This window comes from Rhinolophus ferrumequinum, chromosome 14 (assembly GCF_004115265.2).
Source record: "Rhinolophus ferrumequinum isolate MPI-CBG mRhiFer1 chromosome 14, mRhiFer1_v1.p, whole genome shotgun sequence".
Taxonomy (NCBI): Eukaryota; Metazoa; Chordata; class Mammalia; order Chiroptera; family Rhinolophidae; genus Rhinolophus; species Rhinolophus ferrumequinum.
This window is the reverse complement of record NC_046297.1, coordinates 46845264-46917352: the sequence shown is the minus strand read 5'-3', so window position 1 is coordinate 46917352 and position 72089 is coordinate 46845264. Positions and strand designations below refer to the sequence as shown.

The 72089-nt window shown below is 36.3% G+C and overlaps 1 protein-coding gene across 1 annotated transcript; it reads left to right on the top strand.

Moving 5' to 3' along the window:
• Nucleotides 1–48390: 48390 nt before the first annotated feature.
• Nucleotides 48391–48909, top strand: LOC117034180 (mitochondrial import inner membrane translocase subunit Tim17-B-like). Its single transcript, XM_033126941.1, has one exon. It carries the CDS (start codon nucleotides 48391–48393, stop codon nucleotides 48907–48909), a length of 519 nt encoding a protein of 172 aa, XP_032982832.1.
• Nucleotides 48910–72089: the final 23180 nt, after the last annotated feature.

The following is a 72089-nucleotide window of genomic DNA, read 5'->3' as shown; positions in this document are numbered from 1 at the left end:
TGTCTGCAATCTCATAGGTTCAGCCATCTGAGTGAAACATTAATGAAGAAATTGGGAATATATTTACCTATTTTAAAAATGTCTATTATTAGACTATTTTCCCCCTGCAATTCAGAACCCTTCAACAAACTTGTTAATCAGTCTTCAAAACCAATGTAATTACCTTGCTCAAATGAATGGGACTCTAAGGCAGTTGAATATTTCTTCCAAATTCTTTGTTGTTTTCATTATTTACTACATACTCAATAGTGCAATCTGATATCTCACTATGGTACAGACAGATTTTAGGCCCATCTATTCCTATTGCAATCAATGCTAGATATTAGCCCTTTAAGAGATAAAACAGTAAAAAGCCAATATAAGGTTTATTGTTATTTTATTCATAGCATGACAGCTTTGAATTTATTCAAAGCTTTGAGTTATGAGCCTAATTTTTAAATTATAATATAGGTCCCAGGTTATTAATGCTTCTTTAAACTATATCTAATTGTAGTAGAATTTAGTAAAATACAATTCTAAGTACTTTAAAAACTAGAATACTTTATTCATGTTGCTCCTTTAAAACATATTTTAAAATATGAAACAGCTTTTTGATAAATTGGATCCATGTCTGTCTGCTATATTTAGCTAACAATAAAACAAGCTCTCTCCCCAAGCTGATGACGTAGTGTTATCACGGTGCCAATAGCTCAATTAAGACAGCTGCTATTTAAGAAAAAAAAAGCGTAAAGGGCATTTAACTAGCAACACTGTTCTTAGACATTGGAACCTAGTCTGTTGGACGTTACATGGCAAGAGAACAACGTATGTGAGCTGTATTGTAGTGGTTACCATGGAAACCATTTACTTAAGATACTTTATTCAGGAATTTTATAGCAGAGTCATTAAAATATGTCTATTTAAAAGGTACTTTTTATTTTTTAAAACCAACAATCAGTATTACTATTTGTTGTTTTATTCCATGTCACATTTAATCTCTGTGCCTCAATTTCCTCATTCAAGGGAACGATAATATAATAGCCTGGCCCACTTCTTAGAGTTATTTATAAGAAATGAGATCATCTATTAGAAAGTATCTTACATTCCTGACATAAGGCAATGTGTAGGATACAACACAATCCCATGGTATAATATAAAGAGTTGTATTTTTTCAAGATTAATGAACTGACTGGGGTGAAGCAGCTAGCCGCCAAGAAATTCCATCCCAATTGGTCCATTTCCTGTTTATGGTTTAGTGCCACCTGGTGGTGGTTCTCTTTTGTCTTAAATATTGGTGGGAATGATTCTGGACTCTGGCTAGTTGAAAACTCCAAGACTGCAGCAGGGATTCCAGTAATATGGTTGTTGATATTTGCTCCACCTATGTTGAGGATATTGAGAACAGATAATGGTAGGAACGAGGGACTCAACTTACACCTTTTCATCTGCTGCTGCTGTTTTCCACTCATCTTACTCTTTCCCTTCTGTTCACCCCCACTTCAGAAGATAAGACATTTAGCCTATCCCAGTTGAAGGACATAAGGCAAGTGAGTAGCATATAGGAGCCATTCTGCTGTCAACAATCAATCAGATTACTATATCCAAATCAGAATTACTGGACAGTTTTTTTTTCTTTTTGATGCTTTTTAAACTACAAAGTAACATGAGTAAAACACTATAATCGCTACACAACAATATACAGACATTTCTGTAATGCATTTCACATGAAAAACACTGCCACTGAAAGAACTTTGTCTTTGCATGTTAACTTTTATACTTTTTATTAATGGAAATATGGAAATGCTGGTCTCAACTCACCTTTTAAGATACCCAAACTTATTTTATTAGTTAGGAGAGGCTACCCATTTGACAACTGGACCTATAAACATAAAAGTATCTAAAACACCACCTAACTGCAAAGCATACTGGGAAATTGAATCCCTGATGGGCAGTCAGTTTCCAGCAACAATTCTACCCCATAGAATGGGCATCAGATATTCATTCAGTGGACAGCTCAGCATCTTTGTCACACCTATGTGCCAAGAATTTACATATTTTGAGTGCTGTGGACACTGTTTTATACATCTGTAAGTTAGTTAATAACATTTAAACATTCATAGATTTCACCAAAACATTCCATAATTCCACCTTCTCTTGAAAAATCAGACAGCCTGGTAAAACTGGGCCCACATTTCCTCTGGGAAACAATTGGTTGGAGATGAGCAGCAGCTGTCTATATGCTGCCTAATGTGCGAAAGGAAGCATCTGGCCATCTTTGCTCACTACTTTGCCCTCCTAAATCTGTAGTCAGTGAATTCGTGACTCTTGACATATCATACAATTAAAAATGTGATTTCAGAAAACTGGGAAATTATCACCAATTTTAAGGAATATTCAGAAAAAAGAGAGTCATTTAGCATAGGTTGCTTTTTTTGTGCCAATTGCTCCATATATAAAATTCAGAGCATGTGTAGAGAAAAAGAGTAGGTATGTAATGTCCACTTTAAAAAAAAAAACAATTTAAGGATAAATGCATTTAAGTTTAGAAGGAGCAGAAAAGAGGGAGTGGAAGAGAAGAGGAATGAGGGAGGATAGACACAGGATCAAGGACAAGCGAAAATTTAAAGAAATAGAACAAGTATGAGATAACTTTTTGAGAGTGAAGAAAGATGTTAATTGGTGGCAATTAGAGAATTTTGGGGAAATCTAATAAATAGAAGTTTTCCTAGTATTTTGTATGTTTAGGAATGTTTATCTAGCAAGATACAACAGTATAATGATGATGATGATATCAATAGTCATAACGACAGCTAAGATTTATGGAGTTCTTACTCTTTGCTAGCACTGTATATGTAGCCAAACTCTTAGCCAAAAGTAACTTCTCCCAAGTAAGTTTTGGAAATGTTTAATTAACAGATTTCTCTACTGCAGAAATACTCGGTTCCTGTATTCACTTTTCATCACTGCATAACAAATTCATACAGACTTAGAATCTTAAAATAATACTGCCCCTTTATTATCTCATAATTCCTATGTGTCAGGAGTCTGGCAAAATCCTAGCTGGTTCCTTTATTCAGGATCTCATAAGGCTACTATCAAGATATTAGCCAGTTTTGCATTCTCACCTTGAATCCACTTACTACTCACTCAGGTTGTTGGCAGAATTTATTTCCTACAGTTGTAGGACTGAGGGCCTGGATTCTTGCTGGCTCTCAGCTGAAGGCTTCCCTCAGAAATCCCTAGAGGCTACTGTAATTCCTTGCCAAGTAGCTTTTCTAACATGGCCACTTACTACTTCAAGCCAGCAGGGAGAGTCTCTAGAAACTTACTCTCGATGCCAGCAAGGTGGAGTCTTAATGTTACATCATTAAGTGACACGGTACCACCTTTGCCATATTCGACTGGTTAGAATAAAGTCATAGGTCCCATCCATACTCTATGAGACGAGACACAAGGGCATGAACACCAGGAAACAGAAATCATGGGAGCAGTTTAGAGTCTGTCCTCTACAGTTCCTTCAGATGTCATTGTACATATTCACATGTCCATGAAGTAAAGGCATACAGCATGCATTATGTCCTGATATTTTTTATTGGAAACACTGATGTTCAAAAAAAAAAAAAAAAATCTGAGAAATTCTACCTGGGGAGACAGTAAGCCCCATGTACAACAAATACATTTGAATTTCTGTTCATTTACACTTGCCTTTCCTTCCCCCTTGTTATTCCTTTAGACATACAGAAACATTATTTATATAACTTTATTAAATTTCAAATAATACAAATCAAGTATCATTATAAAAAATTTGGTTTTGTAATTGCTCAGTGAAATACTGCTTCTTACCATGACAATGGAATTTATTTCAGCCATTTTAATGTATTTTTATGACTGTACAACCTTTTATTATTACATTAAGAATGAGAACTCTAGTTTCCTGGACTTGTGTCGCCTCTTTATCATACTTTTTATCCCAATTAGTGAGGATTTCATCCCAGTGGCTCCATTTTTCCTTGAGATTCTGCCCGCAGTTCCCCTGTAGAACTCAGGCAGACATCCTGGACCAGTCTGGGGAACAGATACCATGCTGTTCTCTACTTTCCAGAAGCAGTGATCCCTGTTTTTCTCCTTTCTCCCCAGTAGATCAATTCATATTAATAGACATCTCTTGGCCTCTGGTTTAACCTGCTCAACAGACTCACCCAGAGAGTTAAAATATTACTTTAGGCTCAGCTAATATCCCCACTACACTATTTTACTACCTTTGACAACTTTGCCATTTCAACTGTGACTATCTCTTCTCTGGAGACTTCCGTATTACATCAGAATAGAGATTAAGTAAGGAAGAGGCAGGAAGAATGTGACACCTATAAGAAATCGCCCCAGATCCAGAGAGTAAGGGTTTATGAGAATGATAACATGTAGTGGAATCAGTATTAGACTAGGATGTTGGATGAGGATGTCATCAGAACTCTGATAAAACTCTCCCTTCTCATTTAAAAAAACTAGAAAATGGCTTTTCAAATTACATTCTGTATAGTCCCAGGGATTAGGAAATTTCCTCTAGGTTGCTTCCAGGAACAAAATGGAGATTGAACTAGGCTTCCCCATCCTTAGAGGACCCAGAGCAGCATAAAATATTGTCTGATTTAGAATGTTGCAAGATAGTGTTAAAACAAAAGTTGCACTGGACAAAGTTAAATAGCCAACGATAAATTTCTTCAGAGTATTGCAATAGAAGAGAGAGATTGAATTCAATTCCACTAAAACAAAAAGCAAAAGGGTTTTTAAATGCTGGCATGAACTAGTGGAAAAGTACTGAAAAATAACCACTCCCCTCCCTCAACCCATTATCAGGGAGATTGCTCAATGGGATGTGTTGAGCACATTGAGTTATTCCTGAGTTTGTGAATGTTTTTCTTTGTGATTAGGCCATCTGTTTGCTAATTGGCACCCTCAAAGTTATGCTCCTATCCTGCCAGAAAGAATGGGAGATGGGGGTACTGTCTCCTTTTATGTCTACATTTCAAAGAGATGGTTTCCAGGTCTTTGAGACAGACATTCCTGGGTTATAAAACTGACCAGAGGCTTCTAAAAAATTTGCAATGACAGGTTTCCTAAAGTAAGTGTTTTAAGAGAGGTCAGGGTCTAGAGTTAGAAAGAAGCTTGTCTAAAGTTCAGTCAAGCTGAAGAAAATATTAAAAATGTCTTGGGGTGGTTGTCAGAAACACAACAGAGTGAGGAGCAGCATCTCACCTTGAAGTTACAAGTTGAACAGCTATAATTCAATAAAGGATCCCCTGTGGAACACACAAATACGTCTGAGAGATCCACACATCGAAACCCCTGAAGATGGGTAAATCAGGGTGAATGTGGAGGAGAGAAGGGAGAAAAGCAGAGATAGGTACAAAGATATAGCCTGGAGCTCAATGGGATCCCAGGAGAGGGGAGGATTCAGGCTGCAGGTGCACTCTCTGTGGCCCCAAGCATTCCTGTCTGAATGATAAGCATACAATATGGCTGAACTCAGTAATTGGGGCAGAGATCTCAGGGCAAAAACTGAATACAGAAATATGACGGACGTGGTCTAGCAGCCCTGTCAAGTAGAAGAGGGCCACGGACCCTGACTACCTTGCCCAACATTCTCAGAGCTAGCAGTTGGCCCAAGAAGAAACTGTAGCAATAAGTGTTAGGTTAAAGAGCAGAATATCTACAGCCCTGAGAACTGGAGAGATAGTTCCTGAGTGGCAGATCTACACTGAAGATAATTCCAGTGACAAAAGTGGAGATACAGATGCCAGGCAGCTAAGGTCTGGTAGTCACTAGTACTTGGAGGATAATAAAGCCACAAACAAACCAGCAGCCTCTCCCATCCCACCGTGCCTCTCATCCTTTTCGGCTAATCCAGGCAGGGATACCTGGGATGCCTCAGATAGCACAGTATGCTTATGGCTGCACGGTAACACAGATTTCAGGAGCCCTATTGCCCACCACATTCTCCCACAGAGGTGATGCCCTGAGACCTAGGCAACTTGGTCACAGAGAGAACACCCACCTCCCCAGGAGATTGTGTCAGAGCAGGGCAAAAGAAAATGAAATGCTCCAGCACTACCTACTGGGGGTAAAAAAAAAAAAAAAAGAAAAAAAAAGAAAAAAAAAAGACCTCTTTGTATCAACCTGTTGCAGAGTTCATTCCATAAATGCCTAGGAAGAGAAATAATCCATCAAATGTCATGAACCCCCAAGGTAACAAGGCAGCTCAGAAATAAAATGAAAAATCTCCAGAAAGTAAACTTAATGATATGGAAATATGTAACCTAAATGACAGAGAATTCAAGATTGTAGATCTGAAAAACTCAACGAGATGCAAGAAAACTCAGATAGGCTGTTTAATGAACTCAGAAATAAAATTAATGACAAAATGAATACCAAAGAAATAAAAAATCTTAAAAAGAACCAAATTGAAATTCTGGAGCTGAAGACTCAATAAAAGAGAAGAATGAAATAGCGAGCATAGGAAATAGAGTGGACCAGATAGACGAAAATGATATTGAAAATAGAAATCTGGAAATAAAGCAGATAGAAGAGAGAGACTTGAGAGTTAAAAGAAATGAAAGAATTCCACAAGAACTATTTGACTCCATCAGAAAGAACAATGTAAGAATAGTGAGTATACCAGAAGAAGAAGAGACAGAGAAGGGAACAGAGAGACTTTCAAATAAATAGTGAAAAAGAACTTCCCAAACCTATGGAAAAAACTGGATCCTCAAATCCAAGAAGCGAATTACCAAGAACAGGTAATTATCTCAATTCTAAAAGGCTTTCTCCAAGGCACATTATATTGAAACTGTAAAAAATTAATGACAAAGAAAGAATTTTCAAGGCAGCCAGGAAAAGAAGACAGTAACCTATAAAGGAAAGCCCAGAGATTATCATCAGATTTTTCCATCAGAAATTCTACAAGCTAGAAGGGAGTGGAATCAAACATTCAAACTATTGGAAGAGAGAAATTACAAGCCAAGAATAATATATCCAGCAGTTATTCTTTAGATATAAAGGAGTGAAAAAGACTTTTCCAACTATAGAGAAGCTGAAGGAGTTTTCCACCACTAGGCCTGCCTTCATTATAGGAAATATTGAAGGGGGTTATTCTACCTGAAAGAAGAAGACAAAAGGATACAAACATGAGTAAGATGACTAACAGACAGACAGAAGCAGGAAATGGCAACACCTATTCAGAATAGGGGAATATACACATAAATATAAGATAAAGGTTAAAGGAGATAAAAGATGAAATGGAGAAGAAGAAAGGCAATTTGCTACTGCAACTTTGAAATAAACTCACAGCACAAGTAGGGGAAATTTTTTATAACAAGAACATAAAAGGAGAGAGGGTAAAAGTATGAATTTGAAAAGGGGAATGCAGACAAGATGCATGCTTAAGAAAAAGTACTACTGTATATATAAAACTTTCTTTTACATAAAATTAATGGTAACCACTGGGGGGGAAATCTAGAACTGAGACACACAACATAAAAAATGAGAAAATACAGGGGAAAAAATTATAGAATACCACCAAACTAAAATAATAGACAGAAACACAAAGGCAAAGAAACAATGGAGACACAAAGCTCACAGAAAACAACAACAAAAAATATGGCTATAGGAATCCTCATATACCAATAATAACCACAAATGTAAATGGACTGAACTTACCAATAAAAAGGCATAGAGTAGCAGACTGGATCAAAAAATAAAATCCAACCATACACTGCTTTAAAGAGACAAATCTCAGCTACAAGGAAAAATGTAGACTCAAAGTCAAAGAAAGGGTAGAAAACAATACTCCAAACAATGGCATCCAGAGAAACGTGGGTGTAGCCATGCTTATATCTGACAAAATAGACTTCAAGATAAAAAGGTAACAAGAGACAAAGATGGACATTTCATAATGGTAAAGGGGATAATACATCAAGAAGACGTAACACTTATCAATATATAGAAACAATAAACAAATATATATGCTCCCAATTAGGAAGCACAAAAATATATAAAGCAACTACTGTCAGAACGAAAGGAAGAAACTGACAAAAATATAATTATAGTAGGGGACTTAAATCCCTCATTGACAGTATGGATAGATCATCCAAACAGACAATTAATAAGGAAATATTGGCCCTAAATTACACATTAGACCAAATGGAAATAATCAAAATTTATAGACTCTTTCATCCCAGAACACCAGATAATACATTCTTCTTTAGTGTACATAGAACGTTCTCAAGTATAAAACATATGTTGGAACAAAAAGACTGAAATCATATTAAGCATATTCTCTGACCACAATGCTTTGAAATTGGAGACCAAATGCAAAAAGAAAAATGGGAAAAACCACAAATATGTGAAGATTAAACAACATACTACTAAAGAACAACTGGGTCAAAGAATAAAAGAAGAGGTCGAAAGATACATAGAAACAAAGGAGAATGAAAATACAATGTATCAAAATTTGAGGGATGCAGCCAAAGTGATAATAAGAGAGAAGTTTATCTCATTACAGGCCTATCTCAAGAAACAAGAAAAATCCCAAATAAACAACCTAATATTACATCTTAAAAACTAAAGCGAAAAAATAATAATAAAATGAAAGAAGCTCAAAGTCAGCAGAAGGAAGAAAATAATAAAAATAAGAGCAGAATTAAACGAAATACAGAACAAAAGACACTATAAAAAAATTAACATAACAAGGAGCTGGTTCTCTAAAAACATTAATAAAATTGATAAACCCCTGGCTAGACTCACTAAGGAAAAAAAGAAAAGACACAAATAAACATAATCAGTGATGAAAGAAGTTACAACGGATACTACAGAAACACAAAGGATCATAGAAGGATACTATGAAGGACTATATGCTACCAAATTCAATAACCAAAAAGAAATGGACAAGTTCTTAGACATATATAACCTTCCAAGATTGAATTATGAAGAACTGGAAAATCTATATAAAGTGATCAACAGCATGGAAATTGAAACAATCATCCAAAACCTCCCCAAAAGCAAAAGTCCAGGACCAGGTGGCTTCATTAGTGAATTCTACCAAACAGTCAAAGATGCTTTAATACCTGTCCTTCTCAAACTCTTCCAAAAAAAATTGAAGAAAAGAAAATACATCTTAACTCATCTTATGAGACCAACATTAACCGTCATATCAACACAAAAAACATTACCGTCATATCATAACACAAAAAAAGAAAACTACTGTCCAGTGTTTTTGATGAATACAGATGCTAAAATCCTAAACAAAATCCTAGTAAGTCAAATACAACATACATTAAAAAGATTATACATCACAATCAAGTACAGTTCATTTCAGGGGCACAAGGATTGTTAAACATATGCAGATCGATCAATGTGATACATCACGTAAACAAAATAAAGGATAAAAATTTTATGATCATATCAATAGATGCTGAAAAAGCATTGACATGACACAACATTCATTTATGATTAAAATACTTAATGAAATATGTATGGAAGGAACGTATCTCAAATAATAAAGACCATATATGACAAACCCTCAGCTAATATCACACTTAATGGTGAAAAACTGAAAGTTTTTCCTTTAAGATCAGAAACAAAATAAAGATGCCCCCTCTCACCACCGTTATTCAACATAGTGTTGAAAGTTCTAGCCAGAGAGATCAGGCAAGAGAACAAAATAAAAGGCATCCACATTGGGAATGAAGAAGCCAAATGGTTACTTTTTGATTCCACCAAAAAAATATTAGAAACAATAAACAAATACAGTAAAGTTGTAGGATAAAAAATAAATATACAAAAATCCCTTGCATTCTTATATACTAACAATAAAATTTAAGAAGAAAAAATGAAAAAAACAATTCCTTTTTTCAGTTGCAACAAAAGAATAAAATACCTAGGAATAAACTTAATAAAGGATGTGAAGGACCTATACACTGAAAACTAGAAGACATTTTTAAAAGAAATTGAAGAAGACACACACACAAAAAATGGAAAGATATTTTGTGTACATGGATTGGAAGAATCAACACAGTTAAAATGGCCATAAGCACAAAGCAATATATGGATTTAATACAATCCCCAACAAAATCCCAATGACATTTTTCAAAGAAACAGAACAAAAAGAAATCATCATATTTTTATGGAATCACAAAAGACCCCGAAATAGCCAAAGCAATCCTGGGGGGGGAAAAAAGGCCAGAGATATCACACTTTCTGATTTTAAAGTATCCTACAAAGTGACAATAAAATAACATGGTTTTGGGGGGGAAAAAAAAAAGGACACAGACCAAGGCAATAAAATTGAGAGCACAGAAATAAACCTACATATATGTGGGCAAATTTTTGACAAAGGAGCCAAAATAATACAATGGAGAAAAGAAAGCTTCTTCAATAAATAGTGCTGGGAAAATGTTTTGCTACATGCAAAAGAAAAAAACTAGGCTGCTATCTGTCACTATACACCAAAATTAACTCAAAATAGATCAAAGACCTAAACATAAGACCTGAACAATAAATTGCATAGAAGAAAGCATAGGTACTAAACTTATGGACACTGGTCTTAGAAAGGATTTTATGAATTTGACTTCCAAGTCCAGGGAAATCAAAGCAAAACTAAATGAATGAGACTATATCAAACTAAAAAGTTTCTGCACAGCAAAAGAAACCATCAACAAAACAAAAAGGCAAACAACCAAATGGGAGAAGATATTTGTAAACAAGGCCTCCGATAAGGGGCTAATATCTAAAATATATAAAGAACTCATACAACTAACATCAAAAAAGCAAACAATCCAATTTAAAAAATGGGCAGAGGACCTGAACAGAAACTTCTCCCAAGAAGGCATGCAAACAGCCAACAGATACATGAAAAAATGCTCAACTTCACTAGCTATTAGGGAAATGCAAATCAAAACCACAATGAAACATCACTTCACATCTATTAGAATGGCTATTATCAACAAGACAAGTAATAACAAGTGTTGGAGAGGTTATGGAGAAAAAATAACCTTCATACACTGCTGGTGATAACAGTAAACTGGTATAGATACTATGGAAAACTGTATGGAGGCTCCTCAAAAAATTAAGATTAGAATGACCATATGAGTCAGCAATTCCTCTTCTGGGTATCTACCAACAAAATCTGAAAACATTTATCCATAAAGATATAAGTACTCCTATGTTTACTGCAGCATTATTCACAGTGGCCGAGACATGAAAATAACCAATAGATGATAGGGGGTATATATACACAATGGAATATTACTTGGCATAAGAAAAGATGAAATAGTGACATTTGCAAAAGCATGGATGGATCTTAAGATTATCATGCTAAGCAATGTAAGTCAGAAAAAGTTGAGAAACATATGATTTTACTCATATATGGGCTATAAAATTGAAAGTAATAAACAAACAATACACGTAAACAAACAAAAACTCATAGACACAGACAACAGTTTATTGGTTACCAGAGGGAAAGGCGTAACCGGGTGGGGAGGTAGAATTGGATAAATGTCAAATATATGGTGACAGAAGGAGATATGACTTTGGGTGGTAAACATACAATGCAATATATAGATGATATATTATAGATTTGTACACTTGAAACATATAATTTTATTAACCAATGTCACCCTAATAAATTTAAAAAAAAAAATTTTTTTTTAAGCTGTCTTGATCAATGGGACCTTGGCCAGAGCCTTCAGGAAATCAAGGATTCAAATCAAAGGATGTCTTCTCACATGTTCCCACAAAGAACAACCATAAAATAAAGCAAAATCGCTGAATTTTTAATGGGCTTTTCCCCTAAAACATGATGTAGAACACTGATAAAGTAGGCTGGAGCAATAAGCATCTCGCCTTACCTTAAGCCCAAACACTTTGGCCAACACTTTCCACATGCCAGAAAGGAAGGACAGGAAATGACAGGAAGCAAATCTCTCAAGGTGGCCAAATGGCCTATTACTCCAACAGCAGATACATAGGATAGGGAAGAGAAAGAAGGGAGAGCAACTCACAAGGTTTTGTTCATTAATGATTCTGCTCATTAGCAAACATGCATTAATCTGGCCAAATGCATTAATAACTATTCTTCCATAGATGAGGCATGAAAGAGGTTGGAGGTTAGAAGGAGAGCAATAAAGGAATCTTCAAGAACTTGCTACAAGTGTCCATCTGATACCCTACAAAATCTTTACAACATTATTGATTATATTCTCCAAACTGTCTTTCGTATTCCTGTGGCAATCTTTTGGTTACCAAGTTGTGCTTTCTAATCCCTTCACCTTGGAGACCAATCCATGGATGGTGTAGATGCTTGACTACTGCACTGTACACCTGAAGCTGAAGCTGAATAACACTGAATGTCAACTATAATTTTATATATATATATATATATATATATATATATATATAGTCACAGGATGTGGAGTAAAGCACAGGGAATAGAGTCAGTGGAACTGTAACAGCTATATAAGATGTCAGATGGGTAGTAGATTGGGGGAGGGGAGTTAACACTTTAAGGGGTATAAATGTCTAACTATTACATTGTTTTATACACCTGAAACTAGTAAAACAAGATCTTACTACATACAGTCCATAACTTCATTAAATATTTTTGTAGCTAAAAATAGAAATTTGAAAGCTTTCTAAGAACTCTTTTGGCTCAAACATGTTATGCAATATAGTAGATCTTTCTCTATCTATTTATCTATCTCCTTCCAATTGGCCATTCAAGTCTCTGACTGAATAGCAGCTGAGCAGCTGGGCATAGTTTTCAGGATCTGTAGCAGCTGAATGAGATGGAGTTGTAATCATGTTGGAAGTGAGTCATCAATTTGAGGTTTGTAATATTTGCAGCAAAAGACCTTGGTTGAGACAAAACTGGACATTGCAATAATCAACTCGTGGATAATTTTCTTGATAAATTTAGCATGCTTTAACACACAGGTTTCAAAATGGTCTTTGAATTTGGAGTAAAAGAAAAGACTGAGGCATTCAACTGTAGTTTTGAAAAAAATGTTAATCTCCCAAGATCATTTTGCCAAGATTTTCAGGCATAATATTTGGATGCATGTTATTTTAATTCGGTTGAGTATATTCTGAATAATCCTATCACACTAGGTTAACAGCCGAGATTATTTAGAGAGAATGCCTGGGTTTTAATAGCAGCTTTTCCTCTTCTAAAGTCATCTAAGGCAAGCTTTTTAACTTCTCTTTGTGTCATTTTCCTCTGATGCAAAATGGGAGAATAGGGCTGAAAGAATTAAGTGATATTAACACAGTGTTTAGAAAGGAAGTGCTAAATCAGTATTTATTATTATTTACAGTTAATGCTTATAGAAACTCCACTCATCCATTACCAAAGTGACTATTTAATCTCATTTTAAAACGTTGTTTGATTTCAGTCCTTACATATTAAGCAAAATAACTTTTTTACACTTACTTCATGCTTTAAAAATGTGTCCCTAGTTTTATATTCTGCTTTTCACGAACTAGCCATTTTAACTATACTTATGGTCAATTAACTATCACAGCCAATTGCCTAACTATAATATAGAGATACACCATTCTGATCTGAATTGGCTAAATTCAAGTTTATCCTTTAAAAATATAATTTTTAATCTTTATTGAAATTTTCACACCTTTAAGAACTTATTTGTTGACATAAAAGTAATACCACATTGATCGAAATGATAGTTTTTGGTTCATATTATAACTTTTGTTCACTTTTCTGGAAAGAATGTTTTGAAATTCAATTACATGCCTTGACATATGCCTTGATCTATAAAATGTTTAAAAGAAAGATTGAACAGAGTTGATTTATTTGAATATTAATCAAGGAAATAGTTTGGATCACTGAGTTGCTTCCCATTTCTCAGATTTGTTTTCATAATTTAGCTTTACTACTTTATTTGAAATAATTTCCTAGAATACCATGAAAAATTATATTTAATACAAGCATAAAATATGCAAAGCCAAATGGAAAATAAAACCTTTTTTGTCCATTCCGTAACAGAGTCTAACCCACCTTCTTTCTCCCTAATGATATTATTTCCCTTTCGTGCTTTATAATCAGTTGTTCTGCCATAATTCTTTAACTCATTAATGTAAAATTTATTCTAACCTTGTTTTCCCATTTCCTTTATTTTGAAACCCGCCTTATACCAACCCACAACCTGGCACCAACTGCAGAAGTTAATAGGGAACCTTATTCAGTTCATTAATGGAAGTAGAATATTAAATAGGAATGAATCCAATACCAAATAAAATATATTTCCTTGATTAATATTCAAATAAATCAACTCTGTTCAATAAAATATCAGACTACCTGAAATCAACAACACCTTTATACAATAACAGCACTAGATAACATTTCTGCATTTCATGGGAATGATCCTGAAACATAAAAGCAGAACACCTGCTTTTATGACAGTATTACATGGCTCTGTCCTTTTGGCCATACTGATTGAGTCTAGGGTAGATAGTTGACCCTAATTAGGCTGATAATATTCCCTTTCTGAAACACTAAAAATAGGGTGAAGGGACTTGCACACTGAAATCGTTTAGAATTGTGTCATGTCAATGTCAGAGCTCTGGAGAGAAAGCATGAACTTCCACCTTGCTACCTGCCCTTTGAGGAAACTATTGAGTATTATGAGAATTGAGTATTATGGTTATTGTTATTTGTTTTCTAATATTTGTGGAACACTAATGTATAGGGGCTGTGCAAGTCGATCACTGAGCATTAGGTCATGTAATCTTTTCAATGAACCTATGAAGTATCTGCACTTTTTCTGTGTATTATACATATGAGGAAACAGGTTTCAGGAAGTTAAATAAATGGTCGCATGTCCCACAGCTAGTAAGTGATGGAAACATTGTACAAAACCAGAAACTAGTTCTTAACCATTAAATTATGTTTTTTTTTCAGCAGATGTTTATAAAACAACTTATAATCACACATGGACTTAAGAGAATGGAAACAAGCTCACCTGCATGCTTGAAAATATTTCTTAAAACTCTAAATTTCCAATCAAAGCCACACAGTTCTAAATGTTATCATGTTGGTATTTAGGAAAAACATAAATTTTACTCATCTACACCTTTGATTTCCCTATAATTTTTTCTGAAATCTACACATTTCTCAAAAGGTAAATTTTCTTTACTACATCCCTATGTTACACTCAGTGAGAGCTAATTTCTTAAATCCTAAACCACAGGACAGATTCTGAAAGTACAGAAACCAATCTGAGAATGAACTTTTGATGAATAGTAGGAAATTAGACATAGACGTATGTAACAATACCATTCAGGGATGAGCAAGGCACTTTAAAATTGCTACAGCCCATCTCAAGCTGAAAAATAACTAAGACAGTGTTATCTTGTAAGATGTGATAGTCTATATGCTAACTGTAGTCTGAATAGCTTACTTGAGTTATTTAAAACTACATGCAATTTGCTGCAAAGTTAATGCATCTCTTAAGGCCAATGGAAACCTAGAATTAAAGCTTAGAGCTGTTTCTTTAGTGTACTGGGACTTGAATGCAAGAAATTAAAGGAGCACAATATGTTTAGTGTTTGGTCACTGACATTCCATAGCTGTTGGAACAAAAGTATCTGTGATGGATGTTATTAAGGGCAAATGATATCTGGTTTCTGGGATAATTTTCATAGCTATTTATATTATCATTCCAACTTTAGCAACAGTTCCGAATACTTGAAACATTTAGACAAAAACAAACAAACAAGCTTTCTTCAAAAGTATTAGAAATAGCAGAAGAAAATTAATCATCTTTAACCATTTGTTCATTCAGCAATAGCCAAGTAATTAGAAAGCCAGCAAAGTAAGACATGAGGCAGTTGTAGAGTTTATGTGTATCTTTTCAACATAGTTTGTATATTAGATTGTGTCTGACACAACAACCATGCATCTGGTTCAAACAATCTAGTGTGAGAAGCTAAAGGTAATTCTTAAACTCATTTTTATAGGAGTAAAATCATCATATATAAAATTTGTATATTCAAAGTAAAAGCACAATACTGCGATTAGTCCTATATCCCAATGAAAAAAATCACGGTACAAATATTATTATCCCTATTTGGCAGATGAGACTCTTGAAACAAAATAAGATTACATGCTTTATCTCAGGGTTACCAACTCAATGTTCTAAATAAATAAGAAAGGACCCAAATATTTGATATTTCATATTGATTATTCCTCTTTGCTCATGCTTGTTTTTATCTTTGGCACATACATTTAAATAAAGTTGTGGATTTTTTAAAAATGTAATTAAAAAACAGTTGAAAAAAGAAGTAGAAAAAGTAAGAAAATGTAGTGAAGAGGAAGGAAAGTTATAGGATGAGAAAATGAAAAGTCAATAGGTAATGAAGAACATTGGTATCAAGTCCTATGTTAATAAAGTGAAAAAAAGTAATCTTTGCTTAGAGAGCAAATAACAAATTAAGAAATAATAGTATACTATCAGTAACCATTATTTGTTGGAAATAGAATTAAGTGAGCTTAAATACCAACTAACACCATAACTTATATTTTTATCACATCATATTTGACATTAAACTTATTGATTTTATGTAAAATTTAAGCAGAGTATAAATGAAAGATTCTGGATGCAGAGAAAACATCTTAGCATTACATTAATCAAGGAAGTTCAAAATAATGATAGAACACTTTACTTAATAGGAAAAAAACAAATGAACAATCTCATTATGAACCATCCATATTATCAAAGCATTTAGGAGGAGATACAAAGAAAAAAACATAGTTTCCCTGTTTTCTCTGTACACCCTAGAATTAAGTTACTGCACAGTATAGACGAATTTCTAGCCAAGCAGTTTTCAGCAAGGTGGAAGGTGGACAAGGGAAAAATAGTACCTCTCCCCTAGATGGAACATTTAGAAAATTATTAGGGTCATGTTGATTGCCAGAATGAATGAAGCTTGCTAACAGACCTTGGGGCCTGATGGCCAGGGATCCTACCCATTTATATGGGACATTCCTGTACAATGGAAAATCATCTCAATCAAAATTCCATAGCACCCTCATAAGAAGGACCAAAGGGATAACAATTACCTGTCCTACTTATATACAAGTTTACTAGATGGTTTTAACTTCAGATGCTAACACTGTTCAAATAATAAGTTCCATGTCTGCTTTCTTCACTTCTATCAACTCATCTATCAACTGACCTATACCAGTGCATGTACATAAGTAGAGTTCAACAGAAGGTTGCTAATAACTTAACACAAAAACAGAAACAATAAAAAGTGACAGAGAGAAGCCAGTTTGATGTTCAGCAGGGCCTCAGAGTGTTGTTATTCCTTCTTGTATTGTTTTGTTTTGTTTTTAGCGTATGTTAGAGAGTTGGTGGATGGTAGGTGCTAAAAAACATGCGTGCGCCCTCTAGGCAGTTGATTAAATTGCCAGATTCTATAAATCGACTTACATTGGCCACTGCCAGGCTGCAGAACTGATGAATATCAGCATATATCATGTAGATTAAAGTGATGGCTGTGACATCTAGGAATTAAACCTCTCTGCATTTGTTTTAATGTGGACTATTTAAAAAAAATTATGTTACAGCTTTGAGAGTTTTATTTTCTGATTCTAAAAGTAATGAATGGCCATTGAAAATAATTTAGCAAAATACAGAAAAGGCAAAAGAAGAAAATAAAAATCCCCCTTAATTTGAGCATTCTGATATGTTTTCTTGAAGCCTTTTCCTGTGTGACTGCTTGTGAAACTGTGTAGAGAAGGTTTCGATGTCTGTTTTTCAGTGTTAATATTCTTAAGTGGGGTTACTATGGATCAATAATTACTCAGACGTTCAAATTTAGGGACTTGATCACATTAATACTTTTAGAGATGGTAAGAATTTGCAATACTAAATCACATAAAGTAAACTCATGAATATGAAATTCCCAGAAATTCTCATTCTGTCTTTGGGTGAGTTCCAAATGAGTACATGAGAAGTACGGCTGCCATATAGCAATGTGGCAGGGACTCCACTCATACAGATTACTATGCAAATGACGGCCTTAGAACTGTGCAGCCTAACCATATATAGCAACTCTGAAACATTGTTTGACGGTCATAAAATTGAACAAGGTTAATGTTCTTAAGAGAAATTATCACTAAATTATGAGATCACAATTGCCATTCATCACCCTATGTACACTTTTGTATAGTCAGTAGAAATCATTAGAAATCAATAGAAATCCTTCTTCCAGATTGATGGAAGTCTAATATCATTTATTTTTCCTGAATTCAGTAAGAACAACTAATACTTATTGAGTACTTACTAACTGCTAGGGATTAATCTAAGACAATCCTATTTATAATTAATTTAATCTTCAGAGCAACTCTATAAGGTAGTTACTATTAGCACTTTATAGATGAGGAAATAGACACAAAAAGGATTCATTGATGTATCTAACAAAGAGGTAGTGAGAAAGGTGTGTGAATTATATAATACAGGTAAAGAACTTAGAACAGTGCTTGGCACATGGTTAGTACTAAACAAGAAGTTGTGTGTGAGTGTAGAGAACTAATCTCAACACTATGTTAGTCCAGTGTTGATTCCATCTTGAAGGTTAACTTTTTTTAAAAAAAAACCTCATTCATGAGTTTATCTTCAAGTTCATGGACAATTTCTTGTTTGGTGTTTATAGGTTCCCATACACTGACAACAGTAAAACCTGGTGAAATATATAAATGAACGGAATGCTTGATTTTCATCTGTGATCCTGGCAAACAGCACCAAACAGGAAGAGTAGGACTTTAGTTCAAAATGACATACACTGGCTAGAGAAACAACCCAACTTGTGGAATCATCCTAAATTAGAAGTGGAAGATATAATTATAAAAAGAACTCTTTGGTTTCTCCTCACACTTGATCTTGTCTCCAGTCTTTTAGAAAGAACTGAATTTCATTTGGCAATTGTGGTTTTCACTGAATTGTCTTCTCACATAGTGACTGATTTCTTGTCCATAAATATCTTGGTTTTTTAAAGAGAAATGTGAGAGCATATGGAAAATAAAATAAATAAATAAATAAAAGTATTGAAATGACAAACTATATATTTATAAATAAACACTGAGAACAAATAATGGATATTCCTAACAATAAATACATAAAATACATGAAATATAAAGAAAGAAAATATAAGCTGAGTAAGGCATTTTCTGGAAAACTAAAAAAAAAATTATCTTTGTTAAAAGAAAAAAAAGTTTTATCAACTGACCAGGGAAGATAGATTTTTAAATTCATTAGAGTCACTTGCCTTAGGGAAGCTTCTATGTACAAATTCAATTAGATGTCAAGCTGGGCTCCTGGGGAAATGCAATTAAAATTATAGGATCAGCGAGCATAACTCCATAAGTAAGGCCTTGGTATGTATTCTTTGGAGAGTGCGCTATGGGCTCAGCCTTAACTTGTATACAAATTGAAAACATGATAAGGTCTGTGGTCTTTGAAATATATGTGAAACTATGTAATTAGCTCTTACTTTTGCTGGAATATTAACCCCAATGCTTCCTGAATCATGGGAAAGAAAATTCTGGAAAGGAGCACAGGATGGGCCAGGAAATAGCTCAGGAGAGGGATCTATGTCACAGAGCTCTGATGACCCTAATACATTTTACTGGCCAGGGGTCATGAAAGATTTTAGCAGTGAAACATATTCAAATGAAATGTTACACAGAACCTTATCTAAAATAGATATAGGTGATATTTCCTTAATATACATTCACTTATAAGATCAAATTGTTCACATTTACTTTTATACATAATCAATGAGGATAATGAGCCTGCTTCAATAAAAACATTTGATATTGAAAATTATGGGTAACAGTTTTAGGTATAACTCTGTCTTTGTATTTGTGAAAATTAAATTAAATATTTTCAATTATTCCTCAGAATATAGATTAAAATTATACATCATGTTCAACCTCCTACATTTAGTACTGCATCACAGATACACAATTAGAATAGTTATGTCACTCTAGCTAGCTCATGTACATCCTAAAACATTACATGTTCCTTAGAGTAATGATAAAACTTACAATAAAATTTATTCAATTTACCTAAAATTGCATCAATATTTTATGAAGCAAATAAATGAGTTGACAGTCTGAAATTCTTAAAAAGAAAATGTCAATTGAATTTTGTGGTTAATATGGTGAAGTAGGTAAATTCTGTATTCACCACCTCTCATGACCACATCAAAATTGCAATTAAACTACAGAACCATTATTAAGAATCACCTGAAGTCTAGCTGAACAGAAGTTCTATAACTGAAGACATATAGAAAAAGACTCCTAGAGAATGGTAGGAGGGAAAGAGACACAGATTGGGCTGATCACCATACGCAAGTTTGGAGGTTAAAAATAGGGAGGGAAATCTTGGCTGCAGGGATTCCCTCTGAGGTGCCAGGGGTCCCAGCTCCACACCAGGCCCCCCTAGCCTAAGGTTGTAGTTCTGGGAAGAGAAGTCCCCACAACTTCTCATTCAGCCCGGCCAAATGAGACAGAGGGCTACTGGAGTCCCAGGCATTCCTCTTTAAGGATTCATGTACAAACTTACTCACTGACTGAAGTACTCACTCTGAGCTTTATGGCTGGTTCAGCAGCATGAAGGGCACCAGAAACATAATGGGAGAGAATAAGTTGTCTGGCTGCAGGACGAGAGCTGCAGGGGCAGCTTTCTCCCAGGCACAAGTTTTGAGAGAAGCCATTGTTCTTTTGTTGAGACCTCCCCTCTCCCAGCATGTAGATGCAGGCAGCCACCATATTGGAGTCTACATCAACCTGACCCTGCACTGGTGATTCCTTGAGACCACCCCCTCACACAACTTGCAGATACACCCAAGATGCTTCCAATGGCTTTTGCATACAAATGGCCTTTCTTGGCTCATGGTTCAAACTTTCCTAAAATCTCTCAGAGATGAACAAACCCTAAACAAGTGGCATCTGGGAATCTGGATATGCCCCATACCTCTTGCTAAACAGTCCCAAGCCCAGCACTAACAGCAGCCAGCCTCAGTTTACAGCTTAGCCTTTCCCAGGCACCTCCAAGTCCAGCACGGGTGGAAGATATCTGCTGATCATTTGTGGCCCATGCTACTTGGCTGTGGGCAAAGCCCTGGCAGTGTTTAAACTTGGCCTGCAGCCTGCAGGAGTGCCCCTCCCAGGAGGCCCTTGGGCCAGAACACCCAGTGACCAAATTTGGAAATTGCCAGTGCACCACCAGGCCACCTCTACGAACAACATACCCAAGGGCAGACTGGACAGGGACCAGAACCCTGCTAAAGCAAATCCTGATTCATAGGTCAGCTGCTGCACAATAGTTCCTCCACTGTAGTCATGGCCAATCCTCACAACAAATCAGGCTGAGTGATAAATCCCTCACACTGACCTGCAAACAGCAACCAATGCTCATCTACAACAGGAGGGTGAACAGAACCCACATAAGGGACATACATGCAGCATCCAGCTCAAGTGACCAGGGAGACTATGCCACTGGACCACACAGGACACCTCCTACATAAGATTACTCTACTAAGACCAAGAGACATAGCAGGTCTACTTAATACATAGAAACAAATACAAGGAGACAGTCCAAATGGAGAGACAAAAAAAAAAACAAAACAAAAAAACATGTCCCAAATGAAAGAACAGAACAAGGCTCCAGAAAGAGAACAAAACAAAATGGAGATAGGCAATCTACCAGATGCAGAATTCAAAACACTGGTGATCAATCTCAGTGAGAACGTCAAAAAAGAGATCAGAAACATAAAAATGGAGATAGAAAATATTAAAAAAGAACCAGTCAGAAATGAAAAATACATTAGTGGGAATCAATAGATAAAGCAGAGTCCCAAACCAGTGATTTCGAAGATAAGGTAGCAGGAAACACGCAATGAGTACAGCAAAAAGAAAAAAAAATTCAAAACAATGAGGACAATTTAAGGGGCCTCTTAGACAACATTAAGCATACCAACGTTCACATCATTAGGGTACCAGGAGGAGAAGAGAGAGCAATGAACTAAAAATCTATTGAAGAAATAATGATGGAAAACTTTCCTAACCTGGTGAAGAAAATAGACATACAAGCCCAAAACATAGAGTCCTAAACAAGATTAACTCAAAGAGGACCACACCAAAACACATCACAATTAAAACAGCAAATGTTAAAGACAAGGAGAGAATCTTAAAAGCAGCAAGAGAAAAGCAGTTTGTTACCTACAAGGGAGCTCCCATAAGACTATTTCTCAACAGTTAATTTCTAAACAGAAACCTTATAGGCCAGAAGGGATTGGCACAAAATATTCAAAATGATGAAAACAAGAACCTACAATCAAGATTACTCTCCCCAGCAAAGTTATCATTTAGAAATGAAGGACAGATAAAGAGCTTCCTAGACAAGAAAAAGCTAAAGGAGCTCATCACCACTACACCAGTATTACAATAAATGTTCAAGGGATTTACTTACAAAAACAAACAAACAAACAAACAACCCCACAAATACGAATAATAAAATGGCAATAACTACATATCTTTCAAAAATTACTTTAAATGTAAATGGATTAAATGTTCCAATCAAAAGACATAGAGTGGCTGAGTGGGTAAGAAAGCAAGACACTTGCATAGGTTGTCTACAAGAGACTCATTTCAGATCAAAATACACACACAGACTGAAAGTAAAGGGATGGAAAAAGATATTCTATGAAAATGAAAACAAACAAACAAAAAGCTGGAGTAGCAATACATATACCAGAAAAAAATAAACTTTAAAACAAAGACTATAATAAGAGACAAATAAGGACCCAGTAAAGTCACCTCTGGATATTTATCTGAAGATACACAAAACACTACTTCAAAACATGTTCATCCATATGTTCATTGCAATATTATTTACAATTGCCATGATATGGTATCAACTTAGGTGTCCATCAATGGATTAATGAATAAAGAGGGGATACAACAGAATACTACTCAGCCATAAAAAAGAATGAAATCTTGCCATCTCCAACAACACTGATGGACCTAGAAGGCATTGTGCTGCGTGGAGAAAGTCAGACAAAGATAAATGCCATATGATTCACTTATGCATATATGTGGTAACTAAAGAGCAAAATAAATGAACAAACAATACAGAAATAAACTCATAGATACAGAGAACATTTTAATGGTTGCCTGACAGGAGAGGGATTGGGAAGGGGTGAGAAAGGTAAAGGGATTAAGAAGTACAAGTTAGAGGGAAACAAAAGAAAAAATAAACATGTGGGACTACATCAAACTAAAACACCTTTTCACAGCAAAGGAAACCATCAATAAAACAAAAAGACATCCTACTGAATGGGAGAAGATATTTGCCAGTGATACATCTGATAAGGGGTTAATATTCAAAATTTATTAAAAAAACAAAAAAACTCATGCAACTCAACACTGACAAAACCCCAAACAACTCAATTGAAAAATGGGCAGAGGACATGAAGAGACGTTTCTCTAAAGAGGACATGCAGATGGCCAATATACATATGAAAAGATGCTCAACGTCACTGATCATTAGAGAAATGCAAATAAAAACCACAATGAGATACAACCTCACTCCTGTCAGAATGGCTATCACCAATAAATCAAAAGTGTTGGCGAGGATGTGGAGAAAAGGGAACCCTCGTGCACTATTGGTGGGATTGCAGATTGGTGCAGCCACTATAGAAAACAGTATGGAGATTCCTCAAAAATTTAAAAATGGAATTACTTTACGACCCAGCAATTCCACTCCTGAGTATCTACCGAAAGAATCCAAAACACTAATTCAAAAAGTATTTGCGCTCCTTTGTTTATTGCAGCGTTATTCATAATAGCCAAGATATGGAAATAACCAAAATACCCATCGATAGACAATTGGATAAAGAAACTGTGGTACATTTATACAATGGAGTATTACTTGGCCATAAGAAAGAACAAAACCTTACCATTTGCAACAACCTGGATGAACCTAGAGAATATTAGGCTAAGTGAATAAGTCAGACTGAGAAAGGCAAATATCATATGATCTCACTTATATGTGGAATCTAAACAACAAAGTAAATGAACAAAACAGAAATAGACTCAGAGATATAGAAAAAAAAGCTGATGGTTGCTAGATGGGAGGGGGGTCGGGATGGGGGAGAAGATGAAGGGATTAGAAAGTACAAATTAGTAGTCACAATATAGTCACAGGGATATGAAATACAGTATGAGGAGTATAACCAATAATGTTCTAAATACTATGTAGGATGTAAGACGGGTACTGGACTTATCAGGGGGAATCACTTCATGAACTGTGTGGATGCCTGACCACTGCACTATACACCTGAGGCTGAAGCAGAATAGTATTGAATATCAAATATATATATATTCAAATACATATATATGTTTTTTTCCATTCATTCATGGGATGTAAAATACAGAATAGGAAATACAGTAAATGGTATTGTAACAGCTATGTGTATATACGATGTCAGAGTGGTAATAGATTGGGAGGGTTATCAATTTGTGGGGGTTGTAAATGTCTAACTATTACATTGTTTTGTACACCTGAAACTAATAATAAAAAAAGAGAATTACAATTTAGTAGTTACAAAAGTCATGGGGATATAAAGTATAGCATAAGGAATATAGTCAATAATATTGTAATAACTATGTATAGTGTCAGATGAGTATTAGATTTATTGGGGTGATCACTTTATAAATTATATAAATGTCTAATCATTATGTTGTACACCTGATATTAATATCATATTGTATGTCAACTGTAACAAAAATTTTAAAAATTAAAGAAAATTCCAATTGATATATTTTTGAAAAATACAAATTCTAACTTAATTCAGGTTCACATTTTGTAAAAATAATCATGAATGTTCTTTGGCTCCAGCTGATTAAATTTGATTGAACCATCTAGAACAAAACTGTATGTCCTCATATGACTGATAATTCAGCTCACGATCATCAGTGTGAGAACCACTTCAAATCTGGAGCTCCTCTAAGAAGTCTGAAACACAAATATAATACAACGAGATCCAACTCTAAGTGGAGAGAGTAACTACTGAAACAATTTTCAAGGGCATCAGTTAAAGGCCCCTCTAAAGTACTACATTCAAATACCTCTTTTTCTTCTCTCTCTCTCTTTCTTTACTTTCCTTTGTACCCTCCTTCTTTCCTTTAAAAGGTTTTCTCCCCCATTTAAGGGTAAAATTCCAAAGGGCATAAAAATTCTGTGCATGAAAATGGAAGTACTTTGCCTAATAAAGCTCTATGTGTACATTATCTGATATTGATTGAGAATTTACTATATAATCAATTTGAGTTGGGTGCTCTAGGGCTGTGTTATCCAATATCTTAGCTACTAGCTACATGGAGCTAAATTTAAATTAATTAACGTTAAATTAAAATTTAATTCCTCAGATTCCCTAGTCATATTTCAAGTATTCAATAGTTACATTTGGTTAGAGGCTGTAGTATTGGAACATGCAGATATAGAACATTTCCATTATCACAGACAACTCTTTGGGAAAGTATTGCTCTAGGAGATACTAAAAGTACAAATCTCAGTTCTTGCCCTTAAAAACTTGTTGTTTGTTTAAGAGAGTAAGAGACTTACATACAACAAGCAGTAAGCCAGCAGTGTGAAGATTAGTGGACCGTTACTTGTTAAGACATCATGGAATTGACTCTAAGCAGTTTGGGACATGTGTCACAATTTCATAGGTTAGAAAAAAAAAAAGGCAAATACAAAAAGAAAACAAAGGAGTAACTGAATGAACCAAACCACTCTAAGACTGAGACAGGAAGGAAGGTGGTCCTGATTAAGAGTTTGATTCAATGTCTGTGAGTATAAAACGCAGTATTTCAATTGTGTCTATGTGGAGCTAAGAAAGCAAATACCGTAAAGGTGTATCACTCAGCAGTAGGAAGATGCTTTGAATGCCTCGCAGGCATCATTTGGCAAAGGTGGAAATAATTAAGGAAGATGGCTGAACACAGTGTGGCTTCACATCCTTGAGTATAAACTCCATTGTGAAAACTGCCACCTTGTAAGCTAAGGGACAGCTAGGAAAATGTTTCTTTATATCTCTATGAGATTAGAGCCTGTTTAGTAATTACTATCTTTGAGAATCAACATTTGCCCTTGTGTGTGTTGTGTCTAATTCAACAAGTGTCCATGGAAAAACTGAAGGGTTCAAGAAGTATTTGTAAGTCACCTGGATCCCGAGTGCGGAAGGGTACTAAATCCGAAGAGCCCATACCTCCGTGGATAAGGGCTCAAAGTGCATTAGGCAGCTCTAAGGGCTAGTCGGGGTTTGAGATTAATTTCTTCTTTGATATTTTGTGAGATTAAATAGCCCAAGTGGGAATTATACCACAATCTCCTGGTCTGGCTGGAGCCAGTTTACCCAATGAATAAAAGTCAAACATAATTAGAAGTAATTTTACTTACAAATTTATAACAAATACACATGAGTGCTTCATGTCCTGAAGTTAATTGGATCTAGAATTATTTCCTGAAACAACCTTAGCACCCAAAAATTCTGATTATTCGACCTTGGAACAATTTTAGCCTCTAAGTGGCTTGCTGAGTTAACTGCTAGACTGCCAAATCTCAGTGGGACTGTTAATGGAGTGTATAATTTGGTGCATTTTAAAAAATAATTTCTACTATCCCAGGGAAATTGTTCCAATATTACATTTGTGTCAATTGATGCATGATAGTGGATATATGTTGCATAATGCAAGTTTTCTGCTTGTTAGTGGTCAGGTTTCATCTCTGTTTGCCTTCTCTTCTTCAAAAGCAACTCTGTTTCTTCTAGATTTCTGGTTTTCCCACGATCCATGCACTTGTGTGATATTGTGTGCTCACTGCAGATGCTCAGTGATTCCTTATTCTAACCCACTTTTCTCTTACTCTAGCAGATGAAAGTCTCAGTATAATTTGAAATCCCAGGATTAAATAAACCTGGTAATTCAGAGAGAAATCAACAGGTTTGTAGAAAGCAAGGGTGTCTAAACCATTTAGAAGATAATATTTATAATATTCCCTATCACATTTGCATTGTGCTTTTATAATTTGAAAATTCATTGACTTCCATTGCATTACTAGGTTGTCACTGGTGCAAGATCGAGGGTAATGTGTTGGAATGGGAAGAGCATGGACTTTGGAATCAGACACCATTGGGTTGGAATCTAAACTTCGAAATCAACAGATGTGTTACTAACTGAAACTAAGTTTTTTTTCTCTGGTTATAAAAGCAAAAGGACAGTAAGGATACTCAATGCATAGAGTTGTAAAGACTAATGAGATACTATATGTGAAAAAACCCGATACACAGTAGAAACTACATTTACATATTCTTTCTATTTTACAGTTAGATCAGAGAACTAAATTTATTTATTGGTGTCATATAATAGGAGACCCCTAATTCAGATATTTTTCTTATCAATAATTCTTTTTGGTTTTATACCGATTGTAAGATTATCCCCTAATATTTTCTGTTAAATCATGCAGTGGGGTAGTTGGTTTGGCATCATGGGAAAACAGGCTGTGATCCAAAATTTCACTTTGCAATTGGTAATTTGACTATGCCAACCCAATATGGCTAATAAATGAATGATTATTCAATAGCCTGTCCATGAAGGAGACTTAGTGTCTTTGCAGGGTGAAGTAGGGATGCAGTTCTCGTTGCTTCCTGCCACTTCCAGGGTCACACAGGACTCTAATCTCACTTCCAGGTGCACCTGGTCCTACTCAATTGATGGTCATGTACTCTCAAAAGTTGAGGCAATTGAGCCACCTGACTGACACTTAATATGAAATTCAAACATTAACCTTCAGAAAAGGTATTAGTTCTGCTAATATCATTAAATAAAATAAACTTGCCATGTCCAAAACGAAATTCATCAAACTCTCCCCCAAATCCACTTTTCTTCCTGACTTCTCTGTTTGGAGCTCATATTCTGGGATCACAGCTACTCATAATGTTGATTAATGAAGTCACCTTTTCAGTTTTGGACAATGTTCACATTTTAAATCTGCTGAAACTTGGGAGAGATACAGAGTGCTGATGGAGAAAGGAGATCCTGGCCTGGTTGGTCAGATGAACAGAACAAACAAAACTGGTCAGAGCAATAAAGGATGGCAGCTCCTTCTCACCGCCCATCAGCCTTTTTTTCCTCCATTATCCATGGGAAGATATTGTAGTCATCAAGGCTTGTAGCTTTGTGTTCATCTTGCTTTCTTTCCCCTCCTTATCCCTTCATGCAGTCATTTATGAAGTCATATGGCTCCTACTTACTACTCCAAAATCCCAGACTTTAACCCTATCCTTTTCATTCTCATTTGCACTGCCCTGGTTTACACCCTCCTTCTTGAAATCACCTCATTGCAGCCCTTTGCTCCGTCACATCTAGCCTCAATGATCTGTGGAGTGATTTTCAGAGATCAGATTCAGTCATTTCCCCACACCATCCCATCCCTTCTCAGAAACTTGTACTGACTCCCCATTACATGAGGAACTGACTAAAATTTCGTCACCTTTAGACCCTACTTAATATTCTCTCAATACTCATGTCCAGCTTCCCTTTCCATGGTTCTCCTACTCTATGCTCTAGCCAATCTAGGTAGTGTCTTCTCCAGTGAGTCTCCTTTCTGTCTCTATGGCCCAGGGGCTCTTCCTTTCCATCAGTTCCACATATAGAAATACTGTTTTTGGGGTTTTAAAAACAATTTTTTTATTGGGGAATATTGGGGAACAGTGTGGTTTTCCAGGGCCCATCAGCTCCAAGTCATTGTTCTTCAATCTAGTTGTGGAGGGCGCAGCTCAGCTCCAAGTCCAGTCGCCGTTTTCAATCTTTAGTTGCAGGGGGCAGAGCCCACCATCCCATGCCGGAATTGAACTGGCAACCTTGTTGAGAACTCGCGCTCTAACCAACTGAACCATCTGGCCACCCAACACTATCTGTTTTTAAAGAGCTATCTTAAATATCAACTGTATCAGGAAGATTTACTTGATTGCCCAGACTGAATAAGATCTTTTCTTCATTTGAAACTCCAGATCCCTCCCTTCACGCTATGGCACTTGCTTTACAACATTTTTGTATACCTAGAAAGCTACATAACAATCAAAATTGCATAAAGCATGTTATAGTTGTTTGTTTTTGTACCTAAATCCCTAACAGTTCTCTACTGCTTAAGACTGACAATCACATTTGTATATCCTATTGCCTCTTTTCATAGTGCCTCACACATAACAGAAGCTCCATAAATGTTTTTTGTAGTTAAAATTTGAGATATCCTGTGTGTTTAAAGCAAATACAAACAGTACTTATTGGTTTCACAATCTTTAGAGATTTTGCTTGTGTTTGTTAGTGTTGGTGTGTCGTACATATGTAGAAGACATTTTTTTGTATATACATATATATATTTAATTATATTTGACATTCAATATTATCCTACTTCAGCTTCAGGTGTACGTTCCTCAAAAAATTAAAACTAGAACTACCTATGACCCAGCAATTCCATTCCTGGGTATTTATCCAAAGAAATCCAAAACACTAATTCGAAGAGATATATGCACCCCTATGTTTACTGCAGCACTATTCACAATAGCCAAGAGATGGAAACAACGAAAATGCCCATCAATAGACAATTACAGAAGACATTTTTTTATATCATTACATTTGAGATTACTTTGAGATCACTAATACCAGTGATCTGTTATGTGTAATAGGATGGTTTTGCATAATTGTTACCTTATGTTGGCAGCAGAAATACTAGCAGACAAGAAATATAAATCTAAACAGTAAGGTTTTTTCATACAGGAAAGTGATATGACTAATGTACATTAAGTGAGTGAGACCAAGAGCCAAAATATATAGATTTTGATTCATTTACTGATCTGTCAAAAGCGATTAATTTTGGTGGTATTTTTCTTATTTATTTTTATTTATTTATTTGGGTGATATCGGTTAACAACATTATGTAAGTTTCAGGTATTGGTGAAATTAGAAAGCCATATGCAAAAGAATGAAACTAGACTGTTATCTGACACCATACACAAAAGGTAACCTGGTGGTGCCTTTTTCACAGGTTTTACGTGCAAGTGCTTTGAAACAGTAAAACACAAAGGTAAGATAATGGTACTATTCTTTTCTAGTAAGAATTATAGATTTACAGAGTTTCCTTCAAGTTTAAATCATGTTTCCCTGGTAGCCTTAGGGGTATCAGCAATAGCCATGAAAAAGAAAAATGTCCTGGTTTACACTGTGTAAGAATCCATGATCATGACCTGTTATCTGGCTCCTCCAACAAACACATAAGCTTCCTATACATAGGCACCAATCATAAAACACTAACTTAAATAAGGTCAGGATGCTATTATTTGAGAACCTGCTGTGTTCTAGGCACTTTGCTAAGATGATATCGATACACATTTCTTTTATTCCTCACAATTACCCCAGGAATCAGGCATTATTAACCCTACTTATGGATGAGTCAAGAGAGCTTAGCAAAGATGTATAACTTGCCCTTAATCAGACAACCATTATATCAGACAATTAGTATGATTTGAATCCAGATTTGTCTGATTCTGAAATTTAATCACTATGTAGACTTCCAGCCTTAGAAACAAAAATTCAAGGACCTTGTAAATGATTCTGATGCTCTAGTAACATGGCACTGCGATATTTTTTGGCACATGCAAAGTTTCTTAACTCCAGAGTTTGCACAAGTTGCTCCCTCATTCCAGAGTATTGGTTGACTTCCCCACCCATACCACATAACCCAGAATGAATTGTCCCAAACTTTGTCATCCTTTAAAGCTCAATTCAGACCATCTCCACTCCTTGCAACCTCCACTCCATTCTGGATAAAATGGGTACCTACATGCAGCATCTGCCCCTGCGCACCTTCTATCACGATGCTTACTGTAGTGCATTCTTCTCCACTAGACTGTGAACAACTGGAGTGTAAGAACAACATATCTATGTATCTCTTACAGTTGCCCAGCATAGGGTATATGGCATATGCTTAATAAATATGAGTTGAATTGAATTTATTAAATGATAAAAACTAACATTGAATTTCTGTGCATTAAACTTTTCATTTAGAGTAGATGATACTAATTTAAACAATAAAATAGATATAAAGATTATGCATCAATAAAAAGGGATAACAACAGCCATAACACTCTGTTACGTTTTTGACAACAGGAGCTTTATAAGGTTCAATACAATTGAATTTGGCTTCCGATATATGCTGGGGGTGCCAAAAAAAATGTATACACATGACTTGTATTCATCTTTTGTTTTTGGTATATATTATTACAATTTTAATAGGTTTTTCCTTTCTTAAAATGTTGTATACATATATATATTTGGCATGCTCTGTATATTTATGCTATAATGTAGTTATCACCAAGCACAGTGGAAAAACCTTTATTTTTTAATGTGAGCACGGTGGAAAAACCTTTATTTTTTAATGTGATTGAGTAAGAATCTGTTATACTTGCAAGTTACTGAAGATTTTACCAAGACGTTTCCATTTTAAGAGAAAAGAATTCCACAAATACCTGTTTGTTTGGGAATTTCATTTGTGGAATTAAATAAATTTTAAGTCACATAGTAATAAATGAATGTACATATCAATGCAAGTTTAGATCTAAATCTCATTTTTGTACAATTAAGAAAAAGATTTTTTAAATAACTGCAGCTTGTTTGCTTGTTTAAAACACTGTTTAGCTTTTAAAATACACTTACACTTTAGCTTTTTTTATGGTGTTTTGTTTAATCCAAAAATTATATAGTGTGGGTTAACATATCCTTTGAGAAATGACAAAGGGGAAACAGATATATAATATCTAGTTTATGGACTACTGAAATAACAAAAATGTCCACCTAAATATCAGCAGGTGACTTAAAGTACAGAACAAGAAACTATTATGGAATAAAAAAGTAAATCTATTTCCTGGTTGAATTATCAATAGGAAAAAATAACAAAAATGTCAGAATTAAAATATTAACATTATGAAAAGATCTGGTTTCTTCTGTTTTAGGTCCTTTATTCTTCTTGTTTGTATTGGTATTTTAGTAATCTGTTTAACTTTGATTTTATAAAGTTATTCACAAATTGTGATCCTTGAACTGCACTATTTAAGCTCAATATTTATAAGATAATATTTATGCATTTTATTTCTAACAAATAACACTTTACTTTTACTACAAAATCCTCTTTGTCCAGCTATCAGGCTTCTGCCTGATATGAGTATGGATCCAAATGGAGATATTAAAAAATAAAAATAGCACCTGGTTTACAGGAAATAAGCTGCTACAAGCACCTTGCTCCATAAGAAATCAGAAGTCATATTAGAGCCTATTGACTTGTACAGCGATTAGATGACAATTTCGGTGAGTTAAATCCTGTGCTGCCTCCCAAATTAACAATTAATTGCTTCTAACAGCTAGAAAAAAATATATACATATAGATGAGTTCTTGTGTATTTGTATTCACATAATATATAATCAATATATAATATTTAAGCCATATACAACATAAACATAACATTTAAATCTGTTTTTGGAGTGTATTAATATGTAACCTTGTCAATATATGCACATATAAAATGTGCAAATCTAAACCGTCTAGAAAGCTAACTTTCTACTCTTTCATCATATCAATATTTCATCTTCCTTCAACATGCCTAAGTAAATCCCAACCATCCTATGACATATTCTCTGAGAAATCTAGTCCATGTTACTGCCGCTTGAGCCCCAGGAATTTATTCTTTACACAATTAGAAGCCTTTCACATGATAATGGCATTTAGTATTTATTACTTAGTATTTGTTTCTGTACATGAAGTTATCTTAGTCACTAATTCTTTCCCGTATTTCTATTACAAGACTATATTAATATTATGGATAATAACCCTATTGTACTTTTCTGGCACCTCATAATAATTATTATCGTGGTGCTAGAATTACTTACTGACAAAAAGAAAGCCTGGTCTTTATAATGTAGTTTATATTCTAGTAGAATAGCTAATACTACATAGAGATGTGATACACTCTTTTACCTTGTTGGATCATATTTGGATAAGATGCCCTTTGAAGTTCCCATCAAAATCTCTGGATAAGTTAGGTGCATCTTTAGTGTAAGTCTTTAAAATATACAAACAATATAATGCAGTATCAACTTAGAAATATGTGTCAAAAAACGATAAAATATAAATTTTTTCAAAACATATTTTTGTTCTTATATAAACCTTTTAAATTCATGTTTGAAAAGAGCAAATTTTTATGATAATTGATTTTTATAGAAGAACCCAGTACTTCTTTTAAAGTGTAAAATAGTTTCTTCTCAATTGGACATCTTTCTCATTCCAAACATATTACAAAAATCAGGAATTTTCACGTCCTCTACCTTATATTTAAAACTCCATTTACCTTGAATTTAAATACTCTCTAGAAGTACAATGCCCATCATAGACCACTGTCACTTAACATTTATTAAAGATAGTAATAGGTGGGGTCAGGGAAGATATCCTGAGAATGTGACATTTAAATTGAGATCTGAATAATGACAAAGGGCCAGTGATATGAAGATGTTTGAAAAAATTATGCCAGAGAAAAAAATACAGTAGAGATGAAAGTCCTGTGTAGCAGGTAAAATGTAATATGTTCATGGAACTGAATAGCCAGCCGAGTGACTGAAGCTTAGTGCAGAAGGAGCATAGCGTGCAGTGAAGCTGGAGAGGTCAATAAGGGACAGATAATGTCTGTATGGAACCACTATCCACAGCCTTGTGAATTAAGTCCATGACAAATGATCGTTGGGCTTTTGGCAAGTTCAGACTCACAAGACTGATAGAGAGCACTCTACTCTGTGCCCAATTCTTCTAGATGTAGGATTAGAAATTGCCTGGCACTAAAAGTGGAGCAGAATTGATCATTTAATTACACTTACAAGAGAGATTCAATTATTTTTCCCCTGGAATCATTTTTTGTATGTCAGTCTAAAAACTTAAATAAATTGATATGTCAAAATCCATGCGATAAAACTTTTTGTTTCCAAGAACACCTCCTCTAAATTATATATTGCTTATACTTACTATTTTCAATCCAACATTGATTGCAATAAACCCCTCTACTCTGGATGAGGAAAAACAAGTAGCAAATATTTCTGTGGGATACTTTTTCTTAAATAAATTTGGAACTGGTTGTATTGAGTTATACTCTCTACTTGCAGATAGTCATTTTACAAAGGTTGCAACAAAGCAACAGAGTCTAATTTGATGTGTTTTTTTCTTTCTTTAAAGAAGAAATCAACTTCTGTAGCCCAACATATGACAGAAAGTCCTTTTGATTAGTGCACTCTTATTACATTCAGGCTGTTTAATTTCACTAAAGGATGGCCAGAATATATCTTTAGTGAGGAAATTTGACAGAACTTATAATGCTGTCTTAGCAAAAGTAGCATTATTTTAAGGAGACTCTATCACCCTCTGAAAACAACTTTATATTTCAGTGCCCTGCCAAGACAAGCTGCTGGAAAACTGGCTGGATATGCAATGAGGTTTAGAAGAAAGGATGCAAAAAATGAGTCGGAAGACCTAGTTTTAAAGGTAGCCTCCATTTCCTCCTAAATGTGCAAATGGGAACTAAATATTGTTATCAGTTTGGGTTTTCTGACTGCAAAAAGAGAGTTAATAACAATATTTCAAATTTTAATGAACCATAAGAAACTACTTTACATAATTCTATGCAAAATAAATTTGAAAATAAGGATAAATATATAATTTTCCAGGAAAAGTTGAATTTACAAAAGAGATTCTTAAGGAATCAGGAGATTTAAATAGACCAATTTCCACAGAATATCAATTTGGTAGAGCGTAACTCCACCAAAATCACAAGGCTTCTGATGGCTTCAATGAGTAATTTTACCAAAACTTCAAAGAGCCAATAAATTGCAATGCTATTTAGATTGCTTCAAAGGATAGGAAGAGAAGGAAAACTTCCAAAACTCTTTGTGTAAAGTGAATATGACGTTAATTAATTCTAAAATGTGACCATGTTAGCAAGAGGAGACTACAGGCCAATGTTACTTATGTCTATCAATGAAAAAAAAAATTTAAGTGTAATACAGAATATAATAGCACTTAAGAAAAATAGTACATCTAGAAATAGTAAGATTAATTCTAAAAATGCAAGAATGATTCAATATTAAGTAATCTATGAAATGAATCATATTACAGGTAAAAAAAGAAAAACAATCTCTCAACCATCTCAATAGATGCTGTAAAGTCATTTGACAAGGTTCAGGAAAAATTCTTGATAAAAACACTTAATACACTAATAATATACAGACTCTTTCTTAACATGGTATCTATCTCAATCCAAAGGCCAGCATTCTTACTCGCAAATACCAGAGATATCTCCACTAAAGTCATTAATAAAAGAAGAGTATTCTCTCTCAATACATTATTTGAGAATTACTAGATAATAAAATTAGACATGAGAAAAACACTCCAGGTAGGAAAACCAGAAATGAAAAATTAAAACTGTCAGTATGTGCAGAATGTATATACTTAAATCAAACACAAAAGACAATTTAAAAGCTGCTACATAAAATAAGGCACTTTTATAAGGTGGTTGTATACAGAATATACAAAAACAGCATGATTTTAATATATAATTAAAGTCATATATTAAAGTCATTAGTATAAAATGTTAGAAGATAAAATTGGAAAAAAATTTTTTTGGAAAAAATCTTATATGCAGTAGCAACAGAAAGGATAAAATACCCAGAAATAAACTTAAAAAATACTAAAGACATGTACGAATAACTTTAAACGATTTCCAAATAATATAAAAGAAAATTTGGATAAATACATTCGATATAATAAAATGGGATCCCAATAAAAATATAATGTTATCTCAATAAATTTCCCAAGAGTTTTTTTTTTTTTAGTCAAACTAATTCTAAATTTAAAAAAATAAACAAAAGTGGATGATAAGAAAAATTTGAAAAAAGAGGGCAAGGAGAAAGACTAACTATATCATACATTAAAACATATAATATCTCCTCTATACTTAACAGAAGGTGAAACAGGCACAGAACAATAATTTTTAAAATCAAAATGTATTCAGCAGTTCAGTATATGATAAAAATAGCATCTCAAATCAAGGAGGAATTACCTAATAAATCATGTTGCTTCAATTGGATAGCCTTCTAAAAAAATTTGAACTTCACACCAGCATAAATTCCAAATAAACATTTAAATATAAAAAATGAAACCATATATGTAATATGAATTAACTAATTTATACCCTTGGGGTGGTAAAGGACTTTCAAAATATGTCTCAAAGTCTAGATGTCATAAAACAGAAGATTTATAGATTTGATATACAAGAGCAAAAAATTTCTGCATGGCAAAACATAAAAGGAAAGTCAAGAGACAAATAGGTTAAAAAAACAATTGTAGTTCATATCCGGACAGTAACTAGCTTCTCTCATATAAAAAGAACTTGGAAATTTGTTCATAGAAGACTAACAGAACATTAGAAAAAGAGACTAAGAAAATGAATAGAGAGTTCACAGGAAAGGGAGCACATAAAATATAAAAAGTGCTCACTCACTTATTAAAAAAAGCAATGTTAAAAACAAAAACAAAAAAACTTCATTATGGTGCTATTTTCCACCCACTAGATAGGCAAAAATTCAAAAGTTTGCTGATGCACTTCTATGAAAAGGTTGTGGGATATAGATACTTTAATACATTACTAAGTGCACCATATGAAAGAAAACTTGGTAATATCTATCAAAATACAAATGCACATTCCTCGAGTTCACAGTTTCATATGTAGAAATTTATCCCTCAAGTATATGCACAGATGTTTAAAGTGACTTACATACAGTGGTATTCATTGTCATATGGCTAGTAATAGCAAGTTATGAAAAAAACTAAATATCTCTCAATCTTGAGCTGGTGAAATACATCATGGTGAAATGACAAACGGAATACTATACAGCTGAACCTTAGCTGAGACCTCAGCACCAGCCAACACCTCGCTTAAGGTCTTGCAGAGGACCCAGCTAAACCATGCTCAGACTCCTGACCTACAGTACCCAAACTGTGAAATGATAATAACTGCTTGGCTCAGCGCAATAGAAACGCATATGAAGAGCTTTATGAAACATAAAATTCCAGTCACTCGTCTCTACCCATTTTCTCAGCTTCTCCCATGCACTTCTGAGTTTCCTTAATTTTATCCAACAAGCGACCTGGATCAGAGGTCTGAGCAAGGCAGGTGAGGGTCAGGCACCATTTCCGAAACCAATAGTTGAGAGAAGCAAGCCAGCCTCCCAACAGTCCATTTTCCTTCATATTAAAACAAACAAACCACCCCCACACCAAAAACAAACAAACAAACAAAAAACTTTTAAAAATATTTTTTACAACCTTGAAAGGCTATTACTTATCCCAGGTCAAGTCTACTCTTGCATACACACTAGCTAAAAACAACCTCCTGTCCCCACCTGTCACTCTCGGGGTCCTTCCAATTTTCTTCATTTTCCTTCTCTAGTTCCTTTGGTAAGGGGGAAGGAACAAGCAGAGAAATTACTGGACCATTTCAGGCTGTACTGCAAGACCCTCCTGCAATATCACTTTTTGTCTTTGGTCTGAAAATAGCTTCATTTCATTCTTATTCTTTGAATGATAGTTATACCACTCATAAAAATTTAGGTTGATAGTTATTTTTTCTCGGTATGTTGACGCTATTAATACACCATCTCCTGGCTTCTATTGTTGCTGTTGAGAAATCAGCCACATGAAAATTATCATTCTTGTATAGGAAAAGTGCCCTCTTATCACCTGCACCCCTTTACTCTCACCCCAGCTGTTTTTCAGATCTTCTGTTTGATGTTTCGAAGCTAGAAAATGACGTCTAGTGTGGATTTCCTTTTATTATTATTCTTGGCATTTGTTAACTTGTCTTATATCTGAATAATGAGATTTTGCATTGATTCTGGAAAATTCTGAGCCACTTTTCTAAGGCTTCTTCTTTGACATAATCCTTTTCTCTCTTTCTGAAACTATAATTAAATGTATATTAGACCTTATTATTTCTTCTAATTTTATCTCTTTGTGTTTTCCATTTGCATATCTCACTGTCCTGAATTCTGAGTGGTTTCCTTTAGGTTTATTTTTAGTGCACTAATTCTTTCTTCATCTCAGATTAATTTGCTAGGCAACTCATCCATTGAGTCTCCAATAGCAATCACTAATTTTCTTCCCTTTTCAGCTTATTTTATTATTAAAACTTCCTGGTTAGTTTGGACAGTCTCTTATTTATGTATCATACTTTTCAATTTTATTTCTTAAAAGATAAAAAAAATACTACTTTTATTTTTTGTATTGGTAATTTAAATTTATATACCTATAGTTTTTGAGAGATTGATTCTCTTTTTTAATCATATTCCTTGCATCTATTAATATTTTATTTTACTCTTTATACTTGCACTTACGATGCCCTTACGATGCCAGGAAGGATTTGCATTATCTTTTGCCAGTCACCTAACCTGGAATCAACTTTAAACTGCTAACTCATCATAACTTTCATAGTACAGATATTTAAAAACATTTCTCTTCCACCCAGAGCCAAAATAAAACAAGCAAGTAGTTTCACTGTCTTGCGTTTTTTCCACTGGTTTTCACTAGGGAAATCTTGGTTTTATACAACAGCCTCCGATCTGAACTCCCAAGTTACAATAAGCACAAGATCTTGTCTTTTCTCTCTTTGGGGCAAGGATTGATTAAATCCAAGCTCTGGACAACCAGGACTCCACAGGTGTTACTAGGAGAATAACCACCCGTTTTGTCTCTGGATTTGAGTGTTCATTCTCATTCTTTCTGAACTTCTGGAATCTTTTTTTTTTTTTTTTTCTGCCAACTTGGTGATGCATTTGAAAACATTTTTAAGGCATTTTACCCGGAAATTTTAGCTTTTGATACTAGAAATTCTTCCCACTTATCTTCTAATTGCCCAAAGAACATGTGTGTGTTCTGTATGTGTGTGTTGTTAAAAGATAAACTGAGGAATATTAAAAGTTTTAAGAGTTATTTGAGCTCTCATTTCAATAAAGCAGCGCCAAACCCAAAGTGGTTCGAAGCCCTCCAACTAGGGGAAACACTTATAGAGAAAGTGCAGAATAAAATAGTTATTTGATCGGCTATAGCTTAAAGCCTAGTTGACTGTTTGTGATTGGTTGTCCTTAGCCTTTTGATTTTGCAGACTTGAGGCATTTACCAGCTTAGAGTTTGGTTTGCTTATGTAGAACACAACAGCATTACAGCCACATCAGGAGAATGGCCTCCTAGTTTAATTAATGTAACACTGTGTATAATTAAACCAATGTATTAGTTAACTCTCTCCTCCCTTCATAAAATACTTATTAAACCACTATGTGTCAAATATCTCCATAGGCTATATGCACATAAAGCAGAGAGATTCTCACGGAGCTTATTGTATAGTGTGTGAGATAGATAAGTAAACAATAACACTGAGATGTGAGAAATAACAGGGTAGGAGCAGTACAGGATGTCCGAAGACTTGCATAATAAGGGCACTGATCCAGAGCTAGTTAGGACAGGTTTCCTGGAGAAATAATATCTAACAGGAGAACCTTCAAAAAAGAGCAGGTTTTCTGGAGAATAAACGCATGAGGAATAATATTTTTTTAAGGTATTTGGAACAACACATTTCTTTTAAAACAGTGCATTTTGTTTTCCATTTTTTAGATTTCCTTCACTACTATCCAAACAAAATGCCTCTTCTCACTTCTGTATGAACGTCTTATGGTATCTTCCGTGTATGACCTTTTCCTTGAGAATCATAGGAAAGGAAACAAAATTAGAAAAAGATGCAGCCATCACCCTCTTGTTATTTAATAGCATTTAATTTCATCTGTCCTATTTTCTGCAGTCAGACTCTGTTGAGGAATACACTGCCCTCTGGAGGAGTAATCAAGCAATTTTTTAAAGTATGTACAAAGTTTTTGAGACATTAAAAAATAAGGAGATACCAAGCCATGAAATAACATGGAGGAAACTTAACTGCATATTACTAAATGAAAGAAGCCAATTTGAAAAGGCTACATACTGTGTGAGTACAACCCTATGACCTCCTGAAAAGACAAAACTATGATGACAATAAAATGTGAGAGGTTGCCAGCGGTTGAAGCGGGGAAGGGATTAATAGATAGAGCATAAAGGAATTTTAGGGCAGTGAAAATAATGTGTATGATATAATTATGACTATATGCCATTACACATTTGTCCAAACCCATAGAATAAATAACAGCAAGAGTGATCCCTAAAGAAAACTATGGACTTTGGGTGATTTAGGATGTGTCAATGTAGATTTATCCTTGGTAAAAATGTAAAAATGTACCACTCTGATAATGGGGGAGCCCGTGTCCATGTGGGGTAGGGGATATATGGCAAATCTCTGCACCTTCTCAAATTTGTTGTAAACCTAAAACTGCTCTAAAAAAATTACAGTCTTAAAATAATAAGCAGACTTGTCTAAAATGTAACTGGAGTTTGGAAGGAAAGAAGGGAAACATAATTGTGTTACCTCAAAGTACATAACCTAACAGCCCTCTGAAATTGGAGTCTAGAGAAGTGTGAATACATTACTCTTTTTCATACTAAAGAAAAATTGCTTTAATTATTCTTTTAAAGAATTTTCATAGGTCTTCAAGAAAAGGTTAACATTTGGAGGTGTTGTAAGACTGAATACAAATGGGAAATTTTTGACATATCCAAGTATAGGAAATTTTAAAAATTTAAACATTAATCAGGTCTTTTAATTTCTCTCATGTTCTAAAGTTCTTCTAGAGTTAGAAGGACAGGATAAAATAAATCACTTCATTTTTAAGCTTATAAAATCTGATAACTTTTATGCTGAAGCCAAATTATATTGGAAATATTTGTAAAAAAAATTAATAAATATGAAATTTTGAGTTTTGATTGGCATCAATCAAAATTTGAAGTAACAGTGAGGTAAGGTAATGGGCAACTAAACGGAAATCTGGGAGCACAGCAAGATAGGAGCTGTATTGGAAAGAAATACAGAAAGGCGAACTATCTACTTAGCTTTTCCCTGATGCAGGACACAGTAGGTAATCTTAAACATAATGGAATTTTGTTATATTCAGGTTCCATTTAAGATGCAGTTTGGTATTATAAGCAATCAGATAGTACTTTGGAAAGTGCATGGGCCTTGAAATCACTCAAGAGAATTTAAATCCTACCTTTGTCATTTACCAACTGGGTGACTTTGAAAAAGACACTTAAGTTGTCTGAATGATAGTTTAATCATTTATAAAAAGGTGACTATTAATATAATGCCTACTCAGAAGATTGTTGAGGTTATTAATTAAATGTATGTATATGTAAAATAATTGGCACATAGCATGTAATCGATAAATTACCTGCATAATATTGGATTGGAGTCTGAATGTATTGCCCGTCAGTTTCTCACACACATCTCAAGACAAGCTCCCTTCTTTGGGGATTATGTGCAAATACCATTGAGTGGGTCCAATTTTGAGATTTGGAATCTCTCCAAACAAAGTGCTCACTGAGTGGGCAGCATTTCCATAGCTTTTTCAAACATCTGACTATCTCATGGTGATATAGATTCTATACTCATAAAATGTTCACTGGCTTAATGACACAATTCCCCTTCAGTTTTTGACCATTTTTAAAAAAATGTATTTTGAGATCTAAGGAACTCAACTCTGCTCTATCCACAAAAGCACTGTGAGGAATGTGAAAGTCAACCAAAGAGCGGGGCCAGCGCTGATGAATGTGTTGCTAAGCACTGATGAGCAAGTGTACTCGAGTCTGATTTTGAACTCTCCACAAATTTAGGAGTCACCGTTAAGAATAGAAACAGTAATGAGGAAAAAACTCTTAGGCTGAATTTGGAGTTATATTTTCATGTGCCATCTAAATAGAACTCCTCTTGTTTTCAGTGGAATAAATTTAGCTTTGGATATTGCAATTATGCATTCATTTCCAGTGCAGCATCACAAATATTCGAAACAGTAAGTTTGGATCCATTAAAAAGAATTAGCATTCTCATACACTTTTGTTAAAAAGTTATTTATCACCTACCTTTGATATATCCACTTAGAAAAAAATGCATATTTATATATTTTTTAAATAGGATAAATATTTCCCTCATTTCTTTTTGTATTTCATATAAGCCACAGATTTACCACATGTTACATTTACATTTTCTCATTTGTTGCATTGATTATTAAAGAGAAGGTAAAGGATTATGGGATTTGTTAGCTCATTTGTGATCTTTCAGCTTGCTCTAAGTAGTTGTCCTAAAACATACAAAAATACTGAAGAGTCCTGCATAAATTGTAGTTGCACTATCTTTTTTCTTCGCAGGGAAAAGGGTGGCTGAAAGCAATAGGAAATCAGACCTCTCAAAACATTCTGACTAGTGTCTCACTTACTAAATAAATTCAGTAAACATTAAATTAATATAAACATGAATGAAGCAGGTTTAAATCTATTGTTTAAGAATCTATGGCATCTTTCTGAAAGTGTAATTTCTATAAATAAGAAACCAGTGAAAATTCAGAATCGTCAGAAAATTGATGCTTCATTAAGCTGATTCATCTAATAAATGAAGCTTAGTGCTTATAACTCTAAATATTTTTTATATTTATATAAAAAATTGTATGAGCTGTGACTCAAACTGGGAGTCATCATTCTGATCATCAGTGGTGGTTTTGTGCTGTTATACAATGAGGTTCTCAGGACTAATCAAACTGGCAGTACTTAAACAGCCGTGGGAGGTCAGGAGTTACAGTTTCTTAGCACGGATTTTTAGATTTTGCTTTTGTTTAGTTCTTCCCTCTCAGGCTGGAAGCATTTACTTTTTATTGCATTAAGGAATCTATCTCAAGAAACTTTCATTTGTCCTTTCCTTATTTATTACATTTCATGTTGTTGGAGTTCATAACCACATCACTTAATACTTAGATTCGCATGTACAATGTCCTATGTACATTGGGTATTCCTAGGAAGGACGAGCATGAAGTCTATGACATTTTTTGGTGTCTCTCTGGTCCTTTAGCTCATTTTTTTGAGTCCTTGGCCAATCTAGACAGTTTGCCAGATTGGTCGACGATAATTTAGGTTTGCCATAGTCACGCCAAGAAGGCCTTCATCACTGGCCTTTGTTTTTAATAGACCAGATCCCTCTGTTTAAATCAGCACTAATTCCTCTCTTCTATGCATTTCCAAATTAGGTCTATCTGACCCCTCACAAAGTTTCCAAAACACTGACTTCTCAAATGTTGTTCTAATGTGAGCTTAGGGCTCCTGGATTAACACACAGTACTCTACATAACATGCATTTGTGAAAATACAAAAAAACAAAACAAAACAAAAAAAAACAACTAATGTACTAACAGCTCTCTTGAGTATTACTGCTTGCAACCACTCTGAAAAAATGGGTTTTCTTATTGCCTTTTTGTAAATGAGGAAACTGAGGGTCAGACAAGCTAAGTATTTTTCCCAAAGTCAAATAGGTAGGAATAATGAAATCAATATAAACAGTGAATGAGGCCGAAGCTGGTACTATGATTAGTATTTCCCTAAGCTCAGAAATGATGGGCTTTAAGTAGTCAATTCGACAACATTTGAGAAAATGAGACACTTGCTCTGGGGGAAATGCTTTCTGTGATACTTACACGTCAAGCAGCTGTCACTATGAACAAGAAATAACACAAAAGATATCCCTTGCCTCATCTGGCTTGGCATTGAAGTGGCTAAAACCCAGAAAATTTCACTTTCGAAAAATTTTGTCATTTGTCTGACAACGCTATTTTGCTTCTCAGGCCAAGCAAAGAATCAGGATGTTATTGCAACATCGACATCTGCTGGTTATTGCATAGAATTACACAAACCAATAGCCGAAGACTTTTCCAAGGTACCGTTTCCTTTAAATGCGTTGGTGGATTTTTATTTGCACAGTAATGGGTCATGAATACTGGAAACACACAAAGTGACAGCGGGGAGAATCATGGGGTACTGTAGAAATAAAAGGCATGACTGTTGGTTTAGAACGCAGACTCACAAGTTTGCACAGACATAAAAAAAATCAATCAATGAAACTTAGGACCCAAAAACCTAAAGGGAAATAAAAAATAAATGACTGTAAAACAATCAAACTTACGGATGGCAATAATTAACACAATACACAAACAGCATGTTAATAATCAGAATGGGCAAGCAGTGGTTTTCAGGTTACATGCCACCTCTTCTGTATCTCTCTACACAGCAGTTTCCAGTGATCCACTCATCCAATATTTATTCAACATATATTTATCAAGCACCTTCTATGTGCTAGGATTTGTTCTATAAACTGGAAACACAATAGTGAAAAAAATCAACTCCTCTCCCTAAAGGAATTTCCATTCCAGAATGGGGTAGGTGGGAGGAGGGAAAAGAAAAATCAAATAAGTATACATCGGGGGGTGATAAGTGATCCGAAGATAAACAGACAAGGGGATAGAGTAATGAGGAGGGCCACTAATTTACATAGGTGACCGGGAAAACCCTATCTCAGGAGGGACAATGAACAGAGACATGGCGGAAGTATAGGGGTGGGGGTGAGCCATGCAGTAGGGGAAGAGTGTTCTCGGCAGAGAAAATGGCAAGTACAAAGGCCCTGAAACATGTGCAAGCTCGGCTGATGTGAGCAACATCCAGGGAGCTTATGCTCATGAAGTAAACTGAATGAAAGAAGAAGTGGTGAGACACGAAAGTGGCCTAACAATGGGGTCTCTGGTCATGGTAAGAAACTGGCTTTTCCGCCGGATGAGCAAGGAAATCATCAGACGGCATTGAGAAAAAGAAGGCATGTGCGAAGGGAAGCTATTAGACACCATGATAGCAGTTTTTGACATGCAGGAATATATTCAGGTATTATTATTATGGGTAAATAGAGGAGAATCTCAGACTGCCATCCTCCTAGCTATTGTAGTCCTGCCTAACGCTGGAAGCCCATCCCACCCATTTTTCCTGGACATTTTCCCCCTTGTTAGGCTTCCTGGAAGGCTAATAGGCATAATTTTTCAGCCGATCTGTTATGATTCATCTACATATCTTAAGAAAGTTAATTTGGATCATTGCCTGACTCAGAATTCCAGCATGCATCACTATGTCAATATTACCGTACCAAGCTGAGTACTTTGCTTTTCATAAGAACACACACTTATATTGTCATGCTTTTGACTTATTAAAGCAAAGAAAAACAAAGCATGGACCAACGTAGGTTATGAACCAGTATGATGCATAGACGATAAAATGCTCAACACAGAACAGAAGATGATTCAGATTGTACCAAACTTTTCTATTCAACCCCAAAGAAATGCATTGGACTCATGATACTGACTCCTAACATCCAAACCTGCTCTTGCTGCAATCTCTATTTTAGTAAATGGCATCACCTCTTACCCAGAAACCTTGGAGTTGTTCCTGACACTTCTTTCTCTGATACCTTAACCCCCTAATGAATCACCAGTGCCACTGACTCTGTAAAGTGTTTTTGTCCACTTTGATCCAGACCATTTGCCATCGTCTATATCTAAGCCACCATTATTGCTCACCAGGACCACAGTAATTGATCCATATTAGATTTCCCCTTTTTATCCATTCTATCTATCCCTAGCCCCCATCCACTTCATTCTCTGCCCACAGTCAGAATTCTCTTTAAAAAAAAAAAAAAAAGATGAATGGGTAATAGACCTATTGAGGTAATCACTTTGTGAGGTATATAAACGTCTAATCACTATGTTGTTTTGTACACCTGAAACTAATGAAAAAATGGTGTCTTAATCCTGCTTAAAATCCTTAATAGCTGCCTATTGTCCTTAGGAAGTTCAACATCCTTAATATTGCCCCTTCAGAATTACACATCTATACACAGATAAATTTCCCTCTATGTTTTAGGCCTTTAACCACGTGAAAAGGTATATTAAATGCCTGCTTACAGACTATAAAACCTTATAGTCCATCAAGTCTACAAAATCCTATCCTAATAAAGCCATTCCTTCACGTCTAAATTTTCTTAAGCATATTTAATATTTTCAAAAATATTCTGAGAATGTCAATAGGTATAAGTGGAAAATTATTTTTATTATAAGATCAATAAGCAAAATACCTACCTGCCCAAATATTTTGTTTACTAATGTTACCTTTCAAAGACTGTGGACCCCCAAATCTGTAACAGTGCACCTTTTACAAATGCAGTTCAGATACAACTATGTCTGAGGAAAGAGGGTCAGTCCTCATCTGGCTTTTATTACATCACCAAACTGATGAACGATAAAGAAAAGCAGCACATGTTCTCTACCCAGGTAATTAAGTTTTTCATTTAATTGTTAATATTAATAAAAAGTAGCAAACCAAAGGATAACTATTATAGTTGAAATGGAAAAAACTGATTATCGAGTACAAACAAATATCCCACATAATGTAATAGAAAGAACATGAAATAATAATGAAAAAAGACCTAGTTGAAGATGCTGGCTAGGCCAATTATTATGAGACTATAGGCAAGTTTTTTTAATTTCTCTGAAATTCGATTTCTTTGTTTGAAGACAGGATAGTTAAAAAGAAGGAAAATCCCTTTCACAGAGTTGAAAAAATAAATGAACTAGTCTACATAAAACAAGTGTTAATTAGCAAATATTAAACAAATTTTAAACCTGCAGCCAATAGCATTTACATCTATGTGACTTAATAAAATCTTAGATTTTATAATGACTTTTTTAAAAGGAATATGTAAATTAAATGATACTTTTCCCTTATAGTATTTAAATACCACTGGCTTTAGACTAATTTTAATAAGAACAGGACTAAAAGAAACTCTATTGATAAACTGTGAATATCAATCTGTTCATTATCTGTATTCCTATTACTGATACTTTCCTGGGTGTAGCTACTCACAGATGCTCTTCTGCACAGAAGGGGCTGCTTCAGCATGTAGGACTCACTAGATAAGAGAATTATGTGCCATATGTGCACTGTGGGACCAACTGTTCTTCCCCTTCGTCTCCAGTTGAGGACTTAGCCAGTAGTCAGCAACAATCACGGGACATGTGGATGAATATCCGTCCAGATGATTCTAGTACCCAATCATTAAGAAGCCCCAATTTTTGAGTCTTCCCAACTGAAGTCAAGAACATCATGGAACAGAGAAGAGTCATCCCTTTATTCCCATGTTGTCCAATTGGAAATTCCTTTCCCACAGAATATGTGATTATAATAAAGCAGTTGTTTTAAGCAAGTAAGACAACTAGATGAGTAAGCTTTGGGGTGGTTGCTATCTCATAGTAAGTGGTAGGGAAACTTGGAACCTGGAAGTAGGGAGTTTCTATGACAAAAACATGGCATTGACTTTAAGACTGAGTTAGGTGGGAGCTGAAAAGTCCTTGAGGAGACCGTTAGTGAAAGCTGAAACATCTGGGGTAGACAGATATAAAGGTCAGCAGCCAGGGAGAAAGTGCTAGTAGTGGACATTGGAGAAACGAAGATTCCTGTTGTAAAGTATTGAAAAGTTGAGCAAAATTGTTGCCTGTGGTAACATAAAAAACAGAAAAAAAGCAAGACCTTTATGCTAGAAGTCTGGGACACATGGGTTATGCAAATCACCTGCAAACACTTACCATGTAAATAAATCATATTGATTCATAAAGACCTTTAATTACTAGCTGTGGGTTGTTCCTGAAAACTTTGAGCTGCGACTTTGAATTTAGTCACTTGAGACCTTTTAATCTCTATTCCACTATGTCTTATACATAGGCACTGTGAGGTGGTATTTCATCTAGGGATCAAGGTACCTACCAGAGTTAATATTAATTTAAAAATTGAGGAAGATAATTTATTAGCATCTCTGTAGTAATCATGAAACCAGAGAGAGACATCTACAAATGTGTTCCTTGTTAAGTAATGATAGCAATATTATTGCTATAACATATAATAATTATAATGTGTAAGGCTCTAAATTTACAATGCATATTACATATATACATAATCTCACTTGATCTTCTCGATTACCCTGTGCAGTAATCATTCCATTATTATGTATGAAAACCATCCACAGTAAGTCATTTGCTCAAATTTACAACCAATACGTGGCCGATCAAGAACTGTATGTCAGGTTCTCTACGTAATTCGAAGGCTTCTGTTCCTTCATCGGTATCGAGGATTCTGGGGCGCCATGGAGGAGTACGCTCGGGAGCCCTGCCCGTGGCGAATCGTCGATGACTGCGGTGGAGCCTTCACTATGGGTGCCATTGGTGGCGGAGTCTTCCATGCCATCAAGGGCTTCCGAAATGCCCCTGTCGGAATTCAGCACCGATTGAGGGGTAGTGTCAACGCTATGAGGATCCGAGCCCCCCAGGTTGGAGGTAGCTTCGCGATGTGGGGCAGCCTGTTCTCCACCATTGACTGCGGCCTGGTGCAGCTGCGGGGCAAGGAAGACCCCTGGAACTCCATCAGCAGCGGAGCGCTGACCGGGGCTATGCTGGCTGCCCGCAGCGGCCCACTGGCCATGGTGGGCTCGGCCATGATGGGCGGCATCCTGTTGGCCCTCATCGAGGGTGTTGGCATCCTCTTCACTCGCCACACCGCCCAGCAGTTCCGCAACGCACCTCCCTTCCTGGAGGACCCCAGCCAGCTGCCCCGTAAGGAGGGGAGCCGGGCCCCAGGCTACCCCAGCTCTCAGCCATACCACTAAGAAAGTGACCTCCGATCAGCACTGTCCTGGGAGTTCCTCCCGGATTCCTTCCGGAAGATTTACCTCGGAGGGAGGGCTGGCTTCTGTCGGTCCTGGGATCTTCCAGAGAGGGACTCTACTCTCTCTCTGCTCCTTTTTCCGAGGGTGGGGTGGAGCACCCCAGCTGCCCTGCTGGACGGGTCCCCTTCTGTCAGGGCACCCTAGCCCCACACTCATATGGAACAAGCTCTCACCCCATGCAATCCCCGGGGCTCCCTGGGGAGTATTTAAAGCCACTTTTGAAATGCAAATAAAAAGAATTCCATATAATCATTTGTTACGTGTGTTATTTGTAAAGCACTTGACTAAATGGAGATTCTTACATATTATGATAGTTATGATTGTCAGTTTTTAAAGGACAGAATTTCATCAAATTGAGATACTCACATTGTGTCAACTACCTGCCACTCAAAAAAATACCTACGCTAAAGTTAAGATCTTAAAAGAAAAATACATTATTTCAAATATTTGTGAAGATAAATATCAGAAAAAGTGATACAACAGGTATCTATTCCCATTACCAAGTATTTCTTCCTATACCAAATGATTCACCACAGGCTTCATTAAATAATATCATTAAATGAATTTTAATTTAATTTATTAAAATTTAATTTCCACAAAACTTAGTAGAAAAATAGGTTGTCACAGAGTTAAAAAAATTTTGGAGTGTCATCTAGTCTAACTACAGCTACTTTATAAAGTGGAATAAACATGCCTTTATTATCTCTGTAGTTCTAAGTTATTAACAAAACAATCCATATTGGTTTTTTGTTAGCTTCCAAGAAAACTAATTTAATTTATTTCGATAAACATGTATTAAGTACAACCATATGCAGGACACATATCTCAGAACTGGAAGCATATAATTACAAAAACCCATGGCCTCTGATCACCAGTGAAAACAATACACAAATACACAGACGACTAGGCGGATTTTGGCTAGGGCTATAATATGTAATAGAGGAACTGGGGAAGGCGAGATTTAATCCAGACTTAAACTGTGTGGGATGCTTCAGTGAGGAAATGTAACTGAATATAAAGCCTTTAAGACTTGAAAGCTGACAAAAACCCGTATTTCCACTTAACGATGCTATTCGTTCTGTTTTGTTTGTTTTTTTTTTTAAGATTTTATTGGGGAAGGGGAACAGGACTTTATTGGGGAACAGAGTGTACTTCCAGGACTTTTTTTTTTTTCCAAGTCAAGTTGTTGTCCTTTCCATCCTAGTTGTGGAGGGTGCCATTTCAGCTTCAAGTTGTTGAACTTTCAGTCTTACTTGTGGAGGGCGCAGCTCAGCTCCAGGTCCAGTTGCCGTTGCTAGTTGCAGGGGGTGCAGCCCACCATCCCTTGTGGGAGTTGAACCGGCAACCTTGTGGTTGAGAGGATGCGCTCCAACCAACTGAGCCATCTGGGAGCTCAGCGACAGCTCAGCTCAAGGTGCCCTGTTCAATCTTAGTTGCAGGGGGCGCAGTCCACCATCCCTTGCAGGACTCGAGGAATTGAACTGGCAAACCTTGTGGTTGAGAGCCCACTGACATGTGGGAATCGAACCGGCAGCCTTCGGAGTTAGGAGCACGGAGCTCTAACCGCCTGAGCCACCGGGTCGGCCCATAGTTCTGTTTTTAATATCATGTTTTGGCAGACTCACTTTTGTAAGTCCAAGTTTTCAGCAATAACTTTACATTTAATTCTATATGTATCGATTGTTCATGGAGTATTCACGTATATTATGACCAATATGTTATCATCTATAAGACAGTTCCAATAAATATATTGGAACTAAACATATTGATAAATAAAACAAAGAGTAAATACAAAATGAAACTAACATATGTGCTACCAGAGAGGCTAGTCTATAGAGAGATGGATTTAAGGGTGATCCAAATGCATCTGTTAAGCAAACTTTGGAATAAGAAAATGTACTCACCAGTCATAGCAACTCTGACTTGCCCACCAACCTTTCCAGCTCTCCCCAGGGGAATGGTTCTGCAAGTGGCAAGCTCTCAGAAGGAAGATGGTTGGAATGCAGCTAAGGGGAGAAGTAAAAAAAAGGTTGGTTGAAGCCTTAGTTAAGCACAACTAAGCTAAGGTTACCCATCTCAAATAAGTCCCTAGGGGAGAGGTCAATTAAAAAGGGGAGAGATAAATAAAAGAACAACAGACAAGGACCAGGAGTGCTGAAAAAAGTGTCTGCTCTCAGAAACCAGGAGTGGAGAAATTGTGATCCATCTCTGATATCCCAGAAGATGACTCTGTTTATTGGAGAAGAGATACATCTTTTTGTATTGATTATTTGCAATTTCTCTTTATACATTGCCCATTCTTATACCTTTTTAAGAACGGCCCATTTTTCTAGAAGTGTTCATTTTTCCCCGTATCGATTTGTAAGATCCAAATCAATAGTAAGACAGAAGATACGAGAACGAGAGATGTAGTCAGTACCCTGATATCTCACATATACGACCTCTCAGCTTCTCCTTTTCTTTCAATTTATATAATCTATCTTCCCTCCTCAGTGGGGACTGCCCTAGGATTGAAGACAAGGCACCTTTTATTCATTGGTTGCTATGTTTGAAAGTAAAAAGCAAGTGAAACAGGAAGAGTAGTATGACAAAAATTGTCTTGGAGGAAATCTAGAAACAAAATTTAGTCATGTTCTCCCTAAACCACAGACTAATTGAGTAGATATGCAGGCATTTAAAGAGGCCAGAGAATGATCGTGTCCCTGGATTCTCTGTAGATAAACTAGTGAATAAACAAGGATGTTTCTTAAAAACTTGGGACATTTAGATAGTTCTATATTAATCATCTATATTCACTATTTTTGTTTCTTTTAAACAAAACAGTAACTATAGTGGCTTGGATCCCTACCACCTGTATCCAGGACCTGAACTTTTAGAATTGTCTTTTTCTCTCTTTTGTGTTATCCATATTACAATCTAATACTTGAAAGCAGATAAGACATGACCAAGATAAGCTTATCATTTTAAGCTTGTCTGTAAGATTTATTCATCAAGTAGATTTATTATATTGCAAAGAGAATAATGGTGGGGCAGGGAAAAAAGGAAACAGGCTATTCCAGGACATTCATAGTTTTGACGTGATCATAAAAGAGTCTCCATTAAAACTGCTAAGTGTAATTTTACTTTATTGTAGCTTCAGTTTGTGACTTTCTTAAAACTACCACCCACACAGGAATACTTTCCTTTACAGAGTGAAGGCTCAAAACCAGTTTAATTTGTCAATTTTAATGAAGAATATGCACATCACGGTAACTTTCCATTAGAGGAAATATTTCTGGAATTAAGGACAGTAGTTTTCCAAAATGGTGCATTATGGTTATCCTATGGTTTTCAAGTCAGGATTCTGCTTTAAATAAAGATTTTCATATTTCATGAATTATTACCATGTTTCTCCGAAAATATGACCTAGCCAGACCATCAGCTCTAAAGCGTCTTTTGGAGCAAAAATTAATATAAAACCTGTCATATTAAAATAATACCAGGTATAATATAATATAATATAATATAATATAATATAATATAACATAACACCCGGTCTTATTTTAATATAAAACCCGGTCTTATATAATATAATATATAAGACCAGGTCTTATATTAATTTTTGCTCCAAAAGATGCATTAGAGCTGATGGTCCAGCTAGGTCTTATTTTTGGGGAAACATGGTATCACTATCTACAGCTTGCTAATACAGGGAGAGGTCTGGCAGTAGAAAAAACCTTGTTGGCCTTGAAAATTTTGTAGTGTAATTAGTGGAAGGTAGTGACAACTCCTGCAACCTCGAAAAATGTTTAAAATTCCTTTTTAATGAGATGAACATTATTTTCCTGCAATCATCCTTTCCACTATTTTTAGATCCATTCAGATTGGCTAATTCTGAGGATTAGCATGAATTATACCTAGTAATGCTGGTGTCCTAGTGGCATTTTAGTAGCAGAATTATCATCCTACTATTCTGTAATAACTGTGGAGGAGAAGGCTAATAATGGTCAAAGTTACACCCTACATTGTAAAAAATATATATATCTAACTTAAACCCATATCTTGATTAGGAACGCTCTGTATCAGGAAGAAATGAGAAATTGGGGTGCGTCATAAGTAAAACTGTACACAGAGTGCTTTTTGAAAAGCTCAGTTCATAATTCTTTAATGGAGGGAAACAATTAAGTAAATAATGACAAAGAAAATGGCTCAAACTTGAAGAAATTTTGTTAATAATTCTAGAATCCCGTGTAAGAAAAAAGCCTCTAAAATATTAAAGCCAATTAAAAGGACTTTTAAGTTACATTTGAAACAAAATAATTAAAATAGCATGGCATAGCAAGATGGCAGAGTAGGTAAACACTGTGCTCACCTCCTCTCTTGACCACATAAATTACAGCTGAACTACAGAACAACCATCACTGAGAATCACCTGAAGTCTAGCTGAACCAAAGCACTACAACTACGGACTACAGAAGAAGCCACCTCAAGTGTAGTAAGAAGGGAAGAGATATGGAACAGGCTGATTCCACACTCACATGTGACCATTAAAAATCAGGAGGGATAGCTCAGCTGCAGAGGTCCGCCCAAGAGGAGTGAGGGGTCCCAGCCCCCCACACACACCAAGCTCCCCAGCCCAAGGATCCAGTGCCGAAGAGAGACGTCCCCATAACTTTTGGCTTTGAAAACCAGTGGAGATTGTGACACAGTGAGCCAGAGGATGGCTACAGTCCTAGGCACTCCTCTTAAAGGGACTGTGCACAGACTTACTGCTTATGGACTCAATCACTCTGAGCTCCAACATTGGGGTAGAAGTTAGAAAGGCACCAGGGACATACGGGAAAAACTGAATTGTCTAGCTGCAGGGCAAGGGCTGGAAGAGCAGCTTCTCTTGGAGGGAGGAGCTGGTGCAAGCCATTGTTTTTTTCTTGACCCTCCCCTTCCCTGCATGTAGACACAGGCAGGCACCATGTCTGAATCTCCATCAAACTGGCTATCACCTTTCGTCCACTCTGCCCTAGTGATTCCCTGACCATGCCCCACCCAACTTCTCAGCACACCCCAGGCACTTCCAGTGGCTTTTGTGTACAAACAACCTGTCTTACCTCATGCTGCAGACTTTCATAAAATCTCTCAAAGGTTCATCAAACCAAAACAAGCAGCATGTGGCTTCAGCATTTCCTGTATCTCTGGCTGAGCAGCTCCAAGCCCAGCACTAGAGACAGCCAGCCTCAGGTCACATATTTGTCTCTTGAGGCACCTCCACCCCAATGTGGGTGGTGGCCCATCAGGGGACTGCTCTGTGGCTTATATTAGGTGGCCCTAGGCAGGGCACAAGCTGCAGCTAAACTTGGTTTGCAGCAAGTCCCCTCCCAGGAGGGCCCAGGGCTGTCATGCCTGGTGACCAGCTTCAGACAAGCTAGAGCATCACCCGGCCAACTCCAAGGATGACACACCCAAAGGGCAGACTGGGCAGGCACCAGAGCCCTGCTATAGTGAATCCTGCTCTGTAGGGTCAGGCCTTGAACCACAGCTCTCGCACTATAGTCATAGCCAGTCCTCACAACAAATAAGCCTGAGGGTCAATTCCTCCCATTGACATATAAACAGCAACCAAGGCTCAACTACAATAGGAGGCAAAACACAACTCATACAAGAGACACACCTGGAGCACTCAGCTCTGGTGACCAAGGAGACTGCACCACTGGGTCCCACAGGAAACCTACTACATAAGGTCACTCTATTAAGACTGGGAGGCACAGCAGCCCTATATAATACATAGAAACAAAAATAGGAAGGAAGCTAAAACAGGGAGACAAAGAAACATATCCAAATCAAAAAACAGAACATAGCTCCAGAAAAAGAACTAAGCAAAATGGAGACAAGCGATCTACCAGATGCAGAGATCCAAACACTGGTTATAGGGTGCTCAATGATCTCAGGGAGAACTTCAACAAAGAGATGGGAAACATAAAAATGGAGATAGAAAACATAAAAAAGAACCAGTCAGAAATAAAGACTACAATAACTGAAATGAAGAATACATTAGAGGGAATCGATTGTTGATTAGATGAAGCAGAGAGACAACTCAGCAATTTAGACAACAAAGTAGCAAAAAACACCCAATCAGAACAGCAAAAAGAAAAGAGAATCCAAAAAAAAAAAAAAAAAAAATGAGAAGAGTTTAAGGAGCCTCTGGGACAACAGCAAGCATACCAATATTTGCATCATAGCGGTACCAGAAGGAGAAGAGAGAAAGGAATTGAAAACGTATTTGAAGAAATAATGACAGAAAAATTCCCTAACCTGGTGAAGGAAATAGACATACAAGCACAGGAACCACAGAGAGTCCCAAACAAGATGAACCCAAACAAGATCACACCAAGACACATCATAATTAAAATGGCCAAGGTTAAAGACAAAGAGAGAATCTTAAAAGCAGCAAAAGAAAAACAGTTTGTTAACTACAAGGGAGCTACCATAAGACTATCAGCTGATTTCTCAACAGAAACTTTGCAGGCAAGAAGGGAGTGGCAGGAAATATTCAAAGTGATAAAAACAAGGACCTACAACCACGATTAGTCTACTCAGCAAAGCTATCATTTAAACTGGAAGGACAGATGAAGAGCTTCCCAGACAAGAAAAAGCTAAAGGAGTTTAGCACCACCAAACCAGTATTACAAGGAATATTAGACTGACTTCTTTAGGATGAAAAAAAAATTAAAAATATGAATAATAAAATAGCAATAACTGCATATCTATGAACAATCACATTCAATGTAAATGGATTAAATGCTCTAATCAAAAGACAGGGTAGCTGAATGGATAAGAAAACAAGACCCTTACGTATGCTGCCTACGAGACACTCACTTCAGATTGAAAGATACACACAGAGTGAAAGTAATGGGATGGAAAAAGATATTTCATGAAAATGGAAATGGAAAAAAAAAAAGCAAGCTTTGGTAGCAATGCTTATACCAAACAAAACAGACTTTAAAACAAAGGCTATAGCAAGAGACAAAAAAGGACTCAGTAATCCCTCTTCTGGGTATTTATCCAAAGAAACCCAAAATCCTACTGTGAGGGAACCTGTGCATCCGTATGTTCATTGCATCATTGTTTACAATGGCCAAGATGTGGAGGCAGCCTGGGTGTCCGTTGACGGAAGACTAGGTAAAGAGGAGGTGATACATATATACAATGAAATGTTGCTCGGCCATGGAAGGTAATGGGTTCTTGCCATCTGCAATGGCGAGCATGGAAGAGTATTGTGCTGAATGAAGTATCAGACAGAGAAAGACAGATGCAATATTATTTCACTAATATATGGAATCTAAGGAACAAAATAAAGAAACAAAACTGAAACAAGCTCATAGATACAGGAAACATTTTGATGGTTGCCAGATGAGAGCGAGGTTGCAGGGGCTGGGTGCAAAAGGTGAAGGGATTAAGAAATACAAATTCGCAGATATAAAATAGTCATGGAGATATAAAGTACAGCATAGGGAATATAGTTAATAATATTGTGATAACTATAAATGGTGCCAAGTGGGTACTAGGCTTATCTGGGGAATAACTTTATAAGTCATAATAAACGTCTAACCACTATGCTGTACATCTGAAACTAATATAGTATTGTATCTCCAGTATAAATGAAACATAAAAAAAAATTTTTTTTTAATAATTTTGTTAAATAAAGACATGGGAGAGGGCTTAGGTGGCACTCCTGTCTCCTCCTTGATTTTATCAACATTGTAAGAAATAATACCGTTTTTAAGGTCAAAACTGAATTCAAATACTAGTTCTCTTTGCAAAGCTGAGAATGGAAATAATACCTCAAATCAATATTTTGAGAATTAAGTGAAAAAAAAAAAAAAACACAGAAAAATCCCTACCATCTCTATGGAACTTGGTAAGTGTTAGTTGTTCCTTTTCCTATATGTAGCTTGACTACAATGCATGATAAAACCGTATTCATACTTGTCCAATTTCATAATGCTGTTATGATTTGATCAGTTATATTAAAAGTTATCATTGTAAAATGATTTTTTAAGGAAATGGTCACACATTCCAAATTCATTTATGCAATGGCAGGATACCTACAATCACGTTATTTATCTTCCAAATTTAAGTGAAACTATTTTTGGTGAAGAGTGAATATGGATGGAGTTTGGCTTCTCTACACATATAATTACTTCAGCATCTATAGATGATGCAGGTTAAATGTGATTTGATTTCTCCACTTTTTGCTAAATTAGGAAACGATTTTCTTTTTGCTTTTACTAATGTGAAAGATAATGAAATGCAATTGTTTTTCATTGCCTGAGAAACAAAAGGAACAATTTCATGGGTAAAAATAAGTAGCTTCCATGAGGTGAGATTTCGTTAGAACAGATTCTTGTATTTTTGTGAAAAGGTCAGCATCCATGTTTAAGGTTCACCATTCAATGAATTTCATGAATTTCATGTAGTTCTGTGAAGTACCTGCTTCAGACAGTGCATTTTCCTCCCGTGGAGTTTTCTAGCATATTTTCTCAAAAGCCTCCCTCACAAAAATTAAACTCAGTCTATACTGGTGACTATATAAATATGTGTTGGACATCTATGGTATTTCTCAGATCTTTCTCAGATCTTCAATTTTCTCTTTTCTACTGTATTTCCCCCAAAATAAGACCTAGCCAGACCATCAGCTCTAATGTGTTTTTTGGAGCAAAAATTAGTATAAGACCCACTGTTATATTATAGTACATATTAAAGACCCAGTCTTATGTAAGACCCAGTATTATATTACATTATATTATGTTATGTTATGTTATGTTATATTATACTATACTATATTCTATTCTATTATACTATATTATACCCAGTCTTATAGTAAAATAAGACCGGGTCTTATATTAATTTTTGCTCCAAAAGATACATTAGAGCTGATTGTCCAGCTAGGTCTTATTTTCAGGGAAACACGGTATCTACTTCATTGTTTAAATAGGTAGCACCACCTGGTGGCTAAAAAGAATTACTGAAATTTTATTGTATCTTAAAAATGAAGAAAATGTAGATTCATCAGCAAAAAAAAATTAATTATATTTTACATTAAATTGGAATTATTCATGGTAAATTGTTGTGCTTACTGGTTTTCTTATTTTAAGTATATTTAGTTTAAAAAACACAGACACCTAAACCATGACAAGTTTTATCCATTGTCAAATACATTTCTTTTCGTTAATACTCTTTAATATTATTGAAAAGGTATATGTGTCGAATTTTAATGGTGTAATCTTTAAAAATGAAATTTAAACACTTTTGAAAAATTCACTTCTATGAGGCACTTTGATTCACTCACTAAAATTATTGCACTTTTCTTTAAAAATGGTCTCATTTGTAAAGAACTATACTCACAGATACTTTCAAAATAACTTTACTCATAAAATGCCTTCAGAATTAATAAATGCTTTTTGGAGAAAGACATAATTGTTACGCTGTAATTATGCTTTTAGACCCAGGACTGAGCTTCACAAGAGGCATGATTCAAAATGTAACACTGCTGCCCTCGTGTGGTGTAAAGCGCATATTTTCCCTTGGAAATAAAACTAGCATCCAAGACATAATGCTTTGATATTAATGAGAAAACTGAATTTGACCTATTTTCACATTTGACCAAAGAAAAACCATAAATAGACAAGTAACCACCAGAGCTGAGGATTCGGATGTCCTAGTTAATTCACTATCACAGCGAATAGAAAGTTAGAGATTAACTGATTGTGAGCTCGTTACTAAGTAAATTTAACTACAAAAATCCCTTCTACCTTTTAGCATCCTTCACCAGTTCCATAAAACGTATTTTTGCAAATGCCACAGTAAACCAACACCCTCCAACTAAAACTAGAAAGTCGTATATTTTATTTTACACTTTCCTAAAGTTATATGAGAAATAAACTGCTTTCAAACTACTTCAAAAACAAACACACAAACAAAAAAACCCTCCTTCCTTTGGCTGCTGCTTTAGCCTGGGATGAGTTCAGGGGCCTTTTCCAGGGCCCAGGACAGGCGTTTACCTTGCTGAAACACTTTGGCCCCAGTACATTTGTGGCTCTGAATGGAAAACAAGCTTAGATACACATTCCAAGTGGAGGAGCCAAGCTTTTCCTCCTCGCATTGACTCTGCTGCTCTGCTGCTAGAAATGAATGGTGCTTTTCAGAATTCTCCATATGAACAGAACTAATTCTCTAAGAGCTTTGGGCTCTGTGTTCACATCTCTTACTCTGGATTGGTAATGGTATTTTGGACTAAAGGCAAACAAGAAGGAAACAAAGGGATGATTCTGCCGGCCTTAAACCCCAAGTTTTGCTTTAAAAATCAGTTTTGTTATTGAGAAGGAGGGGAAATAAAGAAACCAATTATATTCTACCTTTATTTGTTCAGCTGCAGAAGAAGTAAGCAGAGTCCACAGTAAACTCAGGTTAGTTCTGGGCATCACTCGCCCACCGAGCCTGGCATTCCCACCCACTCATGGCCTTGATGTGCTGCCATCCCCGTGTGGACCAGGGCTTCTGAACACAGGGCTTCACTCAGCTGGTTTTCTGTGAGCAGTGAACATTTCCTATCTCTCTTTCTTGTCTTCCCTCAAGAAATGTCTATGATTTATTTACAATGCCATTAACAGTCTTACGTGGAAGAAAAAGCAAGGCAGAGCAGGGAGAGAGGGGCATTGCAACTCAACGTGCTCAAGGCTGTTCTTAGAAGACCCCCATGGCCAATTCTTATACAAGTGTTCCTCACTTTACGATGGGTTCTGTCCTGATAAACCCATCCCTGATAAACCTATCATAAGTTGAAAATAACGTGAAGCCGAAAATGCACTTACTACACCTAGCTTATGGATGATGGCTTGCCCTAGACTACCTGAGACATGCTTAGATACAATATCAAAAACACTCTGGCAACACAGTCCACTGTAGAGTATGGGTTGATTACCTTCGTGATGGGGTGGCTGATGAATCTGTTGTTCACTGCCACAACCTAGCATCATGAGACAGCATTACACCTCCATACCCCCAGCCCCAGGAAGGCTCAACATTCAAAATATGGTTTCTAATGAATGCCTATAGCTTTTGCATTATCTTGAAGTCAAAAAAAACTTGTAAGTCGAACTATTTTAAGTCAGGGACCCTCTGAATATTTAGCTGGAGAACAATCTGCAGAGATGGGGTAGAGACTGGAGTTGGCCAGTTTAGAATATTATCTGAACTTGGCTTGTCTTAACCACTCACTGAAGAAGTTTCCACTTGATCCTCCCTCCCTTGCTGCCGTCGGCTAAAGACACTCATTTTGCTCCACAGATGTATTCTGTTCTTTCCTACTCTTGATCAAGGGAGGCAGGACCCGATGAAAGAGACTCTGAACACTGACCAGCTCACAACTTGGATACATTCCTGACAGACAGCTCCTTCCCACCCCATGTACAGACCTGCCACATGCCCTAACTGGAAAACCCTAGGTTTCCCAGAATTCACTGCATCCTTTTCCACTGACTCCCCGGAAAGGGCTCTCGTAAACTTTAAGTGAAATGAAGCAAGACAGAGGCATTCTGTTCAGCAAATTTTCTCTGGGGACTCTTCATCTACAGTACTAATATTACCCCTTCCTTACATGGCTAGGTTTGTTGCCATTCAGTTTGCAGAAGGAAGTTGGCAGTGAAAGAAGGGCTCACAGAGAATCACTAGGATGCTGGTAAAAATGTATGTCATAAACTTGTGTGGGGAAACATGAGTTTTTATCATTTTACTCATAGTTTTATCATTTTAAATTTACATATGCATTTTGCATTTTCCTATATGCATGTGACATAGCTAAATAATTTTAAAATTTGTGTAATAAAAACCATTAGTTAACATGGTAGTGTGAAAGAAATCAGATGTGAAAGAGTGTATACTTTTTATATAAAATTTTAAAACAGGCAAAACCAGAGCAGTGGTTATAACTAGAAGGAAACACACAGGGGGTTTGGGGGTGCTGGCAATATTCCGTTTCTTGATCTGGATGCTGATTAAGTAGGTATGTCACAAAGTGTTGTGACAATGACTAAGTTGTGTTCTGTATTTCCAAGCCCATGGAAAGGATTAACTACCCCTAAAATGGAAACAACTTATCCTCTCCCTAACTTTCCCATTTACCTTCAATTAAGCATCCAAAACCCAGTGACAGAAAGCAGAAGCTCGCTTAATGCAGGTTTTAGTGAATAGACACAGAAGTAGTGTCACTTATCTCTCATCAGCCTTCTCTTCCAATCTGTATCTAAAAATCGGAGTCACTCGGAGCCCCGGACTTCTCAGAGCCCAGAGCTAGATGTGACAGGAGGAATCATTCTTACACCACGTGTGACTTCGGTCCATGTCTGAAGTAGGTATTGAGCATGGCGAGAGGAAAAGGGCCAAGTCTCAAAGCCACAATCAGGATATACAGATGCTCACCCACCTTCGACTATGCCTCAGCCTCAGTTCCTTCTCACCACGGGCCCTTGTCAGGTCTCGCTCATCCCTGCACTGATATCACCACAGGTGCTCCCAGTGAAATGAGGCTTTATCTCTCTCATTGGCTCAGGTATCCATCTTTTTTAGAAAAACAAAGTTTTTCTGAAATGCAGCACTGTTTTCCTAGTGGTATCGGCAACTACGAATAAATATTTACATTTAAAAAAATCATTCTTCATCTTCCAAGGCAAAAAAAAAATATCAGAACGACTTTTAACAAACTATGTACACTTCCACTGTCGATAGCAATGCTGTCCAATAGAACTTTATGTGATGATGGAAACGTTCTATATTCTAAACACCAGCCAGTGTGGCTAAAGGTTCTTGAAATGTGACTAGTGTGCCTGAGAACCTAAAACCTTAATTTAATTTTAATTAATTTAAATTTATTAATTAAGCACATGTGGCTGCAGGCACTGTATCAGGCAGCACAGCTCTATCGGGGTACAATTTCCTTTGCCCCTATGATCTTGACAATGGTTTAAAACCTCAACTATTGCAACTCTGTTTCGCCCTTTATGCTTCAGCCATCATGATTTACTCAAGGTAATTTATATGCTATTTCTCTCCTCTATTTTTTCCTTCATCCTGTTCCTCCTGCCTAGAAAGGCTTTCTTATTCTTTCTCATCTTCTACCTTTCCCTTTCCATCCTCTTCATCTTTCTATATTCTGGTCCTTTGGGAAAATTCCTGACAGACTCACTCTTGGCTAGGTCATCCTCACTTTACCATTCTTTTCCAAAATATATTGTTCTTCTTTCTATCACAAAATTCAACTGAAATATAATCTCTTAAGAGTCTGCCTCTCCCATTGTCTTTTAAGTTCTTTGAGGGTCTTACTCATCTTTGAATCATTTCCAAGATTCAAGCCAAATAGGATGCATTCAATAAGTGTTGAATGAATGGATGGATGGATGGATGGATGATTGAATAACAAAGCAAGCAGCAGTCTATCCAAGAGTCAGTGGCCCAGAAACCTGGGAAGTTGAGGAGATTTGTGTGAAGAATGAAACATATCTTGAGGAAATCACCCAAAAGAACAAAAGTGGTCCACGAATGGCTAATTAATTCTATTGCAGCATTATTCATAATAAAAAATAATTAAAGCAACCTAAAAGACCAAAACTGGGGATATGGTTTAATATATTATGCTATACTTACTAGAGGGAATATTATGCAGCTCTTAACGATTGTAATTACGAAGACTAGGCAGTATCTGGGGAAATGTTTATGATTTGCTAAATAGAAGGGGAAAAAAAAGACTATAACATTCGTTCTACACCAAGGATTACCACCATATGACAATATGATTACCTCCGGACACAACCTGAAATTGAATATATAAAAATGAACACCTTTATACTGGAATTTGGAAACATGTGTGGTTTTGTCCTTTTTTAAAAAAATGTTTTAACATTGATTTATGTTAGTATAACATTTTTAGAAAGATGACTAAAAAAATTCACAACGGACCCCCTGAAGGAACTCATCCAGGAGGGGGCTCTGAGCGTCATGTGTGAGAAATGAGAGCAGTCAGAGGTACCTGGGTGAGGAGCGAAGCACCTCTGAGCAGAGCTGTGTGGGTGTGGTCAGGCTTCCAAGGAGCAGAGACACAGGAGGCAGCCGGCCCTGTGGTCACGTGTCCACAGGCACCGCCCCTGAGAACTCCCGTGTCCAAAAAAACAGGAACTTGGTTGAAAGGGAGTAGGGCCAAGAGTGAACATAAATATTCTTTGTTTATGCAAATAAGGCCTTGAAAATAGCACTATACACTAGCAGCCTATCAATATATAGTTCATAAGTTTGCTGCCATCAATACCCATTTACTACATCTTACTAGCTTTTAAGTGTGTTTTCTTTTGTCGGAGATAAGATGCATAAGAGAATAGAGGCAGTTTTTATTACTTAGGCCTGATCCATTAAGCAAAATCCTGCTGCCTTTTTGGTTTTGACCCCTTGGAATAGAGTAGCCATGTGAGTATGTCCTAGAGAACAGAAGAGAGCGAGCAGTGAACCGTCTTGGGAAGGAGGCTTCCCGTTAGGGCTTGTTTCCTGCCAGGAGCAAGTCCTCATCAGCTGAAAGAGACCAGAGATGAACTGTCAGATGTCGCTGCTGAGGACAGTGATCATCCGTGGTTACCTGGAGCTTGCCAGCATTCATGCACGCCAGAAAATGAGTTGGAATTCTCCATTGAGGAGGATGTTTGCACAAAAGCAAGTGAAGGAAAGGATGAAGAAAAAAGGAAATAGTCTTTCGGCATCACCAGGTGGCATTAAAGTCATATCACAACCATACCAATCAAGTAAGTGCTTTTCTGATTCTTACCTCTTCTCCCTCTCCCAGCTCCAACTTTGGAGAAGCCAAAGGCTGCAGAGTGAAATGGGGGCCAAGAGGTTTTACAGTGCATGAGAGATTGGAGTTTTAATATTGGCTCATACTAGACTTTTTTTTTCAAATTTTGAAATAATTTTAGACGTACAGAAAAGTTACAGAAATAGTACAAAGATATCACATATAATTTTCACCCAGCTTTCCTTCGTGTTAGCATCTTATATAACCAGAGTATAATTATACAGACTAGGAAATTTATATTAATAGAATACTATTATCCGAACTACAGAATGCAATCAGATTTCACCAGCTATTTCACTGATGTTCTTTTAATGTTCCGGGATCCAAATCATATTGCATTTAGTTATATCAGTATGAACTCATGGATATTTATTGCCTCAAACCAGGAATCAACCTCTTTTGCAAGGTGGCTTTTTCTGTTCCAGGATCATACATTTCTTTGAACTTTGGTGTCTAAAATTAGTTTAGTTCCTTGGTTCTTTCCTTATTTATTTATTTATTTATTTATTTTTTGAGAATGGTATTTAGAAACCATCCTATGGATGCTAGATGAATTAATTATTACTAAGGTTTAGTTGTTTCTGGACATTCTCAGTAGACAGAAGAGCTTGGAAATATGTATTTATACAAACTCATACATACACATACATCTGTAATTATTTCCATACTTATCTATGTATATGAACATACACACATACACACACCAACTCCCGGCATTTTTTATAACTTATTTGTCCAATAGTGAAAAACCTGGCTTTCGATATCTACAATATATTTACTTATTTTTCAAATCTAGTATAGTTTCAGGATTGATAAGCTATATAGTTCTATGAGAAACAAATGTCCTAACTAATATACAATACTTGTGTATGGTTCTTCGTCTTTTGCTTATGTTATCCAGTCAAAATAATATTTTCCATTTTGTGTGATAATGCTATTCATTTTTAATACAATTAGGTTCATTTATTATAGGTTATATTTACTGTGGTGTCCCCACACATTGTTGTTGGTTTCTAAAAAACTGTATGCAGTAAAATTTGCTTTTTGTGGTGGATAGTCCTATGGGATTTGACATATACATAGAGTTGTGTATCCACCACAAAAGTCATGCTACAAAACAGGTCCATTATTCTAAAAATTCCCTTATGCTTCCCTTTATAGTCAACCAGTCTCTTCATTCTCATCCCTGCTAAACATTGGTTTGTTTTTCTTCCCAATAGTTCTGCCTTTTCTAGAATAGCATATAAATGGTATTATATAATATGTAGCTTTTTGGGTCTGGTTTCTTATGTTTAGCAAAGTACAATTAAGAGTCACCCATGTTTACTTTTTATGGATGTGCCAGTTTGTTTATGCATTCACCGAATGCATATCATCTAGGTTATTCTAAATTTTGGTGAGTGTGAATAATCTAATATAAACATTCACATACAGATTTTTGAGTGAGATTTTCATTTCATTTGTAAATATAAAAGGAGAATTTTGGGGTAATAGCCTAAGTGTATGCTTACTAACACAGCAAATCCAACCAACCAAACAAACAAAAACCCTGTCATTCTATGTTCCCCAATATCTGTACCATTTTTTACTCCAATGAACAATATAGTGACTTCCAGTCATTCTGCATTCTTGTCAGCACTTGATATTTAACTGTTTTAGCCATTCTAGTAGATGTGCAGTAGTATCTCATTGTGGTATTAATTTATATTTCCCTAATGAATAATGATGTTTAGTATCTTTTTGTATACCTATTTGTTCTCTGTATATTTTCTTTGATGAAGTGTCTGTTCAGATCTTTTGACCATTTTGTAATCTGATTGTTTCCTTACTGCTGTTTTAGGAGATTTTAACATATTTTGAATAGAAGTCCTTTGTCAGAAATATGATTTGTGAATACTTTCTTCCACTTTGTAGCTTATCTTTTCATTCTCTCAATAGTAAGTTTCATACAACAAACATTTATAATTTTGATCAAGTCCAAATTTTTCTTTCTTTCATGGATCATGCTCTTGGTGTCATAGCAAAAATGCTTTGCCTAACCAAACTAATAAAGATTTTTGCCTTCACTTTGTTCTAGAAATCTTATAGTTTTAGGCTTTATTTTTAGAACTAAAATCTATTTTCTTTTTTTTTGGATACAGGAATTTTGCTGTTGTTGTTGTTTTACATATGTTGTTCAGCACCATTTGTTGAAAAGACTACCCTTTCTCCATTGATTGACCTTGCACTATTGTTAAAAATCAGATGACTATATTTGCATGCAACTATTTCTAGGCCTTCTGTTTCATTGATTAATGTGTCTATATTTTCACTAATATCCTGCTGTCTTGATTATAGTAGCTTTCTAGTAAGGTTCGACTTTACTAATAATCACTCGGGAAATGTAAAGTCAAATCATAATGAGACACCACTGTACACTCACACAAATGGCTAAAATTGAAAAAAAACCTGAACACCAAATGCGGGCAAGCACATGGAGCAATCAGATGCTCGTAGATTGTTGGCGATTGTGTAAAATGTACAGCCACTTTGTAAACTGATCTGGCCACTTCTTATAAAAGTAAACACATTCCTTCCCTAGCTCAGTAATTCTGGTTCTAGGTATTTACCCTGTAGAAATGAAAACATATGTCCACAAGAAAAATTGCACAAGAATACTTATTGCCACTTTTCTTCCCATAATAAACCTAAACTAGAAACAGCTGAAGGTTCTTCATTAGGCAAATGGATAAACAAAGTATATAATGGAATACTCAGCCATAAAAAGTAATAAACTACTCCTGTCACATGCTTAGTGAAACATACCTTATCCAAGACTATATATACTGAATGATTCTATTTATATAAATTCTGGAACAAGCAATATTAAAAAAAAATATCAAAGCAGTGGTTGCCTGGTAGGTAGGAATGTGTAGAGATTGACTGGGAGGGGGCATAAAGGAAATTTCTGTGCATTTAATTGTACTTGGAAAGAAAAAGAAAAAAGATCAACAATTACAGTTCCCTTAGTAAGATGTCTGGAGATAGGTAGTTCCAGGTTTCTATGGATCAATCACATTACGAAAGACCCAGGCTCTTTCTTTCCTTCCTCTTCTCTACCCTTCCAATATTCACTTTTTGATTTCATACTCATTGACTTATGATCGACATATCATTCTATATTGAATGGTCCCATGATCAAGTCTGTAGCAGAGTCATACTGGGTTCGAATTCTGGTCTTTCCACCTATTGATTTTTGATTTTGGACATACTTTTTAACTTGTCCAAACCTCAGCTTCCCATCTCTAAACTGAAGATAACGAAATCCACTCCCATTGGGCTCATCACTGATGCACTGAAACCAAAAGGGGTGAAACCAAAAGACCATATGTGAACACAAGGGGTGAAATCCTCTCTTCCTTTTTTCCTTACACTTTCTGATGTGGGTCCCAAGGTGGAGTGCATATGCCTCCATATGCTGTGCACAGACTTCAGGTTTATTACAAGTTTGAGTTTGCCCTCCTGGCTTCCTCTTCATTTAGGGTGTGGTATCTTCCAGAAAGTTCCTTCCCTTTTACAAATAGGCCTTTGGTGACCCTCTCCCATGAGTTTTCCAGACATTCTCTGACTTGTCCTTAATACCAGGTTAGCGCAAGGTTGTACCTTCTGCTCCAAAAATCTCCTTTCAGATTGGGAGAGATTACCTGGGACATACATTAATACACATAAAGAAGTCCGCTTTTGTACAAAGATTCATTTTTAAGATGTAAGGTCAGGGGATTAAAGGTTGTAGAGTGAAAAAAAAAAATCACTGAAAGTAAGGATTGTTTCCCCTCACTTAACATAATGATGAATGGTATCATGTCTCCTTCGCTCCATCAGCAAATCACCCCTGCCTGGTTTGGAATCCAGAAAGGCCCAGGTGAGCTCACTGGCTGGCTTACACAGTAAGTTAGGTGCTTACTTTATAACTCAGCGATTATTTCTCATGCTGCAGCTCAAGGGCTCAGAGATCAAAGAGTAAACCTCCTTGCTTGATACCAGCTCTACACTGGTTCAACCTAGCTAAGTTACTTTTTTTTTTTTTTTTTTTTTTTTTTTTTTTTTTAATTTATTGGGGTGACAATTGTTAGTAGAATTACATAGATTTCAGTTGTGCAATTCTGAATCACATCATCCATAAATCACACTGTGTGTTCACCACCCAGAGACAGCTCCCCTTCCATCACCGTACATTTGATCCCCCTCACCCTCATCCCCCACCCCCCAACCCCCTTACGCTCTGGTAACCACCAAATTACGTTCCCCAGATTAATTTTCAAACCCCGTGGCCATCCTGTGGTCACCGACTGCCCTCCAATCCCCTCACCCTCCCCCCCCCCCCCCCCCCCCCCCCCCCCCCCCCCCCCCCCCCACTCCATGCTGCTCCCATTGTCACAGGACCACAAATCCTCCCCAGGGGTCAGGTGTGGGGCAAGCTGACCTAACCTGTACCTTGAGTTAGTCTCCAAAACAGGCACACTGAGGTCACCCTTAACCCCAGCTTCCCACACAATCATTCTGAGTTCTCCCAGAGAGTGAAAGGAACAGCTATAGTTAGATTTTTCATTTAAAATTTGGCACTGCCTGAAGTCATTCCATTCCTCCCAATGACGGTTGCCATTATATTAAAAAGAGTAAATTTGCTGCTGCATTACTTACTGCCCAGAAAATCCAGCTGAAACCTGCTACTGCCAAATTTGCTGTTTCAATGCAAGGCCAGTGCCTTTAAATAGCTCCGGCTAGTGGGGATTTTCTGCTCTCTAGAAAAAAAAAAAATTGATAAAACCTCAGTTTGAAGGATTGGACACGGACTATTAGAATCAGAAAATGGTTGTCTCTGTCTCTCAATTTCTGACTGCCCCATTTGTGTAATTCTTAAAGGTAAAGTCTCCTCAGAGTGGTGGTGCCAGCTGTCTTTGATCAGAGTGAGGGAATTTTTATTTCCTTACATTTTGCTGACATCCCTTAAGTCTTTCTTTACAGGTCCATTCTCCAGACCTAACGTGTTGATGTTTACAACCTCACAAGAAACAAAGCTATTTTTTTTTTTTTTTAAGTAGTGAAAAGAGAGCAGTTAAAGAATGGAAGTTCTTCCTCAGAAGGCGCCCAGATTGGGTCCTGGCCTCCTTCTTCTGAGATTTAATTTGATCCTGTTTACTTATTTTATAACAATGTAAAGAAAGCAAAAAGAGACAAAAGTTGCGTTTTCCTTTTCTTTTCTTTTCATTCCTCTAGCCCCACATTATCTTGGATCTAAACCTTTTAAAGAGATTTAACATATGACGTACAATGTTGTAGGGAAAATAAAAACATGGTAAGAGAATGCCTTATTGTGTGCAATTTTGTGGAAGGAAGCTTAGTATTTTTTAGTTAGTAGGATATTCAGAGAATCAAGTCTGACAACTCGATTGTCTACTTTGCTCACAATTTGGGAGCTTTGAAAACTACATCTTAACTCTCTACTGTGTTGGTGGGATGAGCCCAAACACTGAAGAATGAGAGGATAAACATGCTTCTACCCATTGACATAGGTGTGACATCTACAGGGAGCTCTGTTAAAATGTCCAGAGAAGCTCTGACCTTCCCGTAGTTCCTTCCATCCAGAAGTTCTAGTTTCATTCTGGAGGCCATACAGAACCCAGTGAACCCCTTTCTACACGACACTATTTGAAGACCACATTTGTTCCTCCTTGAGAACACTGCAGCATCTTGGACAAATACTGTACAGCTCAATTAATCCTCTGCCATGGTTTATGTATCCCGTTTACTGCTGTAGCGTGCTCCCTCCCTGCTTTAGGTGTGCTTTGCCTGGTCTCTTTCTCAGAGGACATTCCGTGGGCTGCTGGAGACTCCTTTGTGGGCAGGTGGAGAACCAGCGTGTCTAGGAAGGAACTGCCCTTGCTCAGGTCCTTTGCCAGTGACTCACAGATGGGGAAGTTTGAAAGCCCCGTTCCCTTGCCTCAGTTCTGGATAATTCCAAGACATCTCTTTCATTTGATAACTTCCCTGTAGAATCAGGTTGAGATGGGACTTAAAGTAGGAGAAGCCCCCTACTTGGCTTCTCCCCCTTCCCTGTCCTACTACAAGGCAGTCTCCCTCATCAGTCTTCCTCAGAACACTTCCTTAATGAACCCCCTTCACATAAGTCCTCATTTCAGAATCTGCTTCTTGGGAACTTGAATTAAGACAGTGTTTCTTCCCCTTAATGAGTAGCAATCAAACAAACATTACTCCGTGAGTGGTCTCATCAGTATACAGTAAAATACAACTGCTAGTTTATTCTAGGCACTATATTTACACTGTGACCACCTAATGTGCATTTTACATTTAGACAACTGTGTAACGATATGGATTGCTATCACTGCCAATCAAAACCCTAGTATGTTTTTTTTCTACGGGCTACTAAAAACAGAATCCCTTCAGTGGGTCTGAAGTAGTGGAAAATTCAGTACTTACATTTTGTTCATGCTTTCTTTGCTGTTAATAATTCTAAAGAAAGATACGCCATCATCATGGCAAAATCAGAATTTTCTACCACATTTTTCCCTAAAAGAACATCAATTTAGATAATCACTCATGAAAGACAGAGTCTTTGTGGGAGTTCAGCAGTCCAAGGGGAAAGATCCACTTTACAATTGGGGACAAAAAAAAAAAATCCATGATTGGACACACTGCAGAAGGTGAGAGGAAGAGTTTCATTTTACCCATGTCACCTCTCCTGGAAGGCAGCACAGCTCAGCACCAAGAGACCTTCTTGGCCCATGATTGCTCCCGTGGGAGAAAGAACATGTGCCCAGCTTTCTAAACTCTGCAGGAAGCTGCCAAAAAGACTCATTTCTCTCTTGCCCCATCCAGAATACTGAAGTAAGCTGTGTGACTCGGGGGGCAGGGGGCAGCTGAGAGAATAGCAAATAGGGTTCCTGGAGGACATCAGAGTGGTGTGGATCATACCAACCACACCTCAGACACCATCGGGAAGGCCATCCATGAGCCACCAGGGACACTTGGCCTGCAGATTCCCCAACTGGCCCACAGGCACCAAAATGCTCCATGCACCTCACCCACACACATCTCCATCTTATAGCTTTGTGTGCTCCTGATGGCAGCCTTTGCAGATGGCTAATAAACACATGCAGAAAGTAGGCCCAACTCTGTGGGTCTGGGAAGAAACCACACAAACTTGAGCATTCAGCATCACAGTGGGAAAGTAAAAGGGAAGCTGTCAGCTCTTGCCTAGCTTTGCAGGATTGAGAAAATGTACACACGCTTAACAATTCTGTCACAAGAAGGAACAAGAAATGTAAAGCGGTCATATCCAAAGAAAAGCTCTGACTTTGTCTGACTTATTTCACTTAGCATAATGTTCTTTAGGTCCATCCATATCATTGCAAATGGTAAGATTTCATTCTTCTTTATGCCTGAGTAATACTCCATTGTGTAAATGTACCAGAGTTTCTTAATCCAGTCATCTACCGATCGGCATTTCGGTTGTTTCCATGTCTTGGCTATTGATTACAGTGCTGCAATAAACATAGGGGTGCATAATTTTTTTTGAATTAATGTTTTGGATTTCTCTGGATAGATACCTAGGAGTGGAATTGCTGGATAATAAGGTAGTTCCGTTTCCAGTTTTTTGAGAGACCGCCATACTGATTTCCATAGTGGCTGCACCAGTCTGCAATCCCACCAGCAGTGCACGAGGGATCCCTTTTCTCCACATCCTTGCCAGCAAAGAATAAATGAACTAATCAGAAATAGTCTCAGAGATACAGAGGAAAAACTGAGGGTTGCTAGATGGGAGGGTGGGTGGGAATGAGGGAGAAGGTGAGGGGATTAGAAAGCACAATCAATAACCACAAGATTGGCACAGGGATACGAAAGTCAGGTTGGGGAATATAATCAACACTGTTGTAAAGATTTTGTAGGGTGTCCGATGGACACTTATCTTTTTAGGGAGTTCACTTCATGGATGGTGTAGATGCCTGATCACTGAGCTGTACACCTGAAGCTGAAGCTGAATAATAATGAATGTCCACTATAATTTTATATATATACATATATATGTGTGTGTGTGTGTGTGTGTGTATATATATATGATCAAAAGAATTGGAGTACAGCATTAGGAATAGAGACAGTGGAAATGTAATGGCTGTATGTGATGTCAGAGGGGTAGTAGAGGGAGGTTATCACTTTGTGACGGGTATGAATGATAAATGTCTAACTATTACATTGTTTT

Coding starts and splice junctions, on each gene's coding strand:
- LOC117034180 (XM_033126941.1), top strand. CDS start 48,391: ATGGAGGAGTACGCTCGGGAGCCCTGCCCGTGGCGAATCGTCGATGAC.